The sequence below is a fragment of the Mus pahari genome, chromosome 11, assembly GCF_900095145.1.
Source record: "Mus pahari chromosome 11, PAHARI_EIJ_v1.1, whole genome shotgun sequence".
In the NCBI taxonomy this organism is placed as follows: domain Eukaryota; kingdom Metazoa; phylum Chordata; class Mammalia; order Rodentia; family Muridae; genus Mus; species Mus pahari.
In genome coordinates, this window is record NC_034600.1 from 70,121,804 (window position 1) to 70,186,046 (window position 64,243).

Below are 64,243 nucleotides of genomic sequence, written 5' to 3' on the forward strand. Positions count from 1 at the left end.
CCACAAAGCTCTCTGCTGCCTTTTCTCTTGTAATTAGAAGGATCTCATCTCCTCCACAAGAATCACTCATCTACCTGAGCTTTGCATCCTATTGATGGATCGAGAGTGTCACATTATCATCAAGTCTCATGATTGCCTAAATAACAATGTTTCCAGTCTGGGTTTTTCCATCCTGGCTGCCACCTCCATTAGCCTGCCTTCTGCAAAGAACCTCACTGCCAGGGTTCTGGGCCCTCACTACAACCTCCGAGTTCTCCACCTTAAACCTACAGTGATTGTTCTGCTTCGAGTAGTCTATGGTTTCTCATAACCCTTGGGATAATGATTTGAGCCCTCAGTCTGTAAAGGTCTCCGGGGTCAGATCCCAGCCCATCTTGCACTCACTGCTTCTACTTTACTTACCCACTTTGAATGCCTACTGCCATGGTCTTCTATCTCTTCTGGCCTGCCTTCACCCTTGGATCCTTACCACAGGAGCCCCTGTGGTAAGCTATTCCCTCTGCTTCACTCTTCCCTCCCTTCCCCCTGTATCTGGTCAGGATTACAGTTTTGGAAGAAACTGGTCACATCTCCTTACAGTGGCTAACTCAAGTTAAATTACAAACATTGTTAAGCAATGGTTTAAATTCTGTACCCACTACCATTGATTTATTTGTTCCCACAAATAAGACCTCCCTGTGCTATACCCAGAGATATAACATTAAACGAGAAGGGCAAAAGGTTCTGCTCTATAGAACTTATAGACACTATTTAAGGAAAGGGTACCAGCTCGGTGGTTTCTCTATGGAGAAAATAGAAGCGAATGTGGAGGACGTCAGTTGTGTATGTAAGGAAGCTCTTGGATGGTAGGTGGTCAGGGATAATGGCCTTGTTTACAAGGGAATGAGTTCATGGAGGAAGTAGGGTTGTGGAAAACTCCAGACAGATGACTAGCAAAAATGAAGGCCTAAAGGCAGCCCAGTGCCTTGCAGAGTGCACGTCAGAGCACAGCTGGAAGTCATAGGCACTGGTAGGCAAAGCAAAGGGACAAAGATAGCATCAGAGATGACATCAGACAATGGAGGAAGAGGTGAAAGGGAGGTCCCATTGAGAACCTGAGGGGAGGACCAGCCTCCTGGCTGAGACCTGGACAAGATCTCACTCATTAGAGCTCCTGGTTGGTCTCATTTACTGCCTTTTTCTCTTATCATCTTGAAGGTTTTAAAATATATCCCTGTAAGCATATGAGGGCCATCGGTCCCTCTGATAGGCCTAATCTACTGAAGATCTTGCCTCTTCCTCTGAGAAATGCAGAACTAGTTGAAGGTTTGAAGCTGTGTGTGTGTGTGTGTGTGTGTGTGTGTGTGTGTGTGTGTGTATGCACGTGCGCGCATGCATATGCATACATGATACATGACTATATATGTGTGGAATGTTGAACTTCGCATTCTTCTTTAGCAAGATCGAAACAGCTGTTCTGTAAAAAATTTTAGCTAGTGGGGAGTTTGGAGGCTGAGAAGTTATGAGGAAGTACTCATGGTAAACTGCAAGAAGTCTAGTGGTCACGTAGTCCTAATGGTCATGTGGATGGCAGTTCTCATTGTCACATAGATGACAGTTCCCACTGTCACGTAGATAACAGTCCCAGACATGTGGGCTATGAAGTGTGAAAAAAGGCAAATCAAGGGTAAACTGGATGACTTCATTTGCTTATCTGCAGGATGACATCATCAGTGGTGAGCCTCGGGAGACTGAAAGGGAAACTTTGGGCAATTGGAAGTTTGCCTTTAGACAACTTTGTTTAAAAAGAAAAAAAGACTTATGTATTAGGTATACAATGTTCTGTACTGTGTGTACTGTGTGTATACCAGAAGAAGACATCAGAACCCATCATAGATAATTGTGAGTTACCATGTGGTTGCTAGGAATTGAACTCAGGATCTCTGAAGAGCAGTCAGTGCTCACAACCTATGAGCCATCTCCCCAGCCCAGGCTTTGGACATCTTAACCTTTAAGATCCTTGTAAGTAATCCACGGGGGGACCTGAAGTGAGGTCCATCTTGAACTCCAGCAGAGAGGGTTCTGCACTCCAAAGTCATACTCACTGGGTCTTAGGAACTGAAGTGGGAGAATGGCTGCTGGTTACTGGCAGACAGCAGCCAGGCTTTGGGTTTGTTTGTTTTGTTCTGTTTTGTTTTTGGTGGGGAGGAAGCGGTGAAGGAGTGAAGCAACGGAGAACATGTCAAGAGAGATAGCACATGAAAATGTCACATAGAGAGAACAGAGAACATGTCAGGAAAGACAGCACATGAAAATGTCACATGAGATTTGCCTTTGAAGAGAATCTGTTCCTTAAAATCAGCTTAAAGGACATGAAGAGAATTATCCCAGCCTCCATTGTTCCCGTGTTCTGGAAGCAAGTGCAGGTGATGGTGACGCCCCCCCCCCCCTTTCGGGGCTGTTGAGACACTGTTGTAAGAAGCCCAATCTTCTACCCTTGCCACAAGGCCTCTAGGCAGGCTCGACCTCCAGTTCTTAGGCAAGCATGAGGCTCAGAGAAGTCAAACCTGTTTCCTGGTCACAAAGGTAAGTAGTAAGCAAAGAATTCCAGCAACACTCACCCCGACCCCCTTCATGCAAAGGTAACTTGTTATTCTCTATATATCTCAGATATCTCAGTAGTGTGATTAACATGCTCGGAAAAAAAATCTTGGCTTTTCATGTCCCCTGAAACAATACTTTCATATTGTGCTTATTTTAAAATTTCTCACAAACTTGTTTGTCCTTTTAGGTACCATAAGTCTCAATTCCATGGTCCTTTTTACTATATTTTCAAGAAAACATTAAATACCATCTTTCTATTAAATGTTCCTCTATAACGTAAGTGGCCAGGACAAAGCTCCCTGTGCACTTCTAAATGCTTTATTCTGTTTACTTACGTATTCACTCATTATCGTGCTTGTTTGTGAGAGCACATGCCAGGGCTCACACAGCAAGATGGAGGACAACTTACAGGAGGTGTTACTCTGCGTCCACCCTGTGAGTCCCAGGCTTCAAACTGAGGCCATCATTGTCACCAGCAAGTGCCTTTGCTCACTAAGCCATCTTCCAGCCCTGGCCTCAACTCTTTAAAGGAACCAAAGCTTCCCAAAGAATAGCTTCCAAACTCTTAGGCGGTTTGTTCCAGGATCGCCGTGATGCCAAAATGCAAGGATACTCGAGTCCCTTGTATAACATGCCTAATGTTTACTCACAACCAATGTGCATCTGCCTGCTTGTGCCCCATCTCTTCTAGACTACTTGTCAAATCTAAGACATAAATAATTGTCACTAGAGACAAGAAAAAAGTCTGTGCATATTCAGTACAGATAGAATTGTTCTAAAACCTATTTTCAGTCCCTGGATGGTTGAATGTGCAGATACAGAGCCCATAAATATGGAGGACTGACTGTGTGCCATGAACCTGGCCTTATGAAATATATCCCTAGCAACTATGTTACTATTTTTTTTTTCATTTTTCCTGATGATGTGAGCCTCAGAGATATGAAATGATTTTATTTTAAAACCTTAGACCAGTAACACTAAGCTCAGGTCGATTCTGAATCTTGTGAACATCGGGCTGCACATCCCTGAACCCCAGATAAGGGTTTTTCATCCAGTTTCAACCCCACTCCTTGTCTTCCATAAGCACTGCAGAATTGGGGCTGCCATTCAGGAATGAGATGGATTTTTTCATTTTAATATGTCAGAGATTCCCCCCCCCCCCAGGGTCTCACACTGTCGTCCTAGCCTGGAATTCACTCTGGAGTCCCTCCAGCCTGGCACTTGGAGATCCTGCCTCCTAAATTTTGGGATTAGAAATGTAAGCCTCAAAGCCCAGCCATACAAAGATTCCTTTTGTAACCGAATGGAATGCCATTTAAGAACCACTTCTCCTCCTTCTGGAAACAGCTTGTGGTAGAACCTTCTAGAATCTTTTTTTGAAAAGCATTCCTATGTGGGGACCATTATGAATTGCCTTACATTCTGAATAATAATCCTCTATTAATCTGCCCATTATTCTTACAGATGAATTCAACTAGGGGGAGGATGGACAAAACACTTTAGTGCCTAGGAACAACCAGAACAAATAAAGTATAAAGGCTCCACAAAGCCAGAGGAATGGCACACTTGAGTTGTATTTAAGATGACACATCTGGGGCTGGAGAAATGGCTCTCGGGTGAAAAGCACTTGCTGCTTTTACAGATAACCCAGGTTCAATTCCCCGCACCCACATGACCGCTGCTCACAACTCCAGTTCCAAGATATTCGACTCCTCTCCTGGCTACCATGGGTACAAGTATAAGTGCAGGCGTGACAACCATGCACATGAAATAAAAATAAATGAATGTGTAAAGAATGGTACGTTCAAGGGGTTTGTACTTGTTTATCATCCTAGTCCAATGTAAGCATGCAGCCCGGGGGCAGACAAGCAGGGGGTAAACCAGACCTGATTAGCCAACAGAAAGTAAAACCTCCAACACAATGTAGAGAAAACAGTAAGCAACAAATAAGAGGTAAATTTGTTATACAGAAGTTCCAACTAGCCTCAGAAATGTAAGCGACTCTCCTTATATGCATTCTAGTAGTTCATCTTCTTGCTGGTATATTATTGGGGGATATCTTGGATCGTGTGTGTGTGTGTGTGTGTGTGTGTGTGTGTGTGTGTGTGTGTGTCTATTTATTTTGAAAAGCTAGAATTTGCCCTGAATACCAAGGCAATTTCAGCTCCTGGAAGCGAAGGCGGCTGAATAGATAGCAAGCAAAATACAGTCTCTATTATTCTTAGCTTTTTAAAAAAAAAATTTTTTTAAATACCCTCTGGGGAATTTGCATACTAGTCAGACTTCGGAGCTGAAGTGGGTGGTTCCGGCTGAGAGCAAGCTCTATTCCTGGATGTCTGCGCTGAGGCCGAGCAAGACAGGGATTGCTCAGTGCCGCTCGGAACCTTAGAGTCGTTTCTTTTAATGGGGTTCACCTGTCAAGTCAAATTTCCCAAACCTGTGCAAAAAGCCCTTGTAATGAGGCATGCTATCCTTTTCTTGCCAAAACTCAAAACCAGGCTGTTTCTGTCAGTAAAATCCTGAAGCATAGTCTTTCGCTTCCATTAACAGGATTGCGTTCTCTTCAGATGGAAGGCTCAGGAATTTCTCCCATCTCTTTTTCACCCCCTGACTCCCACCCCCACTTCTTTTGTTAGCAAAAGTGTGTCACAAGTCAACACACTTTCCTCAAGGCCAAACAGGTGCCTCCTTTTCTTCTCCTCTTTGAGTAACACTGTCATTATGTGGCTGGATTTCAGGTTATGTGACTCTTAGCTACACTAAGTCAAGGCTTCACCATTCCATTACCAGCCAGGAGTCATTGGTGCCTATTCAAACATTTTCTGTTTGAATGAACTCACAGCTTAGAAGGCAAAAAGATGGTGAGGTTGCCAATGCAGAGCCCTTCTTTCTAGTGTCTGGCCTTCAGGATTTTAGCCTTTTAATCAAAATATCTACATCATTTTATAAGTCAAACAAATATACAAATAAATTACATTGGTTTAGGGTCTTAGTTGTTTCTATATACAGGGAAAGCTTGTAAACTAAACATTCCTCATCTTAAATAGCATCTGAAATTGGTTAGTGATTAATAGAGTATACATTTTTTTATGTGAAGCCCCTCCCCCACTTTTTCTTGAGAAAGCTTTAGTCCTTTAAATCTTGGAAGATGCTGAGAAAGCTTAATGAGAGAAAGCAAGAGTGTTCTGCTAAATGATCCCAAATCAGGGTGGGGTAATCTGTCCCTCGACTCCTGGCATTTTAACACATTGACCTGAAGGAAGGAAAAGAAGAAGAAGAAGAAGAAGAAGAAGAAGAAGAAGAAGAAGAAGAAGAAGTAGAAGTAGTTAGATAATGCCAGTTGATTTATACATCGTATTAAAAGTGAATTTCCTGAGTCCAGAGGAGAAAACTCGAGGAGAATATAAAATTACTTTGGAACAACAACAAAAAATAACAAGAAGCAAATGTGATGTTTGCATGTCAAAAACAATATGGAAGTGGGGGTGGGGAGGGACACAAAGGTGTGTTCTGTTGTGCTGTGTGTTCACAGATACAATGGCACTCGGACTGTTTCCAAGCCCATGTTGTTTCTCAGTGTTATTCCCTCTAGGAATCTCCTTGAGTCCAGATGTGCTTGGACACATGCAGCTCCACGGTGCAAGCTGCTCTTAATAGCGTGGACACTGGGAATGAGGAGGAATGTACTAACCCTGCCAGTTCCCGGCCTCTGAGGTTTCATATTCCACTGAAAATGTTGTCATTAAGTCAGAAAGCATATAATCTCATGATGAAGAATGGCTTATTTCAAAACTAATGACATCCCAAACCATCACGGAAACCTGCTGCAGTTCCCTTTCTACTTCTCGATCAGCTGCAGGGGGTGGGGGGTGGGGTCTTTGGAAAGAACAACGCTGTCCCCAAACTAAATACTTTAAATACCAACTGCTTGACAGAAAAAAGGGGGGGGGAGGAACTGCCAGTTCAAATGATACTAACCACAGCTCTTCTTGCAAAGCTCCTGTTGGCTGGGAATGGTGGTACATGCCTTTAGCCCAGCATTTGGGTGACAAAGACAGGCAGACCTCTGTGAAACCAGCCTGGTCTGTATGAGGAGTTCCAGATCAGCCAGGAGTATTGACTGTGTATAGGACTGTGTCAAAAAAAAAAAAAAAAAGACACTCATAGTGTGAATCCCAAAACTACTGATGATGCCAACGCCACCATGGCACATATTTAAGATTGTCCCCTGAGAATCCAGTCTTCAATATTGTGCAAATTTGTTAAGATAGATCAAATAAAATACACCTGCAATGTTTCTGTCCAAAGGCTGGACTGAATCTAAATGATGGTGATAGACCTCACCAATCCTGGAACAGTGAAAGGTCCCTGGGGTATATGTAGCAGTTGTGCAGCTCAGTCTCCATGTAGCCCTTCCCCCAACAACTGGAGCCAAGGCTAACCCTAAAGCTGTAACCTGACTGTGGTATCTGTTCCCCAACAGGGCTGCCTCATCTGGCCTCAGTGGGAGAGAATGTCCCTGCTCTGGCAGGGACTTGATGCACTAGGATGGGTAGGACAGGTGGGGGGGTATTCGGGGAGGGCTGCCCTCTCAGAGAGGAGAATGGAATGGGGGGCTGGGGGAGGACCTCTCGGGGGGGGCAGTGTTTGGGGTGTAGATAAAAATAAAAAGTAAATTGGAAAGTTTTCTAAATAGATATTTTTCTCCACTAAATGAAATAATTGGAGTTTGCTGTATGTCAAACTGACATCTAGAAGGAACACTATAAAACTGATGCTCCATTCAAGCCAATTGGGTGGTGGATTTTAGTTGTTACATTGCCTGCCTTGGTAAGGAACTCGAGTTCCAGGATGCTATAGTGCTCGAGTGTATAACAGTTAGGAAATGAGCAACTAGATGTAGCTCGGATTTTAATGATGCCACATCCTTCAGGGCATAAGCTGAAGTGTGTCACCTTCCTTCATGTATCCTATGCAGTGACTCTGGATGGTAAATGTTATCCTGAGAGCCCCTGCTGGCTCTTCTCACCCCAAATCCTGTGAACACTTTAATTAAGATGGTAGGTGGAGAAAGTAAGTCTATTAAATATTACTTCCCCCAAAGCATGTTCTATAGCAATAAATGACTGACATTTAATACTCATAACTACTTCACAGTAGGTGATAAATTTAATTCATTTTGCAAAAATTAGTATTTTTCATTTTAAAGATAATTTGTAATTTTATACACATCTTCCAGTTTGTTGACTCTGTCACTTCTGTAATACACAAACCCTGCCTCCCCACATGATTTTATATATTTGAGGGCAACTGTGCTTGCCCTGGACATTCCCTGCTGTTTTTCTTATCTAAGATAGTTGGCTGGTGGTTAACGCCTTTACATATTCATGTGTGTTGCGCTGTCATGCAGTCAGAGTTCAAAATCACTTCACTATAAAAACCAGAGGCCCAAGGGTTAGACGTGATCGGAGCACGGCCTGAACTCGGAAAGGACCTTAAGCTAGTCCAACTCTACCATTTCTGCTTCTCCAGGTGTGGTACTGATTCCAGATACTCAGAAAACATCTAGAGGGGTTCTCTCTCCTCTATATGCAGCACACAGGAATGGAGTCAGACTGACTCGGAGCCACAGGACCATGCGCTCATGCGCATTTCACGGCCTTCACAAAATCTACCGGAAACTAAGTGACACGCTAAAAGATGAACCTGTCATGTATTTTTCTGGGCATTACTCTCTGATTCAGGTCTGAGAAATCTTTGCAGTGGCTAGGTTTCTTTCTTTCTTTCTTTCTTTCTTTCTTTCTTTCTTTCTTTCTTTCTTTCTTTCTTTCTTTCTTTCTTTCTTTTTTAGTGGTTTCCAGTATCGGATTGGAAAGCACCCAAGTTACTCTCTCAGAGACTCGAGAGACAATCACCTCCTTTCTTACCCTCAAGAACTGATGTGCATGCCGAGTCTGTACAAAAGCCACCTTTCTCCAGCCTCTTTCCCCATGTGTGGCACAGGGGGACCCTGAGCACACAGACGGTCACTATTCCAGTAATGGGGTCATCAAGGGGTGACGGCTTAGCGCATCTGCCTGTGGTATACATTGCTAGCTGGCATGTGCACAGACTTCTACATATTTCAGCTATCAAAGGGGATCTTGTCTTACAGATCACAAGTTTATGCTCCCTTGAAGCCAAAGCAAGTGAGCTCTGGGTAAGGTGGAAGCAGTTTTCTCCTGGCTATTATCCCATTCAGGTCCCTCGCCTTCCTCTGGTACCAATTCACCTGCAGGCAAGGCAGGCCTAGATGCTGGGGCTGGCTTCACAATTTATACACATAGGATGTTTCTCAAAGATTATAATATTCTTCCTAGCCTTAGACACAGCTCTTGGTTGTCATTTAATATTTATTCACATTATCCACTCTCTTAAAGCGTTAATAATCACACCCACACCATGGTTGAGTGTGAATCCTTAGACGATTTTTCCTGTTCATCTTAGGGAATAACTGTCTTGGATCCCACTGTTTGGGGTGTTTTGCTTATATTAGTCAAGAACACTTGAGGATCCTAGTCTTACCTCAGTTCAATTGTACTCAGGAAAAAACACATACAGTACCAAAAAGGAGGGGAAAAGAAAGCCAAGAGCCGGTTACTACTTTTTAATTGTTTAACTTTATTACTGTTGCACCATTTATACAATTACATATAATTTCAATGCATCCATTGTACATTTTTTTATTTTTTTATTTATTTTTTTATCCATTTTTCCAATGGGTGGTGTGTTGGTGTCTGAGACACAGATGGAAGAAAACTGGCGCTGCAGTGAACGCAGACTTCTTTTTTTTTTTATTTTTTATATTTTTTATTTTCATTTCCACTGACCAATAAACAGAACTACAGGTGCACCCAACCACGGACATGCATTACTCGTCGTGAGAAATCTAGGTAGGCTAAGTATGATGAGAGAATGTTTGTCACTCCCAAAAATACCTGGAGAGGAAGAATGGAGGGTTGGCATTGAGATACATGTGGACAAGCTAAGTGGGCTCCGTCTGAAAGTTGGCATTCATCCACGAACGTTTAAAAAAAAATACCAAAAAAATTAAGAAAAGGCTGTAAATTAAAAAGGAAACACAGAAAATACTGCTTTCATAAAGATCTGATTGCCTTGGCACTGGCCCTGTGGGCAGAATCAAACGCCTCCCTCCCCAGCTGCATCGCGGGAGAGATGCTGGGGTTTTTAAGGATGGAGCCTAGGGGACAGCGGTTCAGGGTACAGATGATGTACTTTCAGACAATGATCTCGAAAATCCAGGACTGACTGGTCAAGTTGACTGAAGGTATATTAGATATTTCCCCACAAAAATACTATTTGGATTCTCCCCGCCCCCTCCCTCCCCTGATGGGACACATCCTCTTTATTTTTTTTTCTCTTTTCTTTTCTTTCCTTTTGTTTATTTAATCCCTTGGGCAATACATATCCTCACTTCCAATTTGAAACAAGTTAGTATAGGATAGAGAGACAGAGAGAGGACAGAGTGAGAGACAGAGAGAGAGAGCGTGAGAAGACAGGTCGTTTGCGAGTGGCGTCGCTTCTGGCTAGGCTGTCCCGGTTACTCTTTGACGGCCACGCTTTGCTCGGAGCTGGCGGCGGCGGCGGGTGCCTCGGCCTGGGGCTCGGCGGCTGCGGGCGCGGCGGGCGCGGGGGCCTTGGCCGCGGAACTGGGCGCCTCGGAGGCGGCGGGCGTCTCCTTGGACGAGGGCGCGGACTCCGCGCTGCTAGGTTTAGAGTCTGAAGCCGCCGGGGCCGCGTCGCTTTTCGCCTCGGGGCCGGCGGCGGCGGGAGCCTCAGTCTTTTTGGCCTCGCCCTCCTCCGGGGCCGCGCCGTCGGCCGCGCCCGTGCTCTCGGCGCTCGCTTCGCCGGCCTTGGGGGCCTCGCCGCCCGCAGCGGGCCCGGGCGCGGCCGCCTCCTGCTCGGGCGCCGGCGCGGGCTCGGGCTGCTCCTCCGCGGCGCCCTCGCTCTTCTCGGGCTCGGCCTTGGGCGCCTCCTCCTTGGCCGCCGCCGCCTTGTCGGTCTCCTTCTCCTCCGCCTTGGCCTCGCCGTCCGCCGCGTCCTTGGGCTTCTCCTCCGCGCTCTCCTTGACCTCGGTGGCGTCGGCGGCCGCCTGGGGTTCGCTCTCCTTCGGGGTCCCCTCCTCCTCGGTGCCCGCGCCTTCGGCCTTCTTGTCTTTGTCCTTGGCCTTCTCGTCGTTCACATTGTAGCCCTTCTTCTTCTTGCTCAGCTTGCCTCCCATCTTGGAGTTCTGCAAGGAAGCACAGGGGAGACGAAAGGGAGTTAGGGTCAAAGTAGGCAAACTGGATGGAGGGAGGCTGCCTGCCGGGCGGGGAGGGCGTCGAGGATCTCGGGCACAGCGGGAAGCAGCCTGGAGGTCACGGCATTCTACCATAATCGGAAGAAACAAAGAAGAAAGTAAAGCCCCCGCTGCGGAAGCCTGAAGGCCAGCAATGGGGTTGGGGGGGGGGGAGACGACGACAAAGTAATGGTGATCAATGGCCAGCGGCAGCTGCCTATAGGGAGGACAGGCGGTGTGGTATTGGTTTCTTATCCGTCTACTTATATCAAGCATCCAGGAGGCTTGAACACCACAGCACAAAATGGCAGGGACAGCCATTTTAGAACTACAATTTCGCTGATTTTTTTTTTTTTTTAAACAACAAAACCCTGATAATTTACAAATAACTTTTTGGAGGAACTGCTCATCATACATCACACATCTCTCACCCATTCTTTCTGGGAGGACGTTTTCATAGCGTCCGTGTGCCGGTGAGAAATCACTGAAGTGGCGCTTCCTTCAGAAAATTCAATTGTTTTCTATTAATGCAAGACGGCAAAACTTTTCAAGGCTAAGCTTCCACTGGCCCTGTAGCTCCCCACCAGAGGAGCTGGTGAGAAGAGAAGCACTGTGCAGGGCCACAGAACACAGTAGAAGAAACTCCTGGTGAGCTCACCTGGTTCTGCTCCCTCTTGGCAGGGCCCTGAGCTCTCTTCACCCAGCTTACCCCCTCCCCCCATCCATTCAGGAGAAAAAAAAAAGGAGCTTTTTCTTCACTCCACTTTTTGTAATTATGATTCACCGTAGTGAGATAACCCACACTGTTTGAAAGTCAGGTGTGGGAAAGTGTAGTATTCTTCGTCAAAATTCCTCTCACCATTCTATGCTAATTTCCCCGTCTGGGTTACCATTAAGAGCTGGAGGAAGACAGAAAAAAAAAGAAACAAACACAAAGATGACTAAAATACTCTTCCTAGTTTCAAGAAAGGTCTTTATTATGTCATCCAAGGATCGCGCTAACATTTCTTAAATGGGGAAGAAGAAACTTGGAATCCTAACCCACTTCAAACAACTGCTCCTATTTTTGGTAGACCCAAATGTATGTGGTGAAACCACAATTCAAAACATTTTTACCACGAAGCAATAATGAAAACATAAACCTGACTAATAAGTTAAATAGTATAACACCTCCATCAAAGTCTTAGACACTTCTTCAGTGGCTGACGTCACACACAACTTGCAGCCCCTATCCCCCACTTTACGGCTGATGCATTGGGCTGACTTGGGAAACAGAACACCTGACAGGTCTACCTTTAGATTCTTCTCCCAACTCTATTAACAGAAACCCATACACCAACCTAGAAATTACAGCCCAGGAGGCAAAGAGTAAATGTAGTCTCATTGTGAACGAAGAATCGAGTGCTGGGTTCCGACACCCACGGTATGAAATGCTATATAGCAATCCCCAGAGGTTTAAAGTCCTGTTGGTTTACAAACCTAAAATCTAAGTTACTAAAATTGGTTTTCTGAAGCACAATTAAAACCACATTCTATTCTTTGTTTTAAGGCCAGCTAAGATTCTTTTCTTGGTAGAAATCGAATAGACAAAATCAAGTTGTAAGTAAGAGACTGTGTCTCAGTAAGGTCAATTTCTTAAAAAGTCACAAACACCCCTGCTTTCAGCTGATTTACCTGTGTGATATACAGCAGAGTTCTGGGGGGATTTATGAAATGCACTAGAGTACCAGGAGAGCAGTTGTCTGGTTTATCCCAGGAGAATAAGAATGAACCCCTACCCAGTACCCAGAGGGGTAAATTAAAGTTACAAATTAAAATCAACGTATTCAACATATTCAGAACAGTCCTAATCCAGCATGATTTACTTAAAGTATTCAACCTTCTCCAGAGCATCTTACAATGGTGTGCCAGTAGCCACCTCCTTTTATTTAGAGGAAAACTAACTAGCTGAGTTCATGAGTTGCCTATAAAACAAAGGCCAAAGCCCACAAGAAGGTGTTAGTACAAGAATCTCCATCTAGCAGATGAAGGGGGAACTCTACCCATCAAAAAATTGATCTCACAATGTAGCTTCAAGCCTAGGAACCTTCCTGGATTCTGAGGCAGGACCTCCCAGAATGGAGCTCAGCCGGTAGAAAGGATACAGGCTACAAAAGAAACTTTGTAGCCCCTCTCTTTCTGTTTGCTAGTGAAGCGCTTTTATCAGATGCTTAAGCACGCCTTTAATCCCAGCACTCGGAAGACAGAGGCAGGTGAATTTCTGAGTTCCAGGACAGCCTGGTCTACAAAGTGAGTTCCAGGACAGCCAGGGCTATACAGAGAAATCCTGTCTTGAAAAGAAAAAAAGAAAGAAAAGAAAAGGAATGAGAGCTGGCAAGAAATGTGGGCATGGAATTGAATGAATCCGCTCTATAACCTCTGGGGGTTTTGTTTGTTTGTTTGTTTGGTTTGGTTTGGTTTGGTTTGGTTTGGTTTTTCGAGACAGGGTTTCTCTGTATAGCCCTGGCTGTCCTGGAACTCACTTTGTAGACCAGGCTGCTGGCCTCGAACTCAGAAATCCGCCTGCCTCTGCCTCCAGAGTGCTGGGATTAAAGGCGTGCGCCACCACGCCCGGCTATAACCTCTGTTTTTGAAGGAAGTTATTTAATATAGAAAGTTAGAACACTTGAGTTTAGAGGTGCTTGATGGTTGCAGGGACTGCGATCGGACCTACAAGCCACCGCCTGCAATTCTGGCACTGGGAAGTTAGATTAGGATTGTCTTGAGCAAGATAGGTAGACTGACCAGTTCTGGGTGCCATTGAGGAAACCTTCCTGGGAGAATATAGTGGAGAGTAACCCAGGAAGATTCTGGACATTTCCCGTGGGCCACCATACAAATGAGCAAACATTCGTGCACACACATTTGCAAACACGCCATACATGTAGACACGTGAGAATGATGGGGTGAGGGGAGAAACACGCATCTCTAGTCAAGAAGTAATCTATCTTGGGCGTTACTTAAGCCCAATCCAAAGTGACACCCAAAGGGCTAAGCCTGCCTCTGCGTTTCCTCACAACCTAGGATGTCCGCTAGCAATGAGTGGGACCAACAAAAGCACGGGCAGATGCTGAACACGTGGGCTGGAGTTCTGTGTGTTCATGAGGACAGACAGGAGACTTCACCTCTGTTGTCACCTCTGTTCCTGAGGCTTTTGAAGCCATGTACATATGTAGGTCATATTCTACTATCACAGCAACAGAAAAGTCGCTCGGTCTACAACCTTGGCAATTAATCCTTAGCACTTGGGTCTTCTTGAAACAGTCTCTCACGGGCCTGGAACTTGCCAATTTAGCTGGAGTGGTAAATGGAGTCCCCGAAGCCTTCTCTCTCCCCAGTGCTGGCATTACAAGCATGCCACCATGCCTGGCTTTTACCTGGCTTCTGAGATGGAGCTTGGGTCCAAGTAACTGACGCAGTCATCTTCCCAGCCCCCTTTGTGACATATCTAATACCATGTTTCTTTGACATTATCATGCCTGGGAAAGTACATAAAGAAATGTCTTCTGGGCTGGTGAGATGGCTCAGTGGGTAAGAGCACCCGACTGCTCTTCCGAAGTTCCGAAGTTCAAATCCCAGCAACCACATGGTGGCTCATAACCATCCGTAACAAGATCTGACACTCCTCTTCTGGAGTGTCTGAAGACAGCTACAGTGTACTTACATATAATAAATAAATAAACAAACAAACAAATAAATAAATAAATAAATGTTTAGGGAAAAAAAAAAAAAGAAATGTCTTCCTAGCCAGATAGCTCAGGTACAGTGATTTCTTTTTTCTTTTCTTTTCTTTTCTTTTTTTTTTTTCCCTCAATGCAATTGGAAACAGTAACAAATATTCTAAAACGTATGCTTCAGTTCCTCCTCTAAATCATATATGAGGACTCTTGGGGTGACAGGTATATCTTATAGGAAAAAAATTATGTATAACTAGTTTTAATCTCATCGGGAGGAGAAATGTGATCATTTATATTGGCACTACGGCAAACCTTAATGATAAATTGGTTCTTGATCCTGAGAGTTTCAATAGGGAAATTTTATAGCTACAAGAAAAAATTTGAATATTTGCATAAGTATTTATCTTTTATGTTTACTTAAAACGTTGGGAGACTAAAGGTGACAAATAGTTCAGAACTTATAATGAAGGCACTCTCATAGAGACAGTCTGAAATGATTTTGTAAGCCTTTATTGCTTTCTCTCCAGGAAGCCTGCCAGAAACCAGGAATATATATATTCCTTAGCTGTTCATATTACATAAGTTGTGCTTATTTTGTATACAATCCTCAGGACACAGCAGGCCCCAATCAGCTCTGTGTAATTCTCACAGAAGCCCAGAAAGCCTCCCCAGGTCTCACAAACTACAAAACCCAGCTCACCTGGAAGAGACCTCAGCCCACAGTTTTCAGTCTCAAAGTGAGCCGGTCTATCAGTACAGCCAATTCAATTCAGTTCAATTTTACTTTTCCCATCTTGGAAAATAAAGGTAGAAAGGCTAATCTCAAAGAACATTCAGGCTTTAAGGCTTTAAGGCTTGTGACATTCAGTATGAAGTTGGCTAAAAGTGACAAGACTTAGTTGTTGAAAATGATTATGAATCTGAGCAGAACCTCTCTCTTCTGGAGCTCAAGTTCCCTGACCAGCAAAGTGATGATATTAAACGTTTGCTCAATCTTGGCATGAGAGGGGCCGTGTGAATTCTTATTGTACTACATAAAATGCTATTAGGATAAAAGTATAACATTATAAAGTTCTATGTGTCTGCGATCACAAATCTAGGGCCATTTTTCTCCCTTAAAAACTGGACTGACATCACCTGGGGTTGTTATTGTGACAAACTGTCTCTGGCATGGGATCAATATTTGTGACGCTTGTTAAAAACTAGAAATGAGAAAATAGTCATTTGTAGACTATAAAAAAAAAAAAGTTAAAACTTTATGGAACCTGGTCTAAATATTTGCCAAGGGATAGAATGCTTTAGGGAATCTCAATTATATTTCAGAGATATTTTTTTAGCACGGTGCGTCAGTTTATGAGTCAGAACGGGACTTCTGAATACATCATAGATGAAGTCATAACTGTCAGAAAATGCAGGTTTTAGCAGCTTCCCTGGCACATAGCTATCAGTAGGGCTCTAGTTATTTATAAGAGACAGCTGGGTCCCTGCACACTACTTTGGTGTGTCCTTCTCCTACCATCCATGGTCCTGCCCAACAAGATTCACCCTTTGCCAAGGGAAGGGACCTGCCACAGTACATGTCCTTTCTGCTACATGCTGGTCATAGCCTTTGAAAACCACCTTAAATAGAAGGATGGCTAATACAATCCCACAAGTTAAGGTGTCCCTCAGCTTAATGTTATGTGGAAATGTTAAGAAAAGGTAAGTGAGAAGAGGTTTGGGGTCCTAATTTCTATAATACATCTCTCTCTCTCTCTCTCTCTCTCTCTCTCTCTCTCTCTCTCTCTCTCTCTCCCTCTCTCTCTCTCTCTCCTGCTAACCTAATAGAAACAAAGAAATTCAAAACAAGGACAGAACCTACAGAGCTAAGTTAAAACAATTTCCTTTACCCACTCAGCTTCCTATGAGAACCATTTAAATATGTAAGGTCAGTTTTCAACAACCTAAGAGGAACGAAGAAATCCATTTCCTGAATATAAAAAACAAGTCAACTCCCGTGAATGTAGGAACTATCACTCTACAGCCACTTCCTCTCCCATCTCTTCCAGAACTGTCCATAGAGCAGACATTGTGTGCAGAGCCTCAGGAACACGTGACCCATGCAAAGAGAGACCTTCTGTTTTCCCAAGCTGCTTCACGGGACGCTAACTTTGAAAGCTTCCTCACATATAGAAGCATGTTGTTTCGACCAACAGCTTCCTCCCAGGCGATCGCCAGCAGTGAAGAGAATCAGCCCAGCTGACCCCCTTCCTTCTCGGTGCATCTCACGGCTCTTCTGGTCCTAACCAAAGACTCCAGGAACCACAAAGCAACCTAGAGAACTAGGGGGACCATCTCATACATAACCAGGGTGATCCTCTCTGGGTGGGACAGGGGAAGGGGTTGACAGTATCTTGAATTCTATGAAGAGAAGAGGAAAACAAAATGCCTCCAAAGAAATGATAAGATTACAGCACAGACATTTCTGAGAACATTCTCTTTCCTTCCTCCCACAGGCCTAAGGCTTAACACACAAAATTCCTTTGACCTTGGAAGACACTGTCTTCCATTTTGATTCTAACTGAGCTCAGAAGCCTGGGGAATTATTTTCTAAGGGAAAAATATTTAGTTCACTTCTAAATACCCATGGCCTCTCTAATAGATTCGGGAATTGTCTGGAATGGAATTGTCTAAGAAATTCTTATCCACTGAACTTTTTTTTTTAATGAAAGGATATTATTTCTATATTTACTAAAGTAGAATAGACACTGACAGTCGGAAAGGGCAGTGCTTTAGGACCGAGAACACAACTCAAGTGGCACAGAATATTCCGGGACCCGCTGTGTGTGGTGGTAACGTGCCAATCATCCCAGCCCTCGGGATTTAGAATCCAAGGCCAGCCTGGGATGGAGAAGCCCGTGCCTAAGACAAAAAAATGTTTTTTTTTCAAACGTTTTGAAAGGACAACATTTTTGTAAGATTTTGTTGGGCATGTAAAAGCAGAGGATCCTGAAGAGCGGTTGTGGCTTTTAAAGCTACTGGCCTTGCACTGAGAAGAGCAAAGTCATGGGGACCTGAAGTCCTGGTTAGAGCACGGCTCCTCTATTTGCACATGAAAGCCAACAGGGGAGAGTGGGAAAGAGCTGCTCCTTCTGAGAGAAGCCCAGCCTCTAACCCTCCTGATAACCATCTTTGGAGGATGCTCTGCTCCACACCCTATCCTCTCTCATATTTATACCTTACAGACACTAAAGCCACAGATTTATTCATCTTCAGAAGAACAGGAGCAAAAGCATGCAAAAGCATGCAGCGGCAGCAGCGAGTTGAAGCCTTGGCTCCATTTTTAACAAAAGAAAAGGCCACGGTGTTGGGAACCAGGAGATCCAGCAGATTCTTGCCTTCTCTTCTAGTCACCTTGGCCATCGATACATTGCTTTGGTGAATGGGAACTCTGTGACCCAGTTTCAGGAGTAAGGAACAGTGAGTGTACCCTTTCCAATGAGATCCCTCAACCCCTCCCAGTAGTAACCCGCTCAGACCCATGGCGGGCTTATGATCCATCTGGACATTCTTTTGGGTTTCATCAAGAGAACTGCAACAGGACTGAGGGCTCAGCAGCTAAATGCACATCCTGAGCAAGCACGAGGACCTAAGTTCATATCCCCAGATCCCACCTGGAAAGCTGAGAATGGTTATACACGTGACTGGAATCTCTGCTCATCGGGGAGAGAAGCAGGAGGATTTCTGGGGAGTGCTGGGTTCCAGCAAAATTCCAGTGGCAGACCATGTCTCAAGACAATAAAATGAAGAGCGGTGGAGTAATGACATCTTCCACTGATCTCTTTACAGGCACGGGAGTTTGTACACCTGCACAGGAATGAGTGTATACACCAGGTATGTTCTCTCTCTCTCTCTCTCTCTCTCTCTCTCTCTCTCTCTCTCTCTAACATACACACACACACACACACACACACACACACACATACACACACACACACACACATGCATACAAGAGTTTCACGGCTTTACAAACAAAAGACCTACAGTCTTATAACATGTGACACGTCATAGCCCCACGTCCTAGGACAGTGTCTGACCCACACAGAGGCCACCATGGGACTTGTTGTGTGGTTTCCTGATACACTGTGAGTTTCCTGGAGCTGTGGTTCCTATGTGGTTTCTCTGATCTTTGACGAAAGACGCATCCAGTGGTGTGTCCACGTGTCGATGAGGGAGAATGGGAGAACTCTGGGTTAAATCCAGCAGTGAGGAGCAGAAACAGGAGCTGTATTAACTTTAACAAGCCTTCAGCCCTTTGAGAAAGGTCTAAATAACACTATGCAGTGAAGCTTCCTCGAAGGCCCTTGGACTAACTTGGGTCATCCCAGCAGATCCCAACTTGACAGCATGCAAACTGACATCACTTACATGTGGATGCCTTCTGGTGTTTGGATGCTGGGCATGTGGACGAGCAAGATCCGCGTCACTCCCTTTTCACTTTAGCAGAGTTCCTTGGTCCTATTTCCACATCATAGTTTTTGGAGTGGCTGAAGAACAGAAGCCCCAATCGGAACACAGCCATTCTCCAGAAGATGCCCCAAGTGCATGAGGAGGCAAATCCAGGGCATTCGCTAACACTCGCCATGACATGCCCAATTCTATTTCTCATTAGCATGCTTTCTATTAATACGCCATGGGTTAATACAGCTTTGTGACTTAATAAAGCTCGTTGGCATGCATTAACCAGCACACACTAACAGCACAAAGACAAGAAAATGGCTTCAAAACCTCCGTGTGATCCAAAGGCTACTAGGTATGTTCATTGCTTCACAGGCTATCTCCATGTGTGTCTTCTTTATCTGCACGAATAACATCTAAGCACTTCTTACATAAAAAAAAGTGCCAGACACTGCAAAGTTCCTATTTTGAAAATGCAAATTTGGATTAGTTAGCCACTTTAACTAGCATCAGCAGAATAGAGTTCTTAAGTGTGACAGCAGACATTATTATGCAGACAACTCCATATCTGCAGGAACATGCAATGAGAACATACAGCCGCCTGTTCGGAGGAGACCAGAGTGTTATTTCTGGGTTGATTTCAAGATTATCATGTGGTACACACAAGAAGTAATCCTCTGATTGGGTTTCTATCTTACAATCAGTAGAAAATGTGTCCGCCAGGGAAAGCTGCTAGGTACCCTTCTCTCTTGACTAAGTTTAGTATGATAACTTCGGTATGATAACTACATCCTGGGACAAGAAACTGCCAAACTCCATTAACTCAAAGCTGCAAGGCTAAGCAGTTTTTGATACCAGAAAACCAACTACTGACATTTTGGAAAGCAATATAAAGTTACAGTGGGCTCGTGAGTCACATCTGCTTACACATTTATCACAAGTTGGATTTATAACCACACAGAATGGAAGAATCTAAGCTATTTGTCGAAGCTAGGTGGGACTGGGTGTGGTGGTGGTGGTGTAGGCATCCCTATGATTCCTGCGCTGGAGCAGCTGAGGCAGGAGGATTGAAAACTCAAGGACAATCTAGGCTACACAACAAGGATTTCTCTTGCAAACACTATAAACCACACACACACACACACACACACACACACAAACACACACACACACACACACACACACACACACACACACACAAGCTGAAACACGCTGAGTGGGAGTCTCCCTTACCTTAAAGAAAAAAATTAACAGAGAATAAAGAAGCAAAGGGTGTTTTTAGTGAGTATAAATAGAGAAAGTGTCTAAAATAGTTTGTCAGGCCTACTAATTTCTATTTGGAAGAAATGATTGGTTCCTTTATTCTACACGGTCAAAACTTTTATTCCAAAAGAGAGAAACGAGGTAAAGACAATGTAGCCTTTGTATTTGGGGGATTCTTAGCAGTACGTGTTCCCGCACAGTGATTTGCTGTCAAGTTTCTTCAATGCCTGGTAAGAATCTCCGTTATTAAACTTACCGTTTGTCACTGTCTGGTTCAGTCAAAGCTTTTGTTCAGCGATTCTAACATCACCGCCATTTAGGGGCGGCAGAGTTCTCCATGGAGAGAGAGCCACATTAAGAGTTGTCAACCCAGCTTAAGTTCCCAAGGCAAACCTTTAAAATGTCATGAGTAAAAATTGAAAGAAAGCGTTTTTAAGATAATATTTTCCCTTGTCACAATAAAATGGGCTCGGTATTATGAAAACTTATTAGAAGGGATTATTGGAGAGAGAGAGAGAGAGAGAGAGAGAGAAAGAGAGAGGGGGGAGGGAGGGAGGAGGAAGGAAGGGATGGGGGGAAGAAAGAAAAAGACAAAAGGTGTATCCTCACATGCAGATGCATACACTCATGCTCCTATAACCCAAATTTTCCAAATAGTTGACTAAGATGAATTTTGTCTTCAAAAGTTCGGAAATGTACAAAAACACAGAAAGTTTTTCCAGCACAAAGAAAGAACACTGGATCTCCAGTGACCTCCCTGTTCTAACTCACCCATCCCAGGCCAGTCCTACAGATGCATACTCAGAGTATATCTCTAGGGATGAGAGAGAGAGAGAGAGAGAGAGAGAGAGAGAGAGAGAGAGAGAGAGAGAGAGAGAGAAGCATGCAGAAGAACCTGGGGGAATTAGTGTGATCAAAATTCATTTAGAAATATAAACTCCTCAGAGTGGAGGCAGAGCTTTATTTGTAGCACGTGAGTTTGAAACCTGATGGACAGACAGTAAGCAGAAGGGAGTGGATACAGCCTAAGGAGACAATGCATATAAACACCATAAGAGTGAAAAATGAGATGACCACTGAGGTCAGAAGAGATAGGAATGTTTATTGACTAAGTAGAGACATCAAAATTACTTAAATGCATGACTTATTTTCCCTAAGATAATTTTAATGGTTGATCTCTATATACATCAACATATTAACTGTCCTCCTACAAGGAAAAAATTATTACTAGTCCCCCGCTTCCCATGAGAAAACTGGGGATTATAGGAGGTTAATAACTCCCTCAGCCAGCAAACAACTAATGTTTTGTAAAGCCACAACTTGGCTCACCAGTGCAGCTCCTTACCCAAAGGAAAAGCAGCCTGGAAGGGTAGGGCAAGTACCCTTGAAGGATAAATAAGCTTTCAACTGGAAAACCATGAGAAAATGCGAAGTGTTAGCGTCCCTGGGAACAAACAGGAAGTGCTCCTGGAAAACTATCAGAAAATCCTTTGAAATCCATTCATGAAATAGCCAAGGACAGGCTTTTCCCAGGAATGGGAAACTGTGGACCAGAAAGATACAGGTTGCCTAATGAAAAAAAAAAAAAAAAAAAAATACCTAGGTTGCCACAGAGGTGTCATCTGTCTTAGAAAACTAAGGCATAGATGGCTCAAGTATCAAGAAGAGAGTTTTAGGAAGTATCTCCGTGAAGTCAGATGCTACTTCAAGAAGGACACGATCAGATTATTCAGTTTGACCAGGGCAGGGATCTGTGGTCTCCTGCCCCTTCCATGACCTTGCTACTGGAAGGGAAACGCTTGCCTCTTGGGAAGGCCCAAATAATATCTGAGCTGCTTGTGAGGGCTCGCCTCAGTCAACACCAAGAGTCTGGGCAGAGTGATTCCAGGAATCCAGAGTATTGCCAAGGCTGATTTCTGTATTGCAACAGAAATTTGGAGGGAATGAAAATTTACACGGGAATGTGGGGTGAAGCAAAGAACAAAGAAACTAGAGCGGGAGGATGAAAAGGTATTCATGGAGGAAGGTTCTAGAAGATTCAAGATGTGGGTCTAAACTAAGCTTGTTAAAGACAGACTTGCTCTTCAGAAGAGGAAGAGAAGAAAGGCTTCTTGCTTCTCTAAGGGTTGTTTCCCTGCTCAGCACTGCTCTCTTTCAGATGAGTGGGTGAGATATGAACTATTGAGATATGAGTGGTGAGATATGAACTATTGCAAGCAAAGGCTTCTCCATCAGGTCTTTGAGTAGTTCTGTTGGCTCATAAGTCAACAGAGTCAGACAGAGAGGCAGAGAGACCAGCATGCATGCAGAGGAACCTGGGGAAATCAGTATGATCAAAATTCATTCCAGGAATAAACACTCCTCAGAGTGGGGAAGGAGCTCTATTTAAAGCACATGAGTCTGAAACCTGGTAGAAGGTGAGCAGTAAGCCATCAGAGTTTTAGGGTTCCATTTGGCCAGTCCTCTATCCTCTTTGGCTCCTTCACACTCCACACAGAATTTGTTAAGTACTGGATGCAACGGGGAGGACATTTCACCAGCTGAAAGTCTGTATAACTGACCTAGTGACCGACAGACCATTACACTTGAGGAGGTCTTGTTGTGACACAGTGGCCCATGTAGCTGTAAACAGACTCTTGGCGTTCCCTCCTGGTTTCATGGACTTCTAAGATACAGACACACCAAGCAATGACTGATATATATATTCTCAACTAGGACCAAAAGGGCCTTATTCATTCGAACCCCTATTCTCCTTTATTACAAAACCTGATTCGGGCCTTGAAAAGCTTCCCCTGTAGTCATTTGTCATCTGATTGCTCATTCCCTTTATATTCTGTTATACTGTGTTGAAAGTATTAGCAGTCAAATGGACCCGAGTAATGACCTAAAGCTTTCTTTCAATATTTATTCAAATATATCTGATGTCTGTAGAACAAAGGATTTGTTTCGTGTTTGTTCTATGGTAGTTACTGTTCAATGGGAACTTGATAAATACTATAAAGTCACTGTACATAGGAACACGAAACTCTGGCTATAAAATTCTAAGATGAAAAGAATTAATACAACAATGTTTACCGACTAAATTCTGTAAGTCCTTCTTTCCCATAGTGGTAGAAAAAAAAAAGAATAAGTGTGCTAAGCTACACTTGAGATTTCCATTCCAGTAAATGAAACATGACTAAGTCCCTTGGCATCAGACTGTCACCGTGATCCATGGTGACATTAACAGTAAGCATACAGACATGCTACAGATGATAATGTCATGATTTCCCCCACTCTAAGTAACTGTGCGCACAATAGACAGGTCAATTTTCAAACTGTACCTCCTCTAACTGATCCTACAAGTCTTTACCCATAAAAGCCTGAGCTGATTATTGTGCTGTTGCTATGAACCTGACAGGTGAGGCTTCTCTTGGAATGCAAAGGTTGCCTGGCTGCAGACACTGTGAAGAGCCCCCAGGAATACATCCTGCCACAGGCGGCGAGCACTCATGAATTATGCATTTTCATCCACCTTGGGATTTGCTTTTAGAGTCCATCGTGGCCTCTCGTTGTTATTTATTTGCACTTAAAGAGTGGTCCTTTCAAAAGAAAGCACTGGCGGCAGCGTCCTCACAGAGGATTCTCCATGAATCACCTGCGTTTTCCCGTCAATACGGTAAGTGAACCGCAACCAACTACCTCAGGAAATGAAAGCTGCTGAGATCAATTCTAAACCACATTTCCCTTCCAAAGACTCGGGAAAGCAATACACGTCTATTACCACAACTAATTTAGAACTCTTAATGAGAATCCAAAATAAAGTATGGGGGGGGGAATAACTGATAGCAGCTGAGGTATTTTTGCTGTTTATTAGTGTACCAGACAGGGCGAGATGGGCTTCAAGCCATGACAGCTTCTCTTTCTCGTAGCTGCCCGACAAAGAAAGAAGGTCTGCACACACTAGGAATAGCTACCGCTTATTTCCAGTCATGCCTAACCCCAAATATAAACAGATGAGTCACACATTTTATGACGGCCTAAACTTGCACTAGGTTTTTATTTTAATGTATTCTTTTTTTTTTTCTCCAATCAACAAGTATAGTATGTCCAGCCTTAAAACCACTTTTTCTAGTTTTAATCACTGTCACAAAAAAAGAACAACCCAGAACATTCTAGAACCCTTTATACCTATCCTTAGTCAACTAAACAAAGAATATGTTTTTCCTTCATGTCTTGCTTAACACAAAGAAGGGCTCAATGAACATTTCCTATGTTGATAAAGGAATGAAAAGTCACTAGGCAAATAGTACATGGTAGGTCTTCATTTAGGAGACTGCACAGCCGAGTCCAGACGACACAGTGCAAGATCAGTGCCCTGGTCACTGGGGTCCTCCTGATGCCACCCCAGGATTTCTCCCTCAGAGAGCCCATTCTCCTCCAGTTTCACCTTCTCCATGTCTTCAAGCTACCTAATGAGACACCACTCAAGGAAGAAATGTTCCAGTGTGCTGCGAGATTTCAGCAGAAATGACGATATTGCTTCTCACCCAGGAAATCCCAAGGGAGATCCTTTGGGCCCGAGCACAGCACCTATGAGACACCCAGTACCACTTTCTACTGTGATGAATGGGAATGGATTCTAACCTGGGTTCAACATAACTCAGAGCATCCCCTTCGAACTCTCTTGCTTTGCCAAACACTTCAGCACAGGAAGTGGCCGACAATGCTGAAACTGACGTGTGTACCACAATCACTGAAGAGCCTGTGAAATCAAAGGCAGGTGGTGGCTTCACAGGGACTTCACGGGAGATTAACTGGATGGCCTGGACTAGCTCCTAAGAATCTATGGCTTCTTCATCAGTCTACCACATAGAAACCTAGCACATGCTCAAGGGTACACACTGAACAGGCCACACGTGACGTGTAAGAGGCCTAAGACTTTTATGTCAACTCTACTTCCTGAAGCATGAGAAGGGAACGAGTTAGACTGCTGGTGGCCGGAAAGAAAATTAAAGTAAATAAGGACAGCAGAAAGCCAGGCTATGTAGCCTTGTCGAGCTTGAAAAAATGATGAGGTTACATAGAATGTAGTGCTCTTGGTCCTAGTGAGACACCATCGGTTCGCAGGACAGACTCCCTCTATACTGCCTTTGAGTTCTCTTGGCAAACTGAGCTACACAGTACCGTTACTAGTCCAAAACTTCGCCAGCAGCCAACACCCCCATCCCCTGCTCACCTCAAACTCCTCAGTGAGTGCCACAGAGGGAACAAGACACAGAAGCCTTTGTTCCTGCCAATGGTGCAGAGAGACCCCTGCACCCTCGCACCAGGATTTAGGCAGGCTCTTGCCAGCCCCCAACCCCCAGCGACTTTCTCCTTAATGACTTTCTCCTTAATCACGGACAGGTGCTATTTGGTTTTGAATGCTCTTTCATTACATAAGGCAAGGTTTGGATTGTTGTTCAAGATCTGCAGCCTAGGCTAGGAGACAATACTGTTCTCAGAGGCATCTACTTTATGTAATTAGAGGTCATGTTTCAGAAAACGGGTTTTTCTCTTTGGGTTCAAATAGAACCTTAATGGCTTGAACTCTGACCCAGTCTACTCAGTAGAGAGAAAAAAAAAAGGTGTGTGGGGTTTGACATCAGCAGATCTCAATGAGCTATAGCACCCAGGGCAGGGAAGCCAACCTCTGCAAAGCCAAGCTTGCCTGAAGAAGAGGAGGGTCAGCAGGTCATTACTGCATTCTCTGCAGGAAAGGGAAGGAAATCATCTCTTGACCCACACAGTAGGTCTCCACTCCATTTTTTGTTTACACTCCCCTACCTGAAACAAAAGTCCCTACTGTATTTACATGTAACAGAGTCAACCTGAAACTCAAGTTACCCTGAAAACCCAGCATGAAAGAGCGACCAGACAATTGCCACGTCCACCAGGGAGAAAACAAGAGAACATTGACTCGATTATCACAAATGAATCAGCTTCCTTAATGCTATCTATGATCCTAGGTCAGACGTGGCAAAAAATGCGGTCTACTGTGTACGCTAGGATTCCAAGGGCAGGTAATGTAAATAAATCTTACAATGATAAAACCAGACAGTCTACACCAGTAAAGAATGAATAAAACCCAGAACACCAAATGACTGAGTCCAGCAGACTTAGGAATTAGCAAGAGCAGACATTCCATTTAATCTACCCTCAGACATCAGCGTGCTTTCCCAAGAGTTCTCCATCTCTCTCACTTCAGGCTAGAAGATTAGGAGGCTGTGGCAAAAAGCATGGCACTAAACACCGTCTTCCCTTCTGCTCAGTTCACCGGCTTGAGGCTGAGTCACAGTCTTCAAATCAAACTATTCTTTTCCACAAGAATATTTCATTTTCCATCCAAGGATGTAAAGCCATATGTTCAAGCACGACGTTTGAAAAGAACTAACAGAACCCTGTCATCAACCTGGGCACAGAATCCAGGACAAATCTCAGGCATCGGCATTTTGCTCTTATAGCTTTAGAGAAAGCAAGTGAAGCAACTGAGCTTGAACGTTGGTGTTCAACCTCCTGGATCCTAAATGTCAATATTGTTAGCATTCTGTCTAAACTCCACCCTACAGTGACCTGGCAACAGTCAGGTTGGCCTGGCCCACTATAAAAGGGGCTGCTTGCCCCCTTCTCCCTCTCTTGCCTCTCGATCTTGTTCCCCCTCTCTTCCCCTCCCCTTCCCCTTCTCTCCACGTGCTCATGGCCATGGCCAGTCACTACTCTTCTCTTCTCTTCTCTTCTCTTCTCTTCTCTTCTCTTCTCTTCTCTTCTCTTCTCTTCTCTTCTCTTCTCTTCTCTTCCCTTCCCTTCCCTTCCCTTCCCTTCCCACTACCCTCTTAACTCCCCTCCCCATGCTCTGAATAAACTCTATTCTATACTATACCTTCCTGTGGCTGGTCCCTCAGGGAGAAGGGATGCCTTGGCATGGGCCCAATGAGACACCCCCTTCCCCCACACCTCACCACACCCCCATAGAACATATTCTTAGACCTCTTTATCTTTTTATAAACACATCAAATACAGCATGGACTCACCACAGCCATGACACTGTTCAGGTTGGCTCGGCCACTTTGAACTGCCCAGGGTTGGTTACTGCGACTGCAGTATACATGTCTAGAATTGCACCTCTTAGCTCTATAACTTGGTCTTCATAAAACTGTGTAGGCCTAATGAGAGTGCCTAACAGGCTCAAATCCACCTACTGACGTGTTTCAGAAATGATGCAAACATCTTGACTCTGTGCTACCCATCTGTTACCCACTGGAAAACAATATTAACTCTGACGTCCCCCAGACACTTATTGCCTAGGTCACAGAAAAAAAAACTTCCTTTTGAAAGGGGCAAAGGGAACCCCACAAATGTCATCCTAAGGGTTAAAGTCGGGTAAAGATACGTAAGCAATTTTAACAAATCAACTATGGGTAGAAAATTGAATTATTTTTGTAAGACCTAGAGCAGAAAAATACATAGCAAAGGTTTCTCCATTCTCTCTTTAAAATGATGAGATATGGACCAAGGCGTGAGCTGCTAAGAAATGGGGTAAAAAAGGGTGAAGTGGAAAGACACCAGACAAAGGAGAAATAATTAAATCTCAGATGTCAGCAACAGTGCGTCTGCAGATTCATTTGATCAGGCATACATTTTTTTTTCCTAATAATTGGATAAACTAGTCCTATCCCAGGCACTCGACCGTATCTACTACATGTGGCTGTAGCACACAACCAGTCTTGCATGCTTACAACTTCTTCCTACCGCATTGTACTGCCATGGGCTGGGGGGACACAAATTAAACTTCCTGATTGGCCCAGGGCAGCCAATGAAGGGCAAGAGAGTAGACAGAGAGCAGCCACAGACTGACACAGGGACCGGAGATTTCATCCATCTCTCAGGTGCTGAGGTAAGCACAGACAGGGGCTTGAAAGGGGCTCTAATCTAGGACTCACATCCCTGGTTGAAGGGGGAGACCCTAGCGAACCTCTTGTAGCATTAAGTGGGTAGAATGTTGTACTGCCATGAACATGAGGCTGAGAGGACCTAAAATAGATTCGGTTGAACCAAATCCCTTAGAACAGAAGCCCCAGCTCTTTGTGATCCAGAGTCTGTCCTCACATCTCTTCTGTACACACAGGGTCTCCTCTACAAAACAACTCAGCTTCTTCACCTCAGAAACCCATGGGTCAAAGACACATATATAAGCAACGTGGAGTTTCTGTTTGACTGTGTTACATGTGAACACAACAGAGACTGTTTCTGCTAAAAGGATATAAACAAGAATTGGCTGAAGACCTACTCTGTGTGTGTATGTGTGTGTGTGTCAAGAACTGATTTCCTTCCCTTTCCTGCAGACGTCTACTTGTAGGACCTGCCTACATATTTTGGAAATGGATTTAACAGCATTGCTGCTTAGAATATATTATTATAAAAGGCAGAGGCAGGAAGACCCAATCTACATCTTCAATGAGCTGAAACAACCAAGAAGAAGCAAAGGATAAACTGAAAGCACCCAAGACCGAGCCAGGGACCAGCTACAGAGATACTGATCAGAATCAAAATGGTACTTCCTTTAACGCCAACGGAATCAGGCCATCCGTGTGATAGGTATTGAAATAAAGATACCCAGGATCGACGGCACTAAAGATCTGCTCCCTTCATTTGGCAAGCTCTAGTCCCATCAATTTTCCCACAAAAACATAATTTGTTCTTTATGGCTAAAAAACATTCTATGGTGTGTGTGTGTGTGTGTGTGTGTCCATTAATATGCATCTGACTGCATAACTTGGAACAGTACTGTCAAAAACATGGAGATCAAAGCATCTTTGTGATACGTTGTCTTAGAGTCCTTTTGATATATTTTCATATGCAGTAAGAATAAAATCACATAATTACAGTTTTGATTTATTATTATTGTATGTGTGTACATGTTGTGAATGTAGGGTCGTGTGTGTGTACTCTGCCTTCTGAGGGTACATTAAATAAAATCCTCCTCTTGTTGGCATTCTGGAGGTGTCTTCCTGAATCTGCTGGACCCAGCCAGTTGGTGTTCTGGGTTTTATTTGTCCTTTACTGGTACGGATTGTTTTCATTACTATAAGGTTTATTGTGAAGGAACACTATTCAGGAATCAGCTCTCTCCTTCCTCCACTGGTCCTGAGGCACTAGGCCATCTTTCCAGCCCAGCTCCTTTCAGGAGCATTTCCATAGTAGTCTCACCGATTTCCATAGTGGCATGACTTCTTTACATTCTAGTGGTCTCTCAGTAGTTGTCAGGTGCTGGGACCACGCACCCTCACCTGGGGTTGTTGCTTGTTTTCTTAATCACACAACTTCTGACTGAAGGGAGAAGTTAAAGGAGGCCAACCCAGAAGACAAACGCCACGTTTTCTCTCATATGTGGAACATAAATCATATGTATGGACTATTAAGATGGGGAACAAGGGAAGGGACTTTGGGTGAGCAAGGCACAGGGTAACGCTGGCTGACAGTGACACTGGGAAACTCTCAGTTAATAGATGATAATTTCCAAAAGCTTTATAATAAGAGAAAGCATTTACTCTCTCCATTTTTATCAGCCCCCTCCCCATTTTCCCACACAATCGTTACACGCCTTTGGAGTGAAACCAAGTGTGACTTATACTTAACTTCCAGTGGCCTGCGTCACAGAGTTCACACTTTGCAATGGTATACACTTTTATTCAAAAACTGTACCCAGAACTCACTATACACAGACCATTAGCTCATCAACCTACCTCACTGTATTTTTGCACCCAGGCTGACTCTATCTAACTGTGCCTTGGGGGGTTGGGGGGAATCCACAAAACCAGAATGATAGCCTGTGACAAAACCATATTCTTTTCCTTAGAATTAGTGAGTAGGACACACCCCCGTGACATTCACAGCCTCATCAGGTCTTCCCACCCACTCCGTCCCAATCATTCTACTCTCCAGGGGAGAACATTTCCAGCAGAACACTGTTTTATGCTCTGTAGACAGAAGGGACACCAACGGCAGACAGATGAGCAGCGATCACCAGGCACACACTTGTTGTATGAGTGCCCTACCCTCTGGTAATGCATACAGCTTTTAGTGGGGAAAGTGATTTTTTTTAAAAAAGGAGAGAGCATAAACTACAGTTGTTTTAACAAAAACTCACTTTTTCAATTACAAATAAATGTAAATCAATTGCTAAAAAAGAATAGAGAAACTGCTTATGGTTCTTTTAAAAATGAACCGTGCTCATTTTTCCACAACCAGCACTCATTTCCATATAGGATATTAAACAACTAGATTGCTCATTTCTTTGAGAGAGAGAGAGAAAAAAAAAATCCCCCTCAAGACTTGTCTAGCTCAAAATGCTAAATACTCTCAAGTATGGTGCAAATAAAGATTTCCAATTAGAATACATTGTTGAAGTGCCTGAATGCAAATTCCATTTATAGTGTTTTTCTCCAGTAGCCAGGTACATCTTTACATGGTACAAATACAAAGCAGCATATGTGATAATTAACTCTGAAGGATGCTTATGTTCCATAATTCCTCCCGCAAGGGTTAGTCATCTCCTTGCTACTTGTGAATAAAGTGCACATCATTTGCATAATACTGTGAGATGTCAAACCTGCCCTCCTCGACCATGTAAGCACACAGGCAATGGGGGACCCAGATATGCGATCAAAGCAATTCGCCCTCCCCGTTTGGTAACCAACTGAATTTGAAGGGAAGTTTCGAAAAAACTACGGTTTATTTAGAGATGTGGAGAGAAATTTGGTTACTAAATTCTATCAAAAGCACGCAGGAGAAATCAAAATGCAGAACCAACGGAGCATCTAACTTCAGAGTGTAGCCGTGCTCCCCAAGGTATGATTCTCTTGGGAACGATATGCCGTTATAAAGACAGAGGATTTTCAAAAATGTAGCTAAGTCCTCTGAATCCTGTACATGAAGAACAATGGCCAATTTTCAGTTTTGTCAGGTGATTTTACTCGTAGGATTAAAGCTGAAAATTCCAGAATTTAACCCCTTCTTCAAGAGCTGCAATCAGCAAATTGGGCTGTCTCTGCTGATCCCTAGAAATGAAGTTCCCCTAAAACACTGCCTGTTGCTCCTTCCCATCCCAAGAGCAAAGCTGAAAAAAATGTAATATAGACACTGTGTAGCCAGAAGTCTAAAATGGTTCCTGTCTGGTCCTTTAAGTTTGTTAAGCCTGGAGTGGTGACAGTGGTGACATATTAGTCATCCCAGCTCTCAGGAGGCTGAGATAGGAAGACCATAAGTTTAAGGCCAGCCTGGGCTACATAGAGACACCCTGGATAACAGGAAAGTAACAGAAGTGGAGAAGGATGGTTTGCCGAATTGCATCTCAGTCTGAGTTGAAAGCACTCTACCCAGTGACTCCATGGGAATCCTTGATTCACCTCTATTGGAGGCTGTAAGTATGAATCAAATATTTGTTTGCTTTCAACAGGATTACCACTGAGAAAGAATAACATGAGAATGCATGCAGGCTGGGAAAGAAGAGAGTTAAGGGGGTGCTGCTGGGGTGTTAGTGGCTTTGTTGTTCATTTGTTTGTCTGTTTGATTGACTGACTGATTGATTGATTATAATCCAGACTTTGTGACAACAAAGAGACGGAGACTGTAACAGAAGCACAGTTCTTTCAAGTCCAACACTCTGGGCTAGCCACAGGGGATGGTAATGCCTCTGTATCTGAGAGGTTATTTATAAAATTTGAGGTGAGAGATTTACATGTTCCCCTCTTGAGCAGAGGACATGGTCATGTGGGGCCCTCATGGTCATATCGTGCCTGGCCCTCTCCAAAGCTGAGATGTGCATCTCTGTGATGGTTCCACGATGTCAAAGAATCATCCAATGATAAGAGAAAGAAAAAAAGAAATGCCATCCTCTTTATACCATGAGTTTCTCCATCATTAGGCCTAACCTGGGCTCTTCTTTGTCATTAGGTCTAGCCTGGGCTCTTCTCTATCATTAGGCCTAGCCTGGGCTCTTCTTTGTCATTAGGTCTAGCCTGGGCTCTTCTCTATCATTAGGTCTAGCCTGGGCTCTTCTCCATCATTAGACCTAACCTGGGCTCTTCTCCATCATTAGGCCTAGTCTGGGCTCTTCTCTTCTATCCATGGCTGCTTCTAAACATTCTTGGGCCCCACTAATGTCTTCATCTTGTTAAGACATCAAGCCACTCTGCATTTCCAGAGCCTCTGGGATGCTATGATTTCCAGACCAACAACCAACATGCCCAGGCTTCACATTCAGGCTCAGTGGTAAACCAAACGGATAACTCTCAAAGCCCTCTAACACGGAGTTCCCCAAGTTAGCTGGGGGCTGCCTTCCTCATCTGCTTGAACCTATTCTTTCTCTCGTATTCAAATCCAAGAGATGAGAGCAATCAAGCGCTCCACTACCAGGCAGAGGTGTTGGGGTTTCCCCATCAGCACCGCTAGCCTTGCATGCAATTGCATGTGCGCTCCTTTTGTTTAGAACTTGGTGCAACTCCATCACAAGATACCAAAGAAACAAGCTGGGCGTGGTGGCACACACCTGTCATGCCAGAAGTTGGGAGGTGGAGGCAGGAAGATCAGGAGTTCATGTTTAACACAGAGAATTCAGGAGAGCTAGTCTTCCAAGACCAAAAGGAGAGAGAAATAGAAGAAAGGCAAAGAGAAGCATGCATCCATCTGCTACCAATCTCTCTGCACATTGTTTATTAACTCCACTGAATCACTTACACAACTCCTTCCTTTCCTTAATGTTTTCCTTTTGACTCTACTTTGAGTGAAACAGAAAATTTGAAAACAGTAATTGCATCTGTCCTTTCCAACTTCTCATTAGCTAATGACATTCACCCAGACCTTGCTTGCCCCACAGCTTGGGATGTAACTGTCAGCCCCAAGGCCCGAGAGAGTAGTGGGAGATGGTACCCTCTGCTCACTAGATTGATGAAAGAAAATTAGAGGACACAGGGCTGCAACAACGCTGACACTCACTGCACCCCACACAGGTTGGCCCCACCAAGAGAAGAGTGGATGCCAGACCAGCAACAGAGATGGGCTCTGCATGGGCAGGTAAGCCTGTCTGAGCTCACAAGCATGCTAGAAAGTGAGATCTCAGTCAGTAAATAACACCCCCAAAACAACAGCGATGAAGACCTCCAGATTTTAATTAGTGCTCGTCTGCAGTAATAGGTAGGCCAATTAGTTTTACGACTCCGCATATTTCTAATTTTGCAAATTACATTTAATTTAGGATGTGAGCATATGTTAATGCTTAATAAGATTTTGAGGAAGGCCTCCCTGAGGAGATGATAGAGCCCAGAGAACAAGGACCATGAAGAAGGGAGGAAAGGAATTCAGAGTTCATGAAATAGGTGCACTGGTGACTATTAGCGTGTATGTATGTATATATACATACATACACACACACACACACACACACACACACATATATATATATATATATATATATATATATATATATATATTTCCCACCAAGAGCCAGTCATTCTGTGCCATCTTGTTTAACGTAGGCACACAGACATATGCTTGTTTTAGGACCTGGTACTACTGTGCAGGCAGGAAGTCATCCACATTGTACAGTGGAGCATGTTGGTTGAGCATGAAAGAACACTGGTGTCTGAATTTGCTTTTAGTAATGCAACGAGAATGCTCAGTCCGATTGGGCCCTCATATGATGATTATTAAACATCCTCACTTCCCAGACTATAGTTGAACTCAAGCTGGAGCAGCCTTCAGGTAAGAGCAAACAGATTGACAGTCCAGTATAGAATTAACACCATGATACACTGACACTCAGAAAAACTTCTGGTTACAAAACATGTGCGGCTCACAGAACAACAGTTAGTGAGAGATTTCTTTCTGAAACATCCAATCCCACTCTTTTCACACCCAATGACTAAGACTAAGGTCGGGATAAAGGCAGCCTCATAGGATATCCAGCTCTGGATAGAAACTGGATCCTTTAACTGCAACAGTGGCCAGGAACAAGTAAGCCAAAGAGGTTGCTATGGTTACATCTGAAATGAGAATCCTGACAACAGGTCTGCGCACACCAGTGTAAGACACAGTCATTGGCTACAGATTAGCCTGGAAGCACCTGTCCACAAGATGTGGATGCTCAAGAGCTGGACCACAATACAACACAGAACAAGAGTCTGTGAGTATGAGCCTAGGACTCTCAGCCTGGGATACAAGAATTCAGTGTCCCTGACACCCTTCCCCTTGGAAAGAAAGGGGGTGCCACTGGACAGAATACAGAAATGCCAACCGCTGCTCAAGTCCCCTGCGATACATTCATCCCTGGATTCGCATCACACGACATCTCCTGAATGGGAAGTTAACTGTGACCTCAGACATGAGGAGCCAGGGTACTGACCTGGCCTTGCTGCATACCCGCCACGGTATCACATTGATAGAGATTGGGTTCCACAGACCTGACAGTATGCTGTGTAAGGCTGGCTCAAACACTGGCCCAGAAACCTACCAGGCCACATCAAAGCTGTTTCCCAACCTCAGATCCCTTCTGAGGAGGCAGCATCTGTGATGAAGACTACAGCCTCGAATCAGTCTCCAAGCCCCATGGGACACAGAAAATGTTCTCATTGGGTTGTCTGGTATTGAGCCCACTTCTTCAATAATTAAACAAAGACAAGGAAACATTTATAGTTTCAAACCTCTAAAGTAAACAAAGGCTTAACAATTAAAAAAAAAATGGCTGACATATGTGAAAGTCATGATCTATAGCCCCAAAGTTGCAGACCACATTCTCACACAGACTCCAAGATCCAAAACCTGACGCCCAGGGGTCACCACTCCAGATGTTAACATTTCAACAAACCAACACTCAGAAATCCAAACCATCCAGACAAGGCTAATCCAAGATTAGATTAAAAATTGGGTGTTTCTCAAAGTTCGCAAATAGTTCACACCAGAGGCTGGGGGAGGGGCTTGATGGAGTGCAATGTCTTCAAAGACCTTTAACGGTAAGGTTTGGAAAACCGATGAAAAATGTGGCCAATCCAGATGTTTCCAAGTTGCTATGCCATTACAAACCTATGTCTGGCCAGAGGGATGGTTCACATAGGCAGTGGCTCTCAACCTGTGGAAAGAGACTTCTTTGGAGGAATCCCATATCAAGTATCCTGCATATCAGATATTTTCGTTGAGATTCATAACAGTAACAATGTTACAGTTCTGAAGTAGCAACAAGATAATTTTATGGTTGGGGTTACCACAGGAGGAACCACTGAAACTAGCCACAAAGTCTCTGATGTTGACTGATACTTAATAAAGTTACTTAAGTGTCCCTAATTTCAACAAACTGACACTCAGAAATCCAAACCATCCAGAGAAGGCAACCCAAGATTAGATTTAAAATTGGGTGATTCTCACAAAAAGTTGACACCAGAGATGTAATGAAGGTTAACAACCCGGACCACACTTTCAATCTAGATTTCACTTCTCAAGCTAACTAGAATGCTTGTCTGTTATTCCTTAGCTGCGCCTTTCCCCTACAGGATTGGAAGAGTCATTTGGGAGCCTTGGCTCTGTTCTGTTAATTGGTGCCTACGCTTTGATGAAAATCCAGTCTCCATGGCTTCCCACCACCATTATGGACATTGAGAGATTTTCAGTACTGTCTCAGAGTCTGCTATCTAGAACCTGTCCCTTTACGGAGAGGTTGTATCCTTGTCAAGTTAATCTCTGACATCCTCCAAGGAAGCTGAAGCTTCGAGCAGAGAAGCATTCTGCAAATCCTAGAGGAAGAAGGCGCCCTTGAAACTCGGAGGAGGATAACAGGTCAAGAGCCATGAGACAACCTCCTACTTTAGAAATTACCTACTCGAGAAAATATTCCCTTTCTCAAGTCTCCGGGATATATATTTCTGTGTCTGCCTATTTCGTGATATTGTGTAGCTTGTTTATATATCACAACAACCCCCATTCTTACCTGGGCTTTGGAGTTCCACACATGACTTTTTGACTCCTGGTACTTCACTGGACACCTGAGTTCTCAAGGAACTGTAGCCTCTGTTCTGTTACCCCATCTCCATTTCTCCGGTTTTTTCCTTTCTGCACTACAGAAACTTTACCTTTTTTCTGTTTCTTGAGAAAATTAGATAGTGTAAGACCAAGAATATTCTAGACCAAGAAGGAAAGAAAAACCTAGAATTTTCCTATGGAGAAACTAATGATTTTTAAAGCCTATATAACTTTAAATTTTACTGATTAAGAATCTCAGACTTTCATATATTAAATCGCTAATGTAAGACTGCTCGTGAAAACAGAATTGGTTGTGAAAACACGAATAGGTCGGGTCTCCTGAATATAGACATACATGTGTTTGGCATCTTGATGCTTTCATTTATAGTGAATTCTAACTACTAGATAATATTAGCAGACTAGCTCTACTGAGAACACAGTGTTCCCAATGATGACAGACATGCTGTCTTCACAGTAGGGGAGAGCAAAAACTGACTTTACTATTACTTATTTGATAGCCACTATAGGATAAATTTTATAAACTGTAGTGTGTGTGTGTGTGTGTGTGCGTGTGTGTGTGTGTGTGTGTGTGTGTGTTGTCTGCTTCTACTAGCTCTCACTTATGTTTAAGTATAAACTTTAAAATCTGACAGCATATATAATGGCAGCATATTTTGGGACAACTCATAGACCCTCATCTCATAAGCTTTGTCACCCTGGGGATGAGAAATAGTCAGTGACGACTCCCAGAAGTCCTCAGAGCATGTCCAATGTTAGTAACCAACCCTTACAGTAATCAACTAGAACACAAGCTCCTAGACACTCTCCAAAATAGGTATCCATGTGTGTGTGTATGTGTGTATATGTGTTACATGTGTTCATGCATGTGTGTATGTGTGTATTCCTCAAGCACAATGTGGTTTCGTGTCTTTTTAAATTTTATCCATGTTTAAAGGTCAGCAAAACTTTTAACCACACATATAAGACAAAACGAGAAAATGACACCATTCCAAGTCCTATGTGTGAAATAGATCATGCAGAGACACAAATCTAATTTACTGGCATGAGCTACATTCACTGATTCAAAAACAGACAGACACTTACAAGCTGGTGACAGTCTACTAACCTCATCCTTCTGTCTCCAGACTTGGGAAATGTATAATGTAAATATTCCTATCAGACGCCGATAGAAAGGGTTTCCCTTACATAATCTCACCAAATTGAAATCTGTCTCCCAATGTTTGCGAGCAAAATATATCAGCTAAATATCTTTAACTCGGCTTCACAGCCTACACCAGAAATGCACACAAGGAATTAACTTCACTCCGTTCCTCATAGTACCCAGAACTTACAGCATCTCATGAACACTTTGCAAGAACTATGGCGCTCTGCATTGGCTGTAGACAAGTATCCACTGAAAACTAAGATGCAGAGTTTCAAAGGCACTCCCATGGAGACAAACACGAGGCCTGATAGCATAGTGCTTACAGAACGCAGAAAGGAGAAGGTAAGTCTCACATCAAGGCAGGCTCACCAACCACAGCATCCTTCAGTCGCACAAACAAGAAAGGCAAGTTTACCAACAGGATACTTAAAGCATGTGAGAGGGACAGAACACCACAGGCAGGGGACTGTGTGCCTGCCTTATCTGTACAACAGCATGAGGCAGACATCACAATGTCAACCTAGACCAGCTCATGCGAACAAAGGAGGAGGGATGGCCTCATACCAAAGCCAATAACGGGATGAAACACCAGGCTACAGCCATATGGGCTTATCATGATGTCTGTGCATCACCCACTCTAAAGGTCTGATGGACACTACACACTATAAATGTTCCAGAATGTTCCCTTTTAGCTTAGACACATAAACTACTCCACAACCAGGATTTTACGAAGGGTACAGATGTGCAAGGTTGGAAACACTTATACAAAGCATAAGCATGTGTCTGCTTGCTTAACTCCACCCTCAAAAAGAAAATCATTTTAAAAGGCAAATCGTCTGCCTGCATGTGTCTGTTTGTGTGCACATGCACATGTGTGTACCTGTGCGTGGATGTGTTCCTGGGGATTAGAACCCGTGTTCTGAGTTATAGTCCTAGTCCTTATATAACTTTTAATACTGAATCAGGGTGTGACTAAGGTTCCCAGGCTGGGCTTGACCTTGCTTTGTGACTCAGGCAGGCCCTGGGCTTCCATGTGCATTCTGCATATATGTGTGTGTGTGTGTGTGTGTGTGTGTGTGTGTGTGTGTGTGTGTGTGTGTTTGGGCCATCAGCCCCGAGTGCCTTCTGTTAACTAGGCTGATTTACCTCCACTCTTGAAGCCCATGAGCAAGTGGAGCTAGTCTGCACTATTTACAAATGATGTTAACAATTGTGGTTTAATGTTGTAATTGGAAACAGCACGCATTCTTTGAACAGGCATAATGACCTAACAAATGCACTTGCCATCATTTAATCCCTCTTAAATTAAATGAGCAATCCTAACTTGAGCATTTATTAACAGACCAATGGCCAGGGGATGTGGCTGAGCAGTATCCTTGTCTGGCATGTGCATGACCCAGGACTTTATCGCCCAGAACCATAAGAAAAAGAAGAGGAAAAATTGTCATGTCATAATGGTGGACATGTGATAAACTTGTTGAAACCCTCACCGTGTACAAGAGTAAGCATAAACTCTGCTGTAAAGGACGGACTTGGGGTGACAGGCATGCGTCAATGTAGGTGGCTCAGCTGTGGGAAAAGTACCACCCTGGTAGGGAATGTGGAGAAAGGGGGAGGGGAGGCTGCTCGTGTGGGAGGGGAGGCACATGGTGAGTCTCTGCATCTTCTGCTCAATTTAGCTGTGAAAATGAAACTGCTCTGAAAAAAAAAAGTTATTAAAGAGGAAGAGAGAAAAAACCCACCAGGTCCTTCTTACCTCTGCCTGTTACAGATGAAAATACCCTTGAGAATGTGTGCTACTTCCTGCCTCTCTTCTTCCTTGCCTTTTTCATTCACTCACTCACTGACAAGACGTAAAAGCCAAAAGAAACTACGGATTTTCTGCAACTCATTGTAATTGCTAGGACTATTACCGTAAGTACAAGAGTGACTTCCTATTCCAGGAGCAGCATCATAAAACTGTCTTCCTTTCCCTGTCAATCAAGAGAGCGTGCAGTACAGGAGGAGAGTGAATGGGGGGGGGGTGTATTTTCTTTAAAGATACCCACATACCCTTGAAATGTAGTACTGCATCTAACAGAGGAACAATGGTGCAATATCCCAGTTCAGAGTTTATTTGATTATGTTAAAAAAAACACTGGGTCTCAGAAGCCTGGATCTTTATGATGCTTCTAGGTGCTAGCTTTCGGGCCTATTCTTGATTAGTCCAGCCTCCAACCTGTTTCTATGGTGTGCCTGATTGGCCAGATTCCTACCCAGAACAGTGCAAGGGTCAGGAGAAAAGAGCACTTCACTCCAGTTCTGGCGAAGATCTAAAATGTTTCTGGGTTTTCCCTTCACTCTCAATGATGCAACTAAGGTACAGCACCTTTAACGAAATCACAGAGAACTTACTAAAGCTCGAAACAATGACCTAAACTTTACTGGAACATTGCCAATCAATGAAAAACCATGAAGATAAAGTAAGATATCCTGGGCACACTGCCTATGACCTTTGTTCTCTGTACAAGGGAGAAGACATCACTAGACCCTTCTCTCTCCAGTTGTGTATTCTCATATTCCATGCAAGACTGTTTGGAACATAGTAAGCCAAAGGCCAGAGCACATTCCACAGACTACAGGATTTTATTTGATAATATTACAATGAAAGGAGGTCACCATAGTTTTGTTTTTTTTTAATTCTATTTTAAAAATAGATCTTTGACCAGCTGCCATTTGCCTGCACTAGTAGTTTTATATTATCGACTTAGGATCAATACTGCAATCTGGTCTTCTTATCGATTCTGTCTTTTGTTTAACCCCACTCCCATAGCCTGTAGAAAAATCCTTGAGTCTGCGTGAATTATGAGTTGTTTCTCACTATTCTCAAAGCTGTGACATCAGCAGGAGAGAACAAAGGTAGCGATGAGGCTCCCACTGATGTCTTCTGTAGAACTCTAATCTCCTTGCTTGAGGTGGAGACACACATCCTAAAAGGCTCCTCCTAGTCTATACCTTTGAGTAATAGGTTCTGGTGTATAAATCACAGAGGTAGATAATATAGTAAAAGCACAGAATAGGTCCAATTTTCTACCTGGTCTCTATAAACAGTGCTTACTACTACCAAAACTATCCAAGACAGAAAGCAAACATCACCCTTCTACTGTATTAACACTTCCTTGATGGCCGTTTCCAGGGAAGAGGGCTTACGTCAACATAAATTAACAGATCTGGAATCCAGATCAAGAGTCTTTTATTATTTTTTTATTAGTACACGCTAATTGTAGAGGATGACGGATTTCCTGTGACATACACATGCATGTCACATGTTCTGATCGTGCTCACAGCTGCCCATCATTTCCTTTCCACCTCTCCCCACTTCCCACAACACATCAAGAGTCTTATTTGACTAACTCAAGTGTGTCTTGTCAACTGTGAGGGGATATTATCAAATGGACATTTTCCACACGTACCAGAATTCCTGAGTGACCAAGAGGCTCAACCTCACGTCAACTCTCTGGCAAAGGAGGACAGAGGTGAACTGTGAGACTCGAAACCTTTGTACAAGTCCCAAAGTCATTTTTTGTGGCACGTACTGAGCACAGGGTCCATGACTACCGTGAGACCCAGGGCCTTCTGCTGCCTGGACTAACACTGACCATTGCAGAGCATGATGGTGCACACCTTTAATTCCCACCACTCTGGGGGCAGAGGCAGGAGGATCTCTGTGAGTTCCAAGGTAGCTTGGTCTACATAATGACTTCCAGGCTAGTTAGGGCTGCAGAGTGAGACACTGTCTCCCAATATAGATAGATAGATAGATAGATAGATAGATAGATAGATAGATAGATAGATAGATGATAGATAGGTAGGTAGATAGATAGATAGATAGATAGATAGATAGATAGATAGATACTTCAAACATTCCCTCAATTTGTTGACCTTACAAACTATTTTCTACAGTGAGAGGACTTTCCTCCTATGCCATATCTTCATTCAGAAAGTGCTGGAGGTGGTGGGTAATATTTAGACACGTGTTGATTGATTATTCAGATAAAGAAGAGTTGAGTGGCTTTATTCTTCAGTCATACATCCTGCCAGGTGAAGCAAGCTAAGTAGCCTTCCTCCGGGGCTTAGAATGAGTGCTCGAACAATTTTCTTCTGTCTTACACATTCATTATTGAGCTGGGAAGTCCCTATTTGGAAAGTCAAGGCAGCATTGCTGGAGATAAGCAAGGTTAAACAGAAAATAAGCATGGAAAGAATTCTGCACCGTCTATGAAAACTCCTGAAGTCCTATCGGTAATTAAACATAATTCACAGTGAGTCACACTGTAGTAGTTACACACCTTACATATTTATCAGAAATTATGTCCAGGACACAGTGCTGGGGAGGAGAAGGACGCCTAGAAAAGACGGCAGGAAAGAGGGGGAAAAAAAAGTCTTGATCTCAGAGTACAACCAAGTATAGCAAAACTTTGGATATTCCACTGAAGGGACCTGGGGGCCAGACAAACATTTTTGATAAACAACCAGCTCTCCTGGTTTCCACGGGGCTTCTGAGTGTAAGTTTCAAAACAGACTATTAAAAGTCTTGTCCTAAAGCTGAGCTGAGTCTTTATTAACACACTTAACTACAGGTTTCATCAAATAGGCATCCAATTATTGCCAAGATAAGCATCAGTAGGTGTTAGTTGAAAGGGAGAGGGAGGGAGGCCCGAGGGTCTTCCGATTCTTTGAAGTTTTATTTTGGTGAAATACAAACTCAAGAGAGCCAGCCATAAAGACGAGCCGGGAGAGCCAGAGACCGCCTTTACCTGCAGGAGAACTTGGCGATGGTGGGGAGAACCAAGGGATTGTGAGATTTAAAGAAAACTCGGTGCCACTCTGAAAAAGGAAAACAATTAAGATAGACCACCCCCACCCCCAAATAAAAAGGCACCAAGACAATGGGCCAGGCATTGTTCACCAAAAAAAAAAAACAACTCTTGAATCAAACCGCACGTGAGGTGTCATGGGGGCTGCCAACTGACAGGTCATTAGATCACACACAGAAGGAATTCTACTCAAGGGAAATATCTCCAGACTTAAGGAACGTCTGGGTGTTTTCTGTCTCAATATGGCTTAGGGACACTAAACTATTAACATTCCACGTTGGGAGACAATCACACAGAAGAACCAAGCCATAGACCCTCATGTCTATAGTCTCCGGCTGTAGACTTGGGCAGTCTCCCTTCTAAGTGTGAAAATCTTTAAATCATCCTTGCTAAGAACAGACCCTCAGTCTGTGTCTCAGTTCAGAAAAGCATCCCAGTGACCCCAGAGGGCGTTCTCTGGCCCAAGCGAGACACATTCATCCGTTTTCCTAATTCCATCTCTAGGAGGAATTCTTGGTGGATGACCACACTGTGGGCTGCAAGATCCCCATTAGGGAGGATGCAAGGTATACTGAAACATTCCAGCTTTTTTAAATTCCAGAAGAATTACACAGTAGCATAAGCAGATTCTTCTGAGACAAAGAACTGTGGTTTATTTCAACCAAGATGGCCTATTAAGAAAAGGGATGAGGGTCTGTCTACTCACTACATTTGAACTATCAGAGTCTCAAATATGAGTGTCATTAGATGATCTTTCGTTCCTATTGCTAACCTGCTTCTTGTTTGTTTGTTTGCTTGCTTGTTCGTTTAACCAATAATGACATAAAAGCTAAGCTTTTAAGACGTGCTCTCAGGACATAGTAGCCATGTGACTATTTAGCCCTAATTTCCATTTATCAGCCTGGAAACAAACACCAGATGGTCTGTTCGTGCTTCTCACCAGTATAAATAAAAGAGTAATAATAAATTGGTTTTCCTTTTCTTCAAGCAAGAAAACAAAATTGTCTCAAAGGTGAGTGTCTAGGGAAGCAAAAGTCAGGAAGACGGGGTTTCACCTTCAGGAGTTTCCCTGCAAAGTCCATCAATCATCTACATGAAGTGACAGGAAATAAAACAAAAACAAACAAACAACAACAAAAAAAAAACCCTGCAGAGCAGAAGGGGAAGGCTGGACTACCACAGAGAGAGCTGGCTTGCTAACATCTTACAAGTTTGATGAGAAAAAAAAAAAAAAAAAAAAAATCCTGAAGCCAAGAGCACATATTCAGAAGTCTAATGAAACCCCCACTTTAGGGCAGATCGTACCCACATCTGTCTAGACACAGACGTACACTTCTTATGGAGAACACTTATGGGGAAATAATCTGATATCAATGCTAGTCTTAAAACTTACAGTGAAGTGTTCAAGTCATAGTTTATCCAAATAAAATGTGTCCCTTGTATAGATGCCCTCCATCCTAACAGGTCAGAGTCCTTGCCACAGGCTCTGACTCAACCCAGCCAGTACACCTTTGTCTAGAACAAAGAACAAATGTCATTCATTCCTTAGATTCAGTAAGGATTCTTCTAAGAGGAAAGACTTGAGAGATCTTCCAAACTATTGGGAGCTTTTCTTAAGATTTTGAAGGTTGGCACAGCCAAGTCTCCACAGGATCAGGTGCATCCTCTCGAACTGAGACCAAGGGGATACCCAGGGGGGGCCCACCCTCTCAGGGATGAAGGGACATTTAAGGACTCCTAAGCATCCACTGCCCATACGCAAAGCACACTCTCGCTGTGTGTTGACATCAGCTCCTTTCGGAAGGCTTTTCCTTCTTCTATACCTAATCTCCCAAAGACATGGGTTTTGATAGAAACTTAAGATACTTAAGTGTCTTTTGTTTCCCATGATTAAGACCTTGGAATTAAATTACCAACCAGAATCACACCCCCCCCCCCGCATTGTTGAAAGTGCTCTTTAAGCTAAACTCTTTCAATAATAGATAATTGAACTTGGACTACCTCACGTGCTTAAGATCTACAGATAGGCAGTCTCGAAAGAGGAAGGGCTAAACCAATGACTGACAGAAGCTGGCTTCATGCCTATTCTAAGGGTGGGATCCAGTGAATCTATTGGCTGATACTTATCACTCTGTAATTACAGGTCTGCACGCTTGCCCGTACATTCCTTAAAAAAAAAAAAAAAAAAAAAAAAAAAAAAAGTTAAGTCCTGTCTCCCAGCCCCATCAACAAATAAAAATGACTTCCATTATATTTTACTGTTGTTTGCATTTTCTCAGTTTGAAATTAAAAGAGTAGAGACCATGTCTTCACCATAGATTTCCAGGGAGGATTTTGAAAACACGTGAGCCTCTGTTACAAATGCTATTCACCTTTTAATACTGAAAAGGAATTCATTACAAAAATAAAGCTTGCAATTTTAGCAACATATATATATATATATATATATATATATATATATATATATATATATAATTTAATGTCTCAAATGTTTAAGTGTATACCACATTCTTCTAACCAGTGACAGCCAAGAGTAGGAACAAAATAATCTTCCCATATTCAAAATGGGGTGAAGGGTCAGCTTTATTACCAACAGACTGAGCCCATTCCATGGGCTTTCGAAGAGGTCAGATCTACACTAATTATGTCTTTCGACCCATTAGTGATCCAGAGTGGCTTTTCTTGCTGAATTCTCCAAATCTAAATGCAATCCTCAGACATTTAAGGAAAGCATGGGAAGAGAAAAAAAAAAAAAGGAAGAAAAAAACAAAACAAAACAAAACAAAACAAAACAAAACAAAGCCCTAGCAACCACCTGGAAATACAGGTCAAAGGTAGGCTGGCCACCTGGACACCAGCTGTGTTGTAATCAGCTGTTCACGAGTCACAGCATATTCTTCCAGCCACTTGCATATACCAAGTATAAAATCCCCATGAACCAAAGTTTCCAAATGACACTTGGAACTTGGTATCTGAGGAATCTGGAGAAGGGATGGTAAGTCACGGACTCCGAACTTGGAATAGCATAAAACTAACTTCAAGAAGCTATCTGCTCCGAAGCCACTACTCTTCCTATGTTTTTACTCTATTGTTAGGTTTCATCCACCACGTGACTTGGCCCTTTCTGTATGCATTAGGTGATCTATGAAGACGCAACTGGAATACTTGTGTTTGGGATCTGAATTCATTTCCAAGGACACAGTTTTATGAAAAGGTATTGATTTAATAATAATCAAATACGTGTTGCATAAGTTATGTAGAAGGCATGAGATGTCCTCAGACCCCTACAATTACTTCAACCGTAACAGTCTTAGTATGTAAAGGAGAGGCCTACTGAATTGTTTACAGAAAGTATCACGAATGTAGAGAGAGAGAGAGCATCCCTGGGAATGGGGCATTCACTGAAGCAAAGGATTTCTTCCTCAATCAGAAATTACTTTAGAAGTCAATGTCATGTAACAGTTTTAAAAATATAAAAGGTCTAATATAATAGGCACTCCACGGACAAGAATAAGCTTAAGAAACCCAGACATAATGGAGCTGAAGAGGTGGCTCAGTAAGCAAGAGCTCTTGCTACGCTTGTGAAGTACCCCAGGTCCGTTTACAGTACCCATGCCAGATGGCTCAGTTACCTGTAACTAGGGGATCCAATGCCTTCCTCTGGCCTCTGAAAACTCCTGTACTCATGCCGCAGACATACACATAAATAAAAAATATATTTGAAGAAAGAAAACTAGACACATTCTGTTATAGTTTGCTGGACAGACATCATCATAATAATAACTTTTAAAAGTTAAAAAGCAAAGCCAAAGATAGTTATGAATAAGACAATAGGAAAAAACCAAAAACAAACAAACAAACAAACAAACAAACCCTCAGGACAGCCTGTCATAGAGTACATCAAAACCAGGGATGAAGGGGAGAAGTCACAAATGTCACTGTGTTTGTTGAAGGTTCATTCCCAGCTGGTTCCTGTATGCGATGTAAAGACAAGGACAACAATCTGAAACAAGCCTTATTTGTCTACCCTGATGTATGTGGCTATGAAGCCCTTCCTGCCCTCAACCCTTTTCCAGTCCACAGATCCCATTAGAAATGGGTCTTCAGAGATGAGCACAACGGTGCCCTGACCTTCAAGAACTCACAGTTTAGAATGATTGGCCCTAGGGTAGAGTCAGGGAACAATTCATTGTTCCGTTAGCAGGTTTCATAGTCTCAGACCATGTGTTGAGCAGCACGTCTAAGACTTCCGGCTTCGCAAAGCCTGGTGAAATTGCTCAGTTGTGATTGACCCAAAGCAAGGGAATCACACTCGTTGACTTGGAAGAATAGACAGGTAGTGTTCACTGCACTCCGCCCAGATCCCAGTCACTGAGTTGCACAACGCAATGCTCCCACAATGCGATATTATTTGTTTCCCACCAATAGCAGTTTTATTCTTCACTTGAGACTCTATCCAAGGAGGATGCTCAGCCTCATGAACCATCAACACTAATTACTTGTAATGTCTCAGGGCTCTAGGACAATTACTACTAAGGTCACTGCCTGGAAACAGAATAATTGCACTAATTGGAGTTCACTATCTAGTCATCTTCATAGTAAGCATAATTGATGAGGTGAATTTAGTGTCCAAATATGGATGTCATCTCAGCTACCACGGGCAACTGGAAGAAGCCATGTTCCTGCCATGAATATACTGCATGTCGGACAATTACAAGGGGCTTGGCATGTATCAGATCTGTACAGAACACCCTAAAGGTTAATAAGAGTGGCACATCCCTGCCTTCTGAGTATTTTAATCTAGGAGGGAAAAGACATCCAATCATCACAGAAACGTCCACCGTGCTATGAAATGTAGTTATATCTTTGTGAACGTGTCATTTAACCTTTACTTGACATGATTTTGAGAGCTGGAGAAAGACTATTCTGCGCAGAAGAGACAGTAGGAATGATCAGGGGGAGTGCTGAGGAAATGAGCAAGCATTGTAGCCTGGCCACTGAGAGTGGATGACAGTGTACAGGAAAGGAGTCGGAAGATGAACGGGCAGGGCCGGACACATTGGCCAAAGGCATCTGTGTTTTATTCAAGATGCAACAGGGAATTACAATTGCTTGTAGGGGGGTGAAGAGGTGACAAGCTGGAAAGCAAAAGTCTGAGTGATGTCCCTGAAGAAGGATGACACTCCACACCAGGCATGGCTCAGGTATATGACAGTAGGCAGGTGTAAGAGGCTAAAGTGCTGATACCCAGGATGGGCCTTAGAGGGAATGGCATAGATATCACCTTTCAGGCTTCAATGGAAGAAGTTCTTCTTAGTGTGTACTTACTCTAGCTCCTTCATTGGGGACCCTGTGCTCTGTCCAATGGATGGCTGTAAGCATCCACTTCTGTATTTGTCAGGCACTGGCAGAGCCACTCAGGAGACAGCCATATCAGGCTCCTGTCAGCAAGCACTTGTTGGCATCCACAATAGTGTCTGGGTTTGGTGATTGTATATGGGATGGATCCCAGAACTCCCAGGGACTAAACCATGAACCAAAGGGTACATACACATAGTGTGACTCATGGCCCCAGCTGCATATGTAGCAGAGGATGTCCTAGTCAGTCATCAATGAGAGGAGAGGCCCCTGGTCCTGTGAAGGCTCGGTACCCCAGTGTAGGGGGCTGCCAGGGCCAGGAAGAAGGAGTGTGTGGATTGGTGAGCAGGGGGGTGGGGGAGGGGCTAGCGGGTTTTCAAAGGGGAAACCAGGAAGGGGGATAACATTTGAAATGCAAACAAAGGAAAATTTAATTTAAAAAAAAGTGTGTTCTTAATTAAGACCACTGATGATGTTTTAAAAAAATACACAGTGCACGGAGTTAAAACATTGAGATTTTAAAATAAGTATAATCTCACAGTGAAAGATTTTTATAAAAGATACTAAGTAGATATGCCTTCCAATTTAGGTTAGGGCCCTAGGCGTGTTTGTTCCATGGAGTGACATGAAGTTGTCATCTTCAGTTTCACAGTGGGCTAATGAGATGCATGGCTATAGTTAACACTACCTGACGTGACCCAAGACTGAAGACAAGAAAGCAGTGACTGACTCATGAGAAATCACCCTCTAGAGCTGCAAACTGCTCCTAAAAAAAAAGAGCAAGTGCTAAGAGCAGACATACCTGCATCTGCACGTGTCCAGAATGTCCCTCAGAAAAAAATCCCTTTATGGACCACTACTTGTTTTGCTACAGGGAAAGTCCCCAAAACTTATTAGTCTCAGTTTTTGTAGTCATCAGAGAAGGCACGTGATGTCTGACATGGTCAACAATATCCCTATCTTAATGTCCCACTGATCTGAAGCCTTCCATGAAAAATCCCAGGCTCTTCTGGGACCTGCTTTGGCCAGAGCCCCCCTCCTCAGAGAGGTGGGGGAGGGGAGGGGAGAGGTGAGGAAAGAGAATGTCTACTGAATTCCTACCAATAAACCAATGCAGGGCCATGTGTGGTGGCGCACACCTTTAATCCCAGCACTTGGGAGGCAGAGGCAGGTGGATTTCTGAGTTCCAGGACAGCTTAGTCTACAAAGTGAGTTCCAGGACAGCCAGGGCTACACAGAGAAACCCTGTCTTGAAAAAAAACAAAAAAATAAAAAATAAATAAACCAGATGCAAGGGTAAGACCTGGAAGTGGCTCACACATATGCTCCACGCTTCTGTCCCCTTCACTGCCACTGTTGATAGGACCTCTCAAGAAGCTCCCCCAGAATAATCCCCTCCTGACTCTACACAAGCTTGGCCGACCTCCCTGCATTGAGAAAGCCTTTCTCTGCTCCTTTCTTCAGTCTCTTGCAGTGTTTGGGAGTCATCATGCCGAAAAAAGGCTAAGACAATTTCCAAAGGAAAACTCAGTTTTACCGTGTGTTCTAAACTACTACGGGATGTTTGCTGCCTAAAGCATGGGAGAAACGGAGGTAAAGAGTCAGAGGCCCCTTCTGTGTGCCCAAGTCCTTCATGAGAATTGCACAGATCATGGAACCCGCACACCCCGTTACCACCCTTAACACAGTAAGTTCAGGGACCTGTCTGATTCCTGTATCCATCTCCCGCTTTCTCTAGTGATGAGAATCTGAGGAAAAATCATTTTCCTTCCCATGCATCAAATGGGGACCTTTATGCTTGGCTTCAACGGCTTCAACCAGGACTCCAGTTGCAGACCTCCCCCCCCCCCAGCCCCCTTACTCCCTCTTGAGATAACGGAGCTTCCAACGATTTCCAGATTTTGAGATCAACCAGAAACTGTCATTAGCTGAATTGTACACCCCTAAAATTCCTAAGTTGAAGCTCCACGTCTTATATGGAGAGAACAGGCCTGCCAAGAGGTAATTCAATTAATACTGAAGCGGACAAGGCGGAGCCCAATCTAATCTGACCCGTGTCCTTACAAGAAAGGGAAATTAGAACATCCAGAAACATACACAGCAGCATGTGTACACTCTGTGATGGTTAATCTTCATCATCAACTTGACTGCATTTATCATCACCATGGAAACCTGTCTAGGTGCTTCCGGAAATGTAACTGAGGTAAGACCCACCCCACTGTGGAAGGTGAGCGGCGGTATTCAATGGGATAGGGGCCTGGCATTACTCAAAAGGAGGGAGCCAGTTGTCCCAGCATTCCTTTCTCCCTGATTCCTAACTGCGCACGCATGCGATGTGACCAGTTGCCTCACTCTCCTGCCGTCGAGATTCCCCATCCACGATTGGCTGTACCCTCTGAAATAAACCCTCTCCCTCTTCCTTTAGCACAGAAGTGAGAAAAGTAATACAAGACCCCCCCGAGAAGGCAGCCAGAGGGCGAAAGAGGAAGGGCCTCGGAGGAACCGACCTCTGAGGCGGCTCCTTGATCTGGATCTCCAGTCTCCAAAGAAGCTTGGCCGGGTCTGTTTCCCTGTCTGGGGAGCTTTGGCGGGCTGCTGGAGGGAGGGCACTAAGAGGGGAGCCAACACCTGTGCCTCCACGTCTAACGTGAGTCTACCCACCCTCCCTCCCCACTCACCGTGCCTCCTCTCCCTCCTTCACACTCCTCCCCCTTCCTTCCCCACAGACACCGCGAAGTGTCAAGGGTAGTTCTTGGGTTCCAGAGGCCGCAAGCTGCTGACACCACACACTATGTAGCTTTGCTTTCCACACTAGGGGAATCCAGACACCTCTAGAACCTGAACGGAACGGCTTTCCCCGCTCCCCCTCCAGAAATATGGCTGCAAAAGTACCCTGGCTCAAACTTCCCTCATGTTGGCCCATTTCCTCCTTTGCAGAAGGGGTTTTTGTTTTTTTGTTTTTTTTTTTAACCAACATCTGTATTACCGAGAAACCTACTGCTCACAATTCCTCTTTGCCCCGCACGACCGGAAGTACGGAATCGGCTGCAGGGGCAGATAAAGGTGTTTTCAGAGGTTCTTGTGGAAAAGTATCCCAGCCAACTGAATGGCACACTAGCCTGAGTATGCCAGTGTTCTAGACCCTTTCTCTGTTGGCTATTTCCTCGACCAGGCAAGCTAAGCAAACAGTAGCCAGCATGCCAGGGCACGCTGGTTTGCCACGAACCTGTTACTAATATTAACACCTTAATACCCTAAGGGTATTTTTTGAAAGGCATACCTCCGTCAGTTCTCACCTTCCTCCAGTAGAAATCTCGCCCAACTCAAAACCAGTTATGCTATGGGCCCACTCTCCTAACTAACGGCAGCTCACATTTTTGTTTTTTTTTTTTTTTTTTTTTTTTTTTTTTTCTGCAGTGCATCAGTCTTGGATTCCTTTGCTATTTCTCTGAGATTTTCGTCTTGAGGAGCTCGCGGTAGAGATGACAAACAACCCCTTGATGGTGTGCCCAGCCAAGGGGTATCAAAACGGGAGACAGGTCCATCAAATCTCACGTCTACACACAGAGAGACTCCAGTAGCAGAAGCCCATTGTCCCAATCTGGGAAATGCGCAGTCTGTCCCTTCCTTTTCACCTTTATATGCATTGGTTGCTAGAAACAAGGACACTGTCAAAGAATGTGCTGCTATTGACGTTCATTAGCAAACACTTTGGGGGTCACTGTTAGCTAACACCATTTGGGGGGTCCCATGTTGACTTTTGCATTTGTTTCATTGTCAGGTTGTCTCTTTGTTAAAATTTCCTTTTTCAGACCAGTTGTCAATTAAATATACTCTCAGAGATATCAATAGAATTCTTTTTCCATTGAGAGATCATCATGTCTTACCTTAGTAAAATCAACTGCTAGGATCCTATGACATCATTGCCTTTCTCTGCACTATCGTTGATTGAGTTCACCCAGTCCCTGCCCATCCAAGACCCCAGTACAAAGAAATGCAAAGCCAAGCTCTCTAGATGTCGGAAACAGAAGTAGTCAGAGCACAAAGCCAGAGGTAGACTAAATGAGCTTGTCATGATTTTTTTTTTTCCTGCCTTTGTTTCATCTACCAATGAAAGGAATAGAAAACCACCCATGAGCTTTTTCATTGGTCAGTCATTGCACTGCAGGAAAAAAAGAGAACCCTCAGAAGGACTGTGCACCGGATACATAACACTCGTAACTATTTGTATAAAAACCAATCCCTAGCAATTCTGAAGCCACGTTTCTAGAATCCAGGTGAGTGAGCCCTGGGAAGTTAGAGCTTGAAATGTCAACAGAAGATCACCAAGGCCACTGAGGAAGCCCTGGTACCACCACAAACCCGGCTCAAGAAGGTGCTACCGGTAATGTTTACCTGAGGTTGCATGATCAAAAGCCCCATGAACTACTGTCACCACCAATTGTTAACCAAGGTTCAGGCCATTGTCCTTGAGAACATGAACCATGCAACGATTCCAAGATACCTTAGTTGATCATATCAATGCCTTTAGCAAATACCCAAGTAGTCCTCTAACTTTACCCTACCCTTTCCATGAACTACAGGACAAAGGCAGGGGAGTGGGAGGGCCTGCATATCTAGAAGTCACAGATTTCCCCTTATTTTCCTTCTTTCCAATCCTATTTGATGACCCTAAAAGCAAATACAGAATGCTGATACCATTTTTTTCCCTGTTCAAACAGCTGAGGACTTCTGTAAAAGTCAAAGACAGCAAATATTCCTACAAGACCCTGAGTCTCAGAACGAACCTCAGACATCCTGGACAATGGGACGCAAGTCTCTGCAGACTCCACAGTCCAACCAGGACTTTGCTCCCTGTGTCTTTAAGGACTAGCAACAGGGTGCTGCTGGCTTCCTTTTTGGTACACTAACTCTTCTTAAGAGTCTGTTAGTATTTAACTCTCCTCTTGTCTCAGTCTTGGTGGCAGTGTTTTGAATAGACCACCAATGGGAACTAGCTGTCTGCCTTTTCAAAGCCTCCTCTGCTAGGCAATCCAGGAAGTTCATAATATACAAACTTCTACCAGACAAGCCTTTCTTGCGTGCCTCCTTCTTCATCAGCACAGAATAAAACCCCTAATTTCCGTTTACCCTAGGAATATATTCACTTCTGAGAGTACTCATGACTGAAGAAGCATTCTGAAAACTGTGAAGTCACTTAAAAACTGCAGGGTTCTCTGGAAAAACAACAACAACAACAACAACAGCAACAACAACAGAGCTCCTCAAAGCTCCAGGTCACGCAAACGTCTAGACTGTTTTAAATGTGAACGTAAAAGTCTCCTACCTAAAGCAAAACTTAATAGTTTGTCCCAGTCTGAGTACATGTAAACAAAACTTGCTAAGACCAATTCCAAACATTCCAGAATTAAACTCCATATTTAACAGGCAACTCAGAATACCACAGCCCTTTCAAAAGGTCCTAATCAGCTCAAATCGTGTATCTGGTAATTCTAAAGAAAAAAATTAGATCTCCTGTTTCCTGAAACTTTCAAACCAGACAACTCCAGCAATGGGCACAAACATTCTGGACAGCTGACACCTCTCTACAAAAGTGCACACACCAGATGACTCCAGATACCCTCCAAATATTTTTAGGTCATTTTGACTCAAAATTAGTCTAAAACTGGCTTTTTTTTTTTCTCCTCGAATGTGTACCATCTATCCACAACCCCTTAATTCCTGCAACCATTGTTCACTTTAGGAGGAAAGGCAAGGTCCAATATCAAGTCTGGTCTTTTAAGTCATTTTAATGCATGCCATATAGTATTTGAAAGGAAATCACATGCATAGAATGTAAGAAATAGAGCCAAGGTGGATGACATTGGGGATGAAGGAATAACAGGTCATTTCTAGGGAGTTCCCCCTGTGGGCAAGTGTGATGTAATAAAGGTGAAAGAAGCCCCATAGAGAGGAACAGGGAGAGGTGCAGGAGACCAGCTGAACTGTCAAGCAAGGGTGACACAGAGAAAGAAATGGTATGGTGTGGTTGTTGTTGTTGTTGCTGTTGTTGTTGTCGTTTTAAATTTCAGGCCATGAATATGAATAACCCAATTGGACATTTTGATTTTTTTCTTCTGCCTTATTCTGTTGGATGGTATAGCAGAAACGTCATCCACACTGGGAAATAACCTGGCTTCCCCTTAGTCACGAACCAGCTCACCGTACTTTGTGCAAACCACCGGACTTCCCTAAGAGTTCCAAGGTTAGTATTTAGATACTGAAACTTCCAACCCTCTGTTCAAGGGGACCAGAATTCACAAAGAGCTGAGGTCCAGATAGGAACTAGAAACACTTGCTGTATGTATCTTGCATTAAGGTAGACAGGCTAATGCTAACAAAGTAACCGTAACTGCACAGATGGAAACAGGTGTACTACTGCCCAATTCATAACACCAGAGCCACGTTATAGATAAGACATGTGGAATACTGCCTGTACCTGTGACTACAGAAGGCAAGAGAGGTGTAGAGTGAACTCATGCTTATTAAAAGTCTGAATAATAGGCACCATCATTATCACCATGTCAGAAAAGACTGACTGGAAGATATTAGCCTTCAGGCACCAGGACAAAGCCATCTCTAATCAATAGGCCTTAACCATATCTACTACTTGGATAGCTAAACTATACAGTAGATCTCTTTTCATTGAGAAACTTAGTATCATTCACTCTAGGTAAAATACTGAGGGTGTTAGCATGTTAAAAATTACTTATTTAGCTTTGTGAGTTTGTGTTACATAAGATAAAATGGACCAATAATTAACTTTGGTGAATGAAATAGGGCTGAAAGCCATCAGATCTTAGGCACACTATTTGACTCTCTACTTTCCATTTATTTATTGGTGAGATAAATATTATATTAGTGTGAGGGGATTAAAATTCAATTATGGCATGTGTCATCACAATATAATGGCATCCTGGAACTAGGAAGTATCTTGCTATCGTCCTCAAGGAACAATAGCTATGAGTTTGATTTTTACCCACTGATATCTAACTTCTTCCAGATGCTTGCCAAGGCCCCCTCATGCGCCTGGCTTGTAACACTGACCTCATTTTAAGAAGCACGTGACCAGCTATAGACATAGAGGTTGAAGGAGAAGATATGGGTGTGTCCACCACTTAAGGGTGAATGTCGACTCAAAGAATGGGCTGAGCAAGGATGGGTCATGGTCCTAGCTTGATAATTTTTCTTCATCCTCACAATAAATCTCTCTTACGTTCTCTACTTTAAAGATGAATGTTGAGGCACACTGAGGCTAAGCGGTTTGCTAAAGTTCAACTAGCTAGCAATGGCGGAAACACCTGAGATGGGTGGGATTCTAGTCCCAGTCACACCAGCCTATAAAATCATAACTTTGAGTACCTTCATATACAGTGCACAAACTATTGCTAAATATGTATTTCCAAAAAAGAAGTGTTTAAAAGCTATTAAAGCCCAGTTATCCAAAAGTGAGTTTTAATTAAAGTTTAATTCATTAAAAGTTCACAGAACGCTTAAAGGGGATACATGTCAAGGTTTTGCCTTCTCCACTGCACCCCACACTTCTACATTCTCCTGAAGTATTCCCTTATGTTCGAGTCCCCTCTGGTGCTCACAAATAATTTCTATTTCCAAATCTCCAAAGCTTTCAGGAATGTCTTCCCGAACTCCCACTTGGCCACACCCTCTGTGTACCAAGTGCCTCCGCCCCTCAGAATCCTCTCTGCTCTCTGTGTTTCCTGGGATTTGTACCCAAATCCTTCTGGGTACAGAAGGAAAACTATGGCTGGGCTCCTTCTGCCTCACTTCATCGCATGTCTAACTTCCGGAAGGAAAGGAAGAAACGAGGTTTGAAGCCTACCATTTCCAACACCGGTGTCCCCTCAGAATGAGAACTGATCTGCACCCTGGTGAGAACACGACTGTGATTCTCTGCTCTCAAAAGGTTCGCCACGTGGCATTCTGACGTGACATTTATCTGCATGTATGTCTTCCTAGCTACAAAGGAATTGGCTTGTAACAGGAGTTCTCCTTTGACTGACTGGTTATGGGTCCTCTTGATTCTCATAAGTGGCCCTGGGATCAAAGGGGCCAGCCTGAGACCCTGTGACCCACTTTGGATCAAATCCACCCATTGGATCCATCCAGCCTAGAGAATACCAAATTGTGTACATGTATCACATATATGTATATATCGTGTGTGTGTGTGTGTGTGTGTGTGTGTGTGTATGTGTGTGTGTGTGTGTGTGTGTGTGTGTGTACATACGAGCCATCTGGATCCTTTCATATTGAGGTCAGCTGTTCCTGACTGACTATTGCTAAGTAGATTTTCATCTGTCTGCCTGGGTCAGAAATGCAGCTCAACGTGGTAGAAACTGGTCAGTTATGTCAGTTCCATTTACAACATTAAATGACACACAGAGAGAAGTTAAGGAGCCCTCAAGAGCCACTCACCATTCTTAGTCATTCACAGACATGTGTGACCCTTGTTATAACCTAAAAACAGTCATTACTACCTCTTTTTTTTTTTTTTTTTTTTTACAACTAAACAATGTTCCACACCCAGTTTCTTTCCATTAAAACCTGGTAAATCTCCCTGCAAATTTCCCCCCCAAAAGCACGTATTTTATCTTGAAAGCAATTCTGCCTGTTGGCATCTTTGTCTATGTTTCAAAGAGCAGTCTCATGCTCACTGAATTAGTTCAAGTCTGGGGAGAGAATAAATCAGAGGCAGTCCTGGAGAAGGCCAACTTGTCCTTGGCGGGAGGGTGGGGGGGTGGGGGGGTGGGGGTGGGGCTGACTTCAGCAACCAGCTAGGTTACCAGCTCTCATGATCATCAGGGAGAAGAGAAGGTGGAAACTGCTTACAGCAGTCAAGGCTATGCAAACCCCACAAGCCAGATACCAGCTTGACGTAGTTCTCGGGACTTTTTAGACAGCTTTTGAAAACAAAATTTTACAAGAGATCACAAAAATAAGACTATATATATGTACATATACATATATACATATATACATACATATATACATGTACATATATATATATGTACATATATATGGTAGTATTTATTCCAGCATGTAAAGTGTAATGGTGACTAGTGGGAGTCTGAGGCCTGAAAAGGAACCTCTTAGCTAAACTCGATGCAAAGAATCTATTTTAGAAGTATTGGTAAGAAGACTTCTCCTTTCAAGCATGTATTTATGAGGACAGAAATGAACTGTTTTCAAAAGCACAAACAACGTTCCAAACCAACTCCTTTAGTATTGTCATTAATAGGATTTTATAGTGTGTGTGTGTGTGCGTGTGTGTGTGTATCTATGATCCACATATGCATGTGTGTATTTACATGCTATTGTATATACTTGAGCTATTGGAAGAATGCCTCTGATGTGCAATGTTTTACACACGGCCGTGAGTGGCACAGACATCTCTACTTTACAATGAACGATATTCCCAAAAGGTAGGTTCTTCTCCGATTTCATGCCCCATTTATTTTGACCATGAAATGCAAATGGCTTGAAGTTAAAGAGAAATAAAAATAAAGAAAAACATAATTAGCACATTTAAAACCATAATGTGATTTGTTCTGGAAAATCCAGGAGGATTATAAAGAGGCCTCGAAGCGCAGGGAGCCCTAATGCTAAAGGCCCGGCCACTGAGTCTTTAAATTAGGGTAATGGAGGGAGATCCATTTCCTAAGCCACAGACAGCGTGAACACCAGCTAAGGGACACAAATGTCCAGATAATCAATAGAGTCAACTGCTGGCACACTATATCAGGATTTTAAAGAGCTCCCGTCATCTTCTGCTAATGTTTATCAAGAAAGCTGGCTAAAGGGAAAAAAAAGTAACAATATTTTAAATTAATTTTCAAATTATTTTGTTTAAAAACTTGAAGCTCCCTGACTTGAAAGCTGTTGGTTTTAGACTATACCCCAGCACTCTCCTCCAAAAGCACTACCCTCTAAATTATACTAGTCAATGCACAATTCATACGGGATCATACATGACTCTCATTACATGAAATTCATTGCTAAGGCTCAGAGAGAATAGAACCTTTGCCACTAAGAGGCAGCCAGCACCCTACCATTATAAGCTGCGACATAGTGAGTGTGGTCAATATTGAGGGTATTTTCAGGTTTTTTAAAGGAACAAAGGGGAAGATTGACATTCTCTGCCACGTGTTATTCCACCAGGACATCCTGGGGCAGGAGAAGCCCTTCACACACAACCCACCACTGCAGAAATAGGGCATCAGGATCCAGATACAGTGAGTCCTGTTTTGAATAACACGAGTAAACCAGCACCAAAGGAAATCTGAGGAGCCATAAGCTGAGAAATACATCATTTGAAAGAAAATCTGCCATCAAAGGGCTATCATGGATCCGGTTGAATGGGGAGGGGGGGCGTTATGAACTTTGGTGCTTCGCCATCTTCGTCCCAGTAATGCCAGCGCCTTCTTCCTCCCACCATCTCAGTGGGGCTTGCCTTTTGGAATCCTTCATGAAACAATAAAGTAGGAACCAAGAGAATTCAGAGAGGCTTAGCCCTCTGAAAAAAAGGTAACCATTTTCTCATGCTGGCTTCCGTAGGCCATCTTGTTCGTTCAAATGCCAAGATGTCTTAATCTGTCCCAGGTGGTATCACCAGGGGCAACACCATCGCTGGTCTGAGACTAATGTTCTTTGGTCAAATGCCCCGCAATAAAGATCTGTCAGACAAACAGCTAATTGGTGCAAACTAAGAAAACCACCCTCCATCCCTGCAGTGCGTTACATTTGAACAGAAAGAACAATGGACAGTTCTAGAAGGGAAAATATCAGTGTGCGTTTAAAAATATATATATATATATTAAATCCACAATCCCCCCTCCCTGATTTTTTTAATGATTGAAATCTGAAAAAAAAAAAATGGGTAAGATGTGAAACCTTGGGGTGGGGGGAAGCATACACAAGACCGCGACCAAGTCTCGCGGCGAGGGGGTGGGGAGGGTGGGGGGGTGGTCATTTGTGTCCAAGGGTTTCTCCTGAAACATTTAGGGCAAACGCCTTTGTTCCTGGGCTCGGGAGGGGAGTGGGTGGATGGATGATGGGGAGATCAGATGGGGCTGCCTGGCCCTCCACACCCTGCTCTCCGGCGCATGCGCGAGGCCAAGACAAAGGAATAGGTAATTACAGTCCCGATTCATTCATTTTGCCTGCAGTACTGGAGGTCTGTGAGCCTTTGCTATATTCCCAGGGGTAGGGGTTAATCCACACCCCAACAGCAGTCCCCTTGATACCCGTGTTTTATTCTAGCCCGCCACGTAAGTGGCCAGTGGTCTCGGCCAAGACAGAGGTGTGTCAGCTCCCGTGCAAAACCCTGAAATCGCACCCATGTGCGCTGTGCTCCTTTGAACAGCGTGAAAATCACTGGGGCAGAGGCCGTCCACCGAGTTCGCTCCAAGGCGGAAACGTCTCGGGGGAAGCAGATTAGGAACAGGGCCAAGCGTTCGATGAATATTCATGAAAAGAATGCGGTCCCCAGCCACGCATTGTGTGCCATCGGATCCAGGGATTCTGATTTTTTTTTTCTTTTCTTTTAATGGTGTGGGGAAGCGCGAACCAGACGTTGGGTTGTAGCGTTTGAGCTACAGAGGAAAAAAAAAAAATCTACAGAAATCTTGGCTTGCAGAAGGGTTGAGCTCGCTCTGGCCGCGGGCTGTCAGGTTCAAGCCCACACCCCCCACCCCCAGGCTGGGGCGGCGGTGGAGGCGCGCGGCCCGCTCTCTGAGCGCAAGGCTCAAAAAATAAAATAAAATGCTGGCGACGTCCACAGGTTAGTGGGAAGACAGCTCAGCCGCAGACCAGGCTGGGGGCTTTAATCTGCCCCGGACGTGCACACCGCCTTCCGAACCTCGTGTTCCTCGGTTACCCTAAACCAAGATCCAGGAGTCCCGAGGGCCAAGCCACCCCCGCCCCTTCCGATCTGACCAGACTCCGCGTCTTCTTTCTCCCTCCCCACCCCACCCCACCCCCATCCTCCATCTTCTGCTACTGCGCCCCTCACACCGAGCGCCTTCTCCGTGGCTGTGCCAGTTCCGCTGACAGAAGGCTGGGTTCAGCCCACAGAACCGTGGCCAGTGAACTCGGTGCGTTTAAAAGGGTTCGCACTCGGTATTTCCCCGCCACCAGCGGCTCCCCACCCTCCACCCCCTCCCTCCCGAACTCGGTTCGTCCGCCTCGCCGCCACCCCCCTCCAAGCCCCCCACCCTACGAAAGGCCGAAGCTGTCCACCTGGGGGAGAGCATCACCCTGGATTTCCAAATGCGACAGAGCCCACATAGAGGAATCCCACGCCCACTGTGTCTACACCCGGCCGCACCCCGGCTGCACCGTTGGAGAACCCTAGGCTTCGGGGTGGGGCGGGGCCCTGGGGAACCGGTGGCCCTGAGTCCGCGGTGGCCTTAGGGACCCACGGCGCGCCTCCTTACCGGCTTTGGGTGCCTGTGCCGGCCCTGGGTGAGCGCGGTGCCTCCAAGGGGCCCGGGTGGCTGGGGTCGTCCGGCCGGGTGCCTGGCCGCTCAGCAAAGGCTCTCTCTCTCCCCGCTCGACGGCGGAGCCCGGAGCGTGGAGCGAGTTGGAGCGCTGCCGCCGCCGCCGTCGCCGCTGCCGCTACTGCCGCCGCCGCTGCAGCCTCTGCATTTCTCGATCGCTCCCCCTCCCCTTCCTGCCCAGCGCCCTCCCCCCGCGCGTCCGCCCGCCCAGCTCCTCCGCTCGCCGACCCCGCCCGCCTCGCGCCCGCCCCTCCTCTCCCAACCCGCGGCCCGCACCCCTCCCGCTCCGTTCGCGCCCCACCACCCGGGAGGGGGTCCCCCAACTTCTCTCCACTGCGCCCCGAGACGCCCCGTGATCCAGCGCCCCCGTCACCACACCCGCACAGTCACCCCCACCCTCTGCTCGCCTCATCCAGATCTCTTACCCGCCTCCCCAACAGTCTCTGTCAGCCCCCCTCATCCTATTCCCTCCTTGCACGCCCCTCCATCCCCCCCCACCCGCGGCGGGACTGTCTGTGGATTTCTCTCCTCTCTCTGTCTCGCACACATTTTATTTGAAAGCATTGAATAAGTAGCTCAGGCTTTCGCTCAGACTTAAGGGGCTGATGAACTACGCCCCCGCCGCAACCAGCTTTCTCAGCACCCCAGTCCAGCCCCGCTCCAGACGCCGGGCTTAGATTCTGCTATCACGTAGGCAGTAAGCCTGGGGAAGACGCGATACCTCCCTTGAAACCATCAAGACAGATATCCGCTGGTTTTAGGGTGTCCCCCAAGGCAAGCATCTGGGGCGCCTCCGGCAGATGCTCGCCCTCGGGGCCGATCAGGAGGCTCCAGCTTTGCAAGGCGCCACCGCCCAGAGCCCAGGTCCGGGTTGGAAGGGTGGGCGGCACCGCCTCTCAGGGGCCGTTCTCCGGACTTCGGAGGGAAAGAAAAGAAGAAATGCAACCTAGGAAAATGGGCTTCGACTTTTTTGTGCCTGTGCTTTCATGGAAGTCACCAGCTCTCAGGCTGCTTAAGATGCTACTCAGAAGCGCGCCTAGCCAGGCTGTGGCCATCCGCGCTAAGTCCTCGTGTCCTGGTCGGCGAGCACTTTGGGTAGCACCGCGACACACAATAGCCACCAGGGTTAGGAGATATGCTCGCTATGCTTACCTGTTGGCAAAAATAAAATGCAAAATAAAATTTTAAATTTGGAAACTAACACATGGTGACATCTTCTAGAACCACAGCTCTTTCTTCAGACAAAAGCCAATTTTACCATCCCGCAAACCCATTGAGCTCTGGAAGTTCGGTTCGCGGCACTTTGGCGCCCTCTGCCTGTATCAGGATTGCTTGTTTGTTCTGCTTCGTTCTGAAAGAATAGCGGGGGTGGGGTGGGGGGAATGGAAATGTATGTTACCTTCTTGGTTGGATCTACCCTCATGAGTGAAGCACAGATTTGGGATGAACTTGCCCTCCATGTCCGGGATGACAAAACACAACTACATTTAGGGAGACGAATGCCAAAGGTAAGTGCTATCAGTATTTCATCTTGGGGGAGGGGGGTCACTTTCTTTTAATAGAAAAATTAACAGAATTTTAATAAGAGTGGCAAAGGAAGTGCCACATCTTAAATCAAAAAGTGATGGGGGGAGGTGAACATATTTGTGGTGGCTGCTACCTCCTCCTCCTCCTTTTCTTCTTTCTTCTCCTCCCTCTTCTCCTCTTCTTGTTTCTTCTCATCCTCTTCCTCCCCATCTCCCTCTTCCTCTTCTTCTCTCTTTCTCCCTCTTCTCTCCATCCCAACCCCCTCTTTTCTCCCTCCCTCTTTCTCTCTAGATAAATAGATATACTAATTGGTTGGCTAATATTTCTTTCAACCTTCTCTCACCCTCCCTTCTTCCCACTGCTTAAATTAATTAAACAATCAAACAGTACAAGAACAGGAAATCAGATCACAATTTAGCTATGATTTGAGGAGTTCTTTCTCTTATGTCAGTACACCACCTATAAAGCTATTTAGGGTGCTATGGTTCCGACACCAACACCAATTATAGCAACCAAAAATGTTTCCAGGTATGACCAAATATCCTCTGGAGGAAAAAAAAATAAACTGGTTGAAAGCTGGTGAGTTAGTTTTAAACTCCTTAAAGCACTGGTTTATTCTGTTAACTAGATGAATGTGTATAGTGTATGGTATTCACTGTTTGCTAAAGGAGCTAAGGAGTGTGTGGGGTGAGAGGGTGGTTACACAGTGTGGCGTCATTCATTTAGGATTTGGATATTTTTTTATCCCAGTGATCATCTTAAAATTAATGGAAATTTCCACGGTATTTTCAAAGTAAACCTATAGGTATTGTCTTCCTTTGTGTATCCTCATGTTTAATTTTTTTTAAAAAAATTAACAGATAAGTTAACAATTATTATTCAATCACTTTGGTGCTGCTGGCTAAGTTTTTAGGATGGAGAGAGAAAAACAAGCTTTCCAAAGGTGTGCCTGGCATACAGATCACTGGTTACCAAGGAAACAGGAGGCCAAAGCTTATATGGATGAACGGAATTGCAAGTCTCTCTCTTTGTTGTGGTCTCTCATCAGATTTGGTTGTTTGCCCCCTTCTTAATAAAAGATTATAAATGAAAGAAAAGGGGGAGGCAGAGGACAAGGGTGTAGCTCAGATGTGGAGCACTTATCTGCGATGCTGGAGGCCCTGACTTCAATGCTCAGGGTCACACACACACACACACACACACACACACACACGTACACACGCACGCGTGCATGCGTGTGTGTGTGTGTGTGTGTGTGTTTGTGTGTGTGTGTGTGTGTTTGTGCATGTACTCATACATGGAGAAGATTCAACAGAGACACGGGAGGGGGGTGTGCCATAAAGAGCAGGGAGGGTCATCTCTGGCCAGGCCTCTCACATTCTCTTCAAACCATCTTTAAAATACAGACGCGGGCAATTAGTGACGAAGCTTGGAGTTTTAGAAAAATCCCTGCACTGTCTGGTGTGAATGTTACAGGCTCATGAGTGTCGGCGCTTAAAGGGTTAAGGATGTGATTCACAGTAAACTTGCTTAGCCTTCACCATCGACACCTTCAAAAAAGGATGCTTTCCTTTCCAAGAGAATGAATAGTTTTTTTAAAGCAAAGCAGACTATACAGCTTATGTACTGCCTCAGACTTCCATTTTTATTGCCTCTAGAACTTGTCCCAATAAACCCTAACCTGCATTATAAAGGCTTTCACCAAAAACACAAATCATATGTGCTTCTTTTTTGCTAAATGACTTGCCACAAAACTGTTTGCAGCATAAGACCCTCTGTCACTAAAAAGAAAATGTCACCCCATCTATTCTGCTTTAAAACCTGGGCCTGCATTGCCTGTTAAACCACCGACGTTGAGTTAGGTAGACAGAGCTAGCCTCACCTTCTTGTCTTACCTCTGAGTCCTTGCCCTACTTCTCCCTCCAAGGCCAAGCGTCTATCACCCTCAGTTCACCCAATAAAACAATATGAATGAAGAGAGGCCACAGTGTTTGCCCATTCACGTCACTGGGGTGACCCCAATTCCCAGAGACCCATTTAGAAAGTATATTCCACTCTACTAACATTTAAAATTAAAAAAAAATGGCCACAGAACCAACAGATCTCACCTACAGATTACAAACAAAAGGTTAGTCAATGTTATACATCACAGTACCCTGCCCAAATATTCTCAAGATTTTCTTCAAAGGAAAACTATGTGTCGTTGTTGTTGTTGTTGTTGTTGTTGTTGTTGTTTTTCTTCACCCTCTCCAAACCCAGTGTCACAGGTCATGTACCCAAAGGAGAGATTTCCTTGGTCTGAACAGTCTTCAGTCGTTGTTGTTGTTGTTGTTGTTGTTGTTGTTGTTTTTCTTCACCCTCTCCAAACCCAGTGTCACAGGTCATGTATCCAAAGGAGAGATTTCCTTGGTCTGAACAGT

The 64,243-nt window shown here is 44.2% G+C and overlaps 1 protein-coding gene across 1 annotated transcript; it reads right to left on the minus strand.

Moving 5' to 3' along the window:
- Positions 1-9,428: 9,428 nt before the first annotated feature.
- Basp1 (brain abundant membrane attached signal protein 1) lies at positions 9,429-60,451 on the minus strand. Its single transcript, XM_021208441.1, has 2 exons — positions 60,234-60,451; positions 9,429-10,873 (listed from the first exon to the last, which is right to left on the minus strand). Exon 2 carries the CDS (start codon positions 10,862-10,864, stop codon positions 10,184-10,186), a length of 681 nt encoding a protein of 226 aa, XP_021064100.1. The 5' UTR covers positions 10,865-10,873; positions 60,234-60,451; the 3' UTR covers positions 9,429-10,183.
- Positions 60,452-64,243: the final 3,792 nt, after the last annotated feature.

Coding starts and splice junctions, on each gene's coding strand:
- Basp1 (XM_021208441.1), bottom strand. CDS start 10,864: ATGGGAGGCAAGCTGAGCAAGAAGAAGAAGGGCTACAATGTGAACGAC.